Here is a 72089-nt window from a genome sequence, read left to right as displayed (position 1 = left end):
CCCCCCCCCAAAAAAAAAAATTGCAACACAGATTCTACCTGAGAGCTAATGTTATAAGATAAATGGAAGAATTTGACAAATTTCTCGGGAATGTAAATACTTAAGGGGAAAAGTGGTGATGTTGTCAGATACATAGATTGGAATTTGCCTGGATTCTGACCCAACTCTAGGACAAGGGGACAAGGTCTTGGCAATAATGCCTTAATGTTTTGTTTTATTTTTTTCTCAATTTCCTCATCGAGAGAGTGGAAACTGTGCTGGATATAAAATAGATTGAACCCATGGATGTTATTTAAAACATTGCCTGGGCTATTGTAGTAGCTACCTATATATTTATAATAATGTTATCCTCATTGTCATTAAATAGGGCTTTTCAAAGTATTTATTCCTCTTAGTGAGGAAGCTCAGGTTTTAATTGTTATTTCTTTGAAAGGATTAAGCAACCCATTGCTGGGCTGAACAACCAAGTAACATTTATAGAAATGATTCAGAGGAGAAAACATTATCTTCCCATTAATTCAGAATGACCTAGTCTCTTAACCATAGTCACCGTATGCTCTTTGCAATAATAAACTACAAGTCAAATGAGAAAGCATTTGGGAAACTTGTATGCATGCAAACTATATGTGCTTGTATATTGAGCGCTTGATACATACTATCTCATTTAATTATATCTATATGTATATATACCATATAGATATACATATAAATCACAATAATCACATAGATTGAGGACATAAAAATAAAGCGGTTATTCAAATAATTTTCATGACTCAAAAGTCATACAGCAAGATGAATATTTGAAGCTATGTTTGCCAAAATTCTAAACAAGCTACCTAGTTGATTGGCATGCATCAGGAAAGACCTTGATTGTTTATGGCCATCACCAGCTGTTGCTGATTCCTAGCGGGCCATGCCTTTTGTGGCTATTGTTAATTGATCCTGCTTCTATCCTGCTCTGAGTAAACGGAATATACTGTCAATCATTTTTAGTGTCTGACAGTGACCCTTTAGAAAGTTTTCAATAGCCACTCATTTCTCATAGACTTCTGAAAAGAGATTTCTGTAAATTCTATGATTTTGAACAGACCTGTCATTGTTGTCATGTTTTTCAGGAGCCAGAATGATGGAGCTAAGAAATCGGGTGCCTGAATCCTTCAAACTGGACATCTGGTTCTATAGGGAACTGACAGAGGAAAAACAATGGAGCCAGTGAACCCCAGAATCATTCGCAATCAGATTAGACTTTAGAAAGATGTCATGACCTGAAATCCTTCAAAACATTGATGCCCTTGCTGACTTAGAAATGATCAAACTTTTTCTGAAGCTCAGTTGTTTGGTTTCATGTATAGTGAAAAACTTTCCAGCAAACAGAAAACAAAATGCCCAAGTTATCATCTTGACATTTTACAAAATATTTTGTAATGAATTCATTTGCTAGATAAGCATGTCAATTGAGAATTAACAATATTTTTTAAGATTTTAAAATTTATTTAGTCTATTCATATTCTTGGGAATTGAATGTAGGGTATGCTTGTATTTTGAAATCCTGACTTTAAAAACAATAGCATTAAGACATACAGGGGATGGAGAGGCAAAACAAACTAGGAAAACTTGAAGTTAGAGGTAATTTAGTGTGGGGGGAACAGGAAAATATTTAGGTTTGCTTGAGAGTTGGAATCCACAATTGATTTCTTAGAGATGTTCTCCAAGTTGACCAAAATTTCCCCCAAAGGAAAAGGAAACTACTTCCATAGTGTTAATATAAGAGCTGACTCTAGTGTCCCTCCTGGCCTCAGTCCGGATGCCTGTGTCCAGTGAAAAAGAAAAGCAATAATAATTTTTAAAGCCCACAAAAATGTACACTGACTTTTGTTCTGTGTACACTGGGTTGAAGTCTTAAAAACTTCCTGTGAGGGGATGGGAAGGTGGCTCAGTGGTAGAGTGCTTACCTTGCATGCATGGGGCCCTGGGTTTGATTTCTCAGCACCACAAAAGCAGGAAAAGCTGGAAGAGGCGCTGTGGCTCATGTAATAGAGCGCTAGCCTTGAGCTGAAGAGTTGAGGGACAGTGGCCAGGCCCAGAGTTCCGGCTCCATGACCTATAAAAAAAAGAAAAAGAAAAAAAATTCCTGTGAAAGGGCGAAGTGTTTCGGTTGACGTCTGTTAACACATCTACTTGAGATGTGGAGATGAGAAAGATCATAGTACTAGCCCCTTCTTGGCAAAATGCTATTACAACAAACAAACTGTGGGTGGTGGTTCATGACTATAATCCCAACTAAGCTAAGGTATAGTTAAGAATATTATGGTCAGAACCTACCTGAGAAGAAAGTAAGAAACCTCTACTATCTGAAAAACAACGAAAGCAGAAAGGATTGGGGATATGGCTCAAGTGGCACAGTACTTGCCAATCAGCTCAAGGTCCTGAGCTTCAACCCCAGTATCACCCATACAAACACACCATTAGTGGATAAATAAATATAAACATGAAACACTCTGCATGTCTTCGCAAACATTTACACTTTTCATTTTTCAGTAGGAAAATCAAAGTCTAATGCCCAAATAATCAGGATACTACCTTCAATTCTGAAGTTTTGTGGCGAATTCTCTTTACAAAAATACTGAGAATAGGAAAGTAAATCCAAACCTTAGTTAAAATGTTGCACACTTACATCTTAAAATTAATTTGAAAATTCATGGAGTTGTAATCAATAGTCACTTACTTCTCTTTATACTAAATCATTTGGTAATAAAATCAGGACAGATACAATTACTTAGGGTAATTAAGAACCAGTTTTTTCCAAGTTGTTAAATAGACTACAATAAAAGTTAAAAAATAAAATCCATATTCCACTATTAGCAATTTATTTTTTATTCATTTCACTGTAATTTCTGTCATTAAAATAAGTTCATTGCTTAAAATAAGTGCATTGATTTTTATGCTGAAATAGAACCTAATTAACTGTAGCACATATTTGTTTCTGAAATAATTTGTTGGAGCAGTTGGTGAATACTAAAAAATCCTTACAAAAATAGACATTTCATAGTCTTCTAATTATTTATGAATCACATTTCCTATGTTCACCATCACAATCTTTTGTTCTGAATTTTTGATGATAAGGAGATACTTCTTTTTTCTCAAATATACTCTAACATCTTTACCTTATGTGAACTACACTAGTAAATACTAGTTCTTTTGTACCAAGTCTCTAACAATATGTACTTCCTACATCTTTCTAAGGAAAGAATCCAGAATTCTCTTTATATAATTCTGCTTCCAGCCAAAGTTTTGATATTGCCCTTCAGTACATTTCTCTCAATCCTGATCCTTCTCTAAGCTTTACCATAATATATCTTTCTTCAATGAAAGGCATAAATCACCTCAACATCTCCTTAAAATTTTTATATCCTAAACTTAATAGTATCTGTCTCTCCTGTCAGTTCGTCCATTCTTGCACAAAATGTTCTCAAATTCTAGTGCACATTAAGATTGCATGAGATTCTGATTTTCTTTTTGTATCTTATAAGGAGCTTAGAAGCTACAATTTTACCCTAATAAGGAAAAAGATGAAATCAGGTTGAAAATCTAGCAGTTCTTCTCCCGTTGTAAAATCTAGCAGCTCTTCTTTCTTTGTAAGAGAGATGAAGTCACAGGCAAAATTCTAACTTTTAAGGCTGGAAACAGGTAACACAGAATTAAGGCTTACCTGAACAGAGACTGTTGCTAAAAATCACCTCACAATTCTGTCTGATAACAAACATCAAACAAAATTTCTTCATGCTTCCAGCATGAGTGAAGGCTGTGAAATATCGCAGAGAGGAGCAACTAACACTAACAAACTAAGATATAATCATAACAGTATAAATACTTCCCTTTCCCTAAAATTTTTCCACTCATTACAGGAAGTTTGTTTACAGAAGTTTTTTAACCTATCTATGAATAATGAAAAAATTCTAGACATAATAAAATGCAAAAACACTTCAAGTAGAAATGACAGATTAAACATCAGAACCAGAATCAGATACTTCAGAAATGTTGTAACCATCAGAGTGGGAATTTAAAACAACAACAACAACAACTGTAGTTAATGTACTAAGGACTCCAAGAAATCAAGTAAGTATTACACAAAAACAGAAAGGAAATGTTACTTGGGAGATGGAAACTAAGAATGACTAAAAAGAAATGCTACAGATCAGAAACACTGTAAAACAGAAATAAATACAGGCTTGGATGGGCTTATTAGTTAACTATGTGTGGCTGAATTTGTGAATCTAGTTAACTAGATGTAGCTGATATGTGAATCAAAAATTGACAACTGATAAGTACAAAAAAGAATAAATGAACCCAATATCCAGCTAGTGTATAACAATTACCAAAGTCATAACACATACAAACACAAACACAACAAAAGAGAGTATTGTAGATATAGATATAAATATATAGCTGCAAATTTATTTAAATGTTTCCTTACTCAAAGCATTTTGATTTTTGCTTATCTAATTTCCAAATTCATTGTAAATGATGCTCTGAAAACCACATCTTTTAAGTCTTAAAGGTGTCATTAAAAGCAAAATTGATAGAGTAAATAAAAGTAATTTGGATGTATAGTAGAAAGCTGCCTTCCAAAAAAAATGTATAGTTATATGCTTACTAATTTTATGGGTGCCTATGACATTCTAAATTACAGTACATCTCCCATATCTACATCCAGCAAAGGGTCTTAAACATGTTATTTACTGCTCTGAAAATTATCCATTTGAAAATGCTGCTTTTGCATGATTAGGAAGGAATACTGCAGAGTGGGGGAAAGCAAGGACAGGCTTTGAAGTCTAACACAACTGGATTTGAACTGTGGATTTGCAATTTGATAGGTCATATTTGCTGGATCTATAATTTGTTCAGGATGCAAGTCAAATTCCCCAAGCCACCATTCTGTGATCTGTAAAATGAGGAAATGAAAACTCTCCTGTATTTCAAGACTTACAGAAGATATTTTGAACATGACTAGCAATAAAATGCATGGCAAAAAAATCAATATATGTAAATGGATTATTTCCATGCCACCTTGAGATAATAGAGATATGTTTACTAGCTACCCTGAGAGTGATTTTTTGAATGAGATTTGGAGTAATCATTGGTTAGTTTTCTTTCTCAGTAATTGTTTCCTTCTCTTTCTCCCTTTTAGGCAAACCCAGATTGATTTTTTATGAAATCCAATTTTCTCTTTCTCAGTGTAGCAGTTATACAAAAGGATAGTGTTAGCTCTACCTTCAGCTCCACAGGTGCCCATTGAGGGATGTGTGCAATGGGTGTGAGCAATCGATCTAATCACAATCTGCTTCCACAGTCACAGGTTTAAGAACATGCAGTGACTCAAGCCAGGGACCTTTCTCTGACCAGTTATTGGTCCAACTTGATTTAAATAAATGAAATGCAAACATGGTGATAGTTGTATAAAACTATATTTCTGCATAAAAATTTGTAACTGTAATCTGCTAAATTGGAAAAAAAAAGTTGCAACGATAAAAGTCAACCCTAGAAACAAGTCAAAATTAAAAGAGAGAATCAAGCCAGAGGAATTACTGAGAAATGGATCAAAGCTCACATTAAATGTTAAGAAAATGGAAAACCCTCTCCTTTTTTTCTAGTTCAGATCCTTAGATGTCTTTTCATTTTCATTTGGTCTCCACGTCTATTTCTCATTTCAGCCTAAATTTTATTATATAGTTTTAATTTTCAGCACTCTAAGACCTTCCATGTTTTCTGCCAATTCAGTGCAAAATGAACTGCAAGATCATTGCTAGTCCAGTGAAGGAAGCCAGAGGGAATAACCAAAAAAACTAGTTTAGAATTAGAAGCCTGATATAAATAACTGGAAAAGTTACTATTGTATCAACTCTGTAAATAGAAAAATAACAAAAGAGGATGGCAACCCAGAATAATTCTTGGTTTTACAGGAATTTCCATATTCAGGAACAAACCTCCTGTGCAACCTATATAATTCACTGTAGACAGAATTTGAGAGAAAATAGACAAGCCCAATCTCCGAATATAAAGGAAGTTCATAAAGTTTATGGCATGAAACAGTAGACTGAAGAGTTGAAGAGAAAATTTGACCATTCTAAGGTTCTTCCAGCGTCTGTGTAATACCCTGTTGAGAATCTTTTTTTTTTTTTTTTGGTAGAACTTTCCAGTGTGGATGGTTTTAAGTGATGTGAAAGCAGAAATGTATTTATTCAAACTTACATTTATGTAGATATATAAGCTTAAGTAGTCAATGTTGATGTTTCCATATTCAGTACTTCATTTGATTTCTATCATTTACTTGGGAATCAGGTGTGGGGAGTTCTTTTCAAATAAGGACATTAAATTTCCAAAAGCATTTATTTAATGACCCAGAAAACATTAAGTCTTAGATCCATGTTTTGTTTTTATTAGTATAAGTATTATTCCTATGATTCAGAACTTCCTCAAAATTTAGGCAGATGTATATTTTTTAAAAGGATGTTGAAAAGGTATCTCCAAATCAAATAAGAGTGGAATTTGGACTAAGATAGAAAAAAATGTGGGACTCAATTGTCCTACCATTTTCATTGTGATTAAATTGACCCACACTGTTTTTCAATTGAACAATAAAGACTTTCGTATCATTTTGCCTTGCAAGAACTGCAGAAATGTAGAGTTAACTTTCATTTCCTAAGGAAGAATATTCATAATCAGAGTAATGTCCATTTCTAAAGTGGAATAGGATCCCATTAGTGTTCTTCTTTCTGCAGAAATATTAGTTGTTACTTCAGATCATAGGATATTAATCTAAACTTGTTTTTAAATGACTAGTGCTTGGGTGGGTGTTTTTTTATTTCCTCTATATACCTGTGAGAAAGAAGGAGGGTGAAGGGTATGGAAGGCTGAGAAGGTGGCTCAGTGGTAGAGTGCTTGCCTTACACGTATGAGGCCTTGGGTTCAATTCCTCAGCACCACATAAATTGAAAAAGCCAGAAGTGGTATTGTGGCTCAAAGTGGTAGAGTGCTAGCCTTGAGCTGAAGAGCTGAGGAACAGTGTCCAGGCCCAGAGTTCAAACCCATGACCACCACCACCACCACCAACAACAAAAAAACATAAAAAACAAAACCTGGGTATGGAGGTGTATGGGTGAGGAAAAGAATAGCACTATTAAAGGTATGTCGAAAAACAGAGGTGGGAAGGGGGCTTGGGGGTGAGGGGCCATGGGAATGGGAAGGGATGGGAAGGGAAAACAAAGGAGGAGGCAACAATGCTTGATAAGGAATGTACTCATCACCTTGCCTATGTAATTGTAACCCCTCTGTACGATATTTTCACAAAAAAAATTTAAAAAATAAAAAATAAAAGTTAGGGGGACTAGTTGCAAAAGTCTGTGAGTATACCAAATTAGCCTCTGAATTATGAATTTATAAGGGTACAAATTTATAGTACATGATTTAAATCTAAATAAACATTTTTAAAAATGGTATTATTTGACTTAGCCTATGAGGGACAATTTGATGTGAGATTATGGTTCATTTTAGGGGATAAATTACAAATACAGTTACTTGAACAGTTTTAACTATAATCTGATATGTAGAAATTTCCATAATAATATTAATAATCCTTAGTCTAATTATCTTGGGCACTTGTTCTTTTGAAGGCAGCTAATTGTCCTTCAAAAAAAGCAATCCATTAAAACTTTTCAAACAAATAGAAGAAATCTTTTCTTTTTATTAATAAGTTTTTTATTGTGAAAATACCTTACAGAGAGGATACAATTAAATAAGCAAGGTAATGAGTACATTTCTTGTCAAGCATTGTTGCCTCCTCCTTTGTTTCCCCTTCCCATCCCTGCCCTCCCATCTCCCCTCCTCCCCCCGCCCCCAGCGCAAAAGTTGTAAAGTTCATTTTTCCACATAATGATTTGTACATCTCATTGTTGCAATGGGTCCACCTGTATCCCTATTTAAACAATTGGTTTTTTCCCTTCCCTTCCACAAATTATACCAACATCAAATACAGTGAAAATAGGAGTTAAACCATGGGGGAGGGACATACAAAGCAACAAAAAAATCATCTTATAAATATGTTAGAAACAATAGCAAGAAAGAAAAACCATTTGAGTCTTCATCCTGGGGTTCATTCCGTCTACCATCAACTTATCTGACCATTTCTGCTTGTCTCAGACATATACTAGTTATTGCAAATAAGGGAAACCATGGGACCTATGTTTCTTTGGGCCTGGCTTACTTCAGTTAATATAATTTTTTCCAAGTCTTTCCATTTCCTAACAAATGGGGCAATGTCATTCTTTCTGCTGGAGACATAGAATTCCATTGTGTATATACACCACATTTTCTTCATCCATTCATCTACTGAGGGGCATCTGGGTTGGTTCTATATCTTAGCTTTGGTAAATAATGCTGCAATAAACATAGTTGTGCTGGTAGCTTCAGTATGGTCTTGTTTGTGATCATTTGGGTAAATGCCCAAAAGTGGGATTGCTGGGTCATAGGGGAGTCTTTTGAGGAACCTCCATACTGCTTTCCAAAGTGGTTGAACAAGTTTACACTCCCACCAACAATGTAGTAGGGTTCCCTTCTGTCTACATCCCCTCCAGCATCTGTTGTTATTAGAATTCTTGATTATAGCCATTCTAACTGGGGTGAGGTGGTATCTCAATGTTGTTTTGATTTGCATTTCTTTTATGGCTAAAGAGGTTGAGCATTTCTTCATATGTCTTTCCTCTTCAGAGAAGTTTCTCTTTAAGTCTTTAGCCCACTTATTTATTGGGCAGTTGTTTCTTTGAGGATTTGTTGTTGGGGGATTTAATTTTTTGCATTCTATGTATATTTTAGATATGAGACCCTTGTCTGTTGTATAGCTAGTGAAGACATTCCAATCCGTGGGCTAGAAATCTTTTCTTTTCTTTTTTTTGGGGTCCAGTTATGGGGCCTGAACTCTGGGCCTGGGCGCTGTCCCTCAGCTCTTCAGCTCAAGGCTAGCGCTCTACCACTTGAGCCACAGCACCACTTCTGGCTTTTTTCTTTTTGCTTATGTGGTGCTGAGGAATCGAACCCAGGGCCTCTGGCATGCAAGGCATGCGCTCTACCACTGAGCCACCTTCCCAGCCCCGAGAAATCTTTTCTTATAATTAGAAAAACCTCATATCTTAATTTTGTCTTTTACTGATTATTAGTTACCAAGGGTTTTCACTCATCACCCTGAAAACTGAGACAGATAATTTAAAAAGTGAGCTTTTCTGCAATGACAAGAATTCATTTCCAGTAAGGTTTCCACAGTAAGGAAAACATAGAGCAGAAGTAAAGATTTATTAAAATGACCGGTAGTTCATATGTACTATGAAAGGAATATAAACAATGTAATTTAAAAATATAATTCCTTTAAGTTAAATAATGCAACAAGAAGTAAGACGTTTTTGGGGGGAGGGGAAGAAATAACCTTTTGAAATTGGAACATAGTTGAAAACTCAAAGCCACTCAAAATACCCTGATTTCAATAATAAAATATCCTTGTTTAATTACGCATGCCTGCTTAGCTATTTTAGAAAGCATACTTCTTATACAACTGAGAAAATAAAAAAATGGATATCATTATCTTTGAAAGCCTGAGGGCATAAGTTATTTATGCTTAGTATGAAACAATTGAATCCAAGTCTTGACACTTGGGAACAATTATAAAGCAAGCTTCATATTTTCCAAATCCTATGACACATTTTGTGAAAGCTGCTATTCCATCTTAAAAACAAAACAAAATCTTTTTTAGATTTATTTTATCACCTAAGTTTTCTTTCTCATTTTACATTTTCTTTCTCCTCTCCACGCCTGCCTCTGTTTATGAGCTGAAACTAATAAATACTTTTTATCAGAATCAATTTTTTGAAAGTGTTTGATGCAACTTTTCTATCACTTGGTTTCCCTACTCCAGTGTCTCATAGTGTTTAGTTTTTGTTTGTTTCTCTTGGTCCATTTCATATAATTACATTCCATTTCAATTTGATTTGCAGAACTCTTATATGTGTGTCAAAAATCATTTATGTATTGATGACATTGATGGATTTTTTTTGTCAGTTATAGGGCTTAAACTTAGGGCCTGAGTGCTGTCTCTGAGCTCTGCTAGTGCTCTATCACTTTGAGCCACAGATCCACTTCTGAGGTTTTAGTGGTTATTTGGAGATAACAATCTCACAGACTTTGCTGACTGGGCTGGCCTTTAACCACAATTTTCAGATCTCAGCCTCCTGAGTAATTAGGATTACAGGTGTGAGCCACTGGCACCTGGCTTGATGGATCTTTTTAATAAGTTTACATGCCATCAGTGTATTAAATGTGGTATTCTATACACTACATGCATGTATGAAAGTAATATATTAAAACTATCTCATATTACAAATATCTGGTCACTCAAAAGTTTACAAAAATGTGATGATCCACATCAAGTGATTAGAAATAGCACTACACAAATAGCATTACTACTGCTACTAATTCACCACATTGTTAATTATAAGGAAGAAACATGACCAAGAGAATATTTTCAAGGAAGAGTAAAAGAAGGAATGAATTTGACCAAAGTGCTTTATATGTATGTGAAAACATACAATGAATTTATACAATTAATTAATATTTCTATATATAGATACATTTATCTCATTTATGACAATATTTTTCTCCAACTAAACTATAAATACATATAACTATAAATATAAATTTAACATCAGTAATACATTTTATTTATGTAAATGAATTAAAGAAATATCCAAATATTTAATATTAACCTGTTCCAGCCCTTTAAGAAGTTCATTCCTATTCTACATGTAATTGTTATACACAAGTATATCTGTATATATTTTCTATGAAGTTGTTTGTGTAAAACAATCATTTTAAAATATAATGAAGTATTTGGAAATTTCAAATATCCATTTCAGGTTGGCCCTTTATCCTAAAGTAATGGATATGACACTGAATGGTCTCAACAAATAACTTATAAAAAAGATCAGAAACTTTATATTTACCATTTTTCTATATGGACAGATTTACTTGTAAGTTCATAAAAGCAGTGCTGCATATGGTATTACACATGTGTTTAATGCCAAGATGAAAATATCTAGCTGAGTTCATAAATGGAAATAGCTTGCAGTTAGCAATTTTTAGGAGGAAACAGTAATGTATTTTCTCTTCATTATCCTTTAAAGAATTAAAGTGTCATAGACTTGCATACTTGCATCAGAAAGAAAGGTAAAATCAAACCAGGCTAGCCTATCAGTCTTGTCAATTATATTTACTCACTTTATCTCATGTAAGTCTTTCCATTCTGGAATATAGGAGAACCCAGATTTTTTTCCCCTGGAAAACCAATTTAATTGTTAGATGCATTGCACAAAATTTTCATTTCAAAACTATCAACAATGTATCTACCAAATAAAGTTTACATTGTCCAAATTATTTATTAACTGAATGCTGGTGGTTCGTTCCTATAATGCTGAGAAGTAAGAAGCTAGCCCAAGCAGATCAACCCATCAACCCATAAGACTCTGATCCAAATTAACCAGCAAAAAGCTGCTAATTTCAGTATGGCTTAAGTAATGGAGTATCAGCTTTGAGTGAAAAAGCCAAGTGAGAATGTGAGACTCTGATTTCAAGCCTCAGTACTAGAAAAAAAAATTTTTTTAAAGAAGATTCTATAGCCAAGTATTTTGTCAATCCTTGGAGAAAAGATTTTCACAAGGTTGTATACCTTTTCCTTATCCAATTACCCCTTCTCCCCAGTCTCATATTATGTGTCCCAATTCCTTTTTTACATATGTACACTCAGTATTAAACTGCATTTATGTTCTTTTTTTCATTCGTACACCCACTTCTCATTAGCCTCATTTTGATGTCATTACTGTTTTGAAAAAGTAAACATATAATTAATTCTCTCACTTTAAATATTTCATGTAAATATATAAAATTAAATCACATCATTCATTCTCTCATTTTTATATATTAGGATAATACTGAGATATTGTCTACCCTTTTGCTATTTGCCAGAATGGAAAATCGATGGTGTAAATGTTATTAGCATGAAGGTGATGGAACAGGAGTTGGTAGAGTTTATTATCACTAAGCACTTGTTATACATTCTATAATTGAGTTCTTATGCCACACTTGAGTTATATGCCACACTCAATCCTTCAACCACAAAGAACTCTTAATTTGAAAACAGAATAAGAAATTAATGAAAATATTCAACAGTACTAATACCCTTAACCTATATCTAAATAAGGTGAATAGGATTCTGTGTGTGTGTGTGAGAGAGAGAGAGACAGAGACAGAGACAGAGAGAGACAGAGAGACAGAGAGAGACAGAGAAAGACAGAGAGAATAATCTGGGCTTCCAAATCAACCAAGGCGATACTTAGGGAAATAAATTATTGATCGATACCATATTTTATGTTAAAGCTTTCAATGAAAGAACAATTTTTAAAGTTAAAAAAGCAAAAACTTGGGCTGGGAAGGTGGCTCAGTGGTAGAGTGCTTGCCTTGCATGCATGAGGACCTGGGTTCGATTCCTCAGCACCACATAAGCAGAAAAAGCTGGAAGCGGCGCTGTGGATCAAGTGATAGAGCGCTAGCCTTGAGCTGAAGAGCTGAGGGACAGTGCCCAGGCTCAGAGTTCAGTCCCCCCAGTCAAAAAAAAAAAAAAACAGCAAAAACTTTAGAAACTATGTAAAATAAGTAAAAACTATAAAAAATAACATTTTAATATTATTCAAAGAGAAAAATAGACAACAAAAATGAGAGAATTAAAATAATATTGACTCTAAGATGCTTTAGAACTCCTAGTTATGTTTTATATTCATTGTTAAAATAAATGAGATTTTAAATAATTATTGTATTATAATCATGATTATCTAATTATGATTATAATATCAGATAAATAATAGATATGTAGAAATAATATAGAAATCAGTAACTTGCCTAAATATGAAATTCAAATACTTCTTGAAACTGCCCTGAATGAGATAAATAATAGCTATAAAGAATCAATTTTTTTTGCCTTACTAGATAATTTTTATTAGTGTGAGAAAACCAAAGGGTGTATTCACACAAAGAAAGACAGCTTTAAAGTTACACCTTGCGAATCATCTCCATGATGTTAGTAATAAGTAAAATATATTGCAGTGCATGTCTACATCTTTTAATATGCAATTCCTGTTAAACTACATTGGATATTTTTTCTATTTTTAATCAAGTTAAAATACACATAACATAAAATTAAATACTTTGTTTAACTTTTAGGTGTAAGTTCATTGGCCACAAATACATTTGTAATGCTGTACAATTGTATCCACTATATATCTTCAGAACAATTTTTCTTTTAGAATCACTCAGATCCTATAATCACCATTTTGTTTTTAGTTTCTTATTACTCTACCTCATATATGTAGAAACATAGAAGTTGTAGTTTGATTTTGTGACTGATGTGTTTCATTTAACTGATATTTTCAAATTTTTAATTTTTACAAATTTTACATGTTTTGTAGTTTGTCGGAATTTAATAGTTGTGTCTTTTTGTATTGAAAAATTTTATTTACATATACTGTTCTATTTTGTTTCATGTAATTTTTTCTATATTTTGTCTGACCTTCGTATATATCCACCCTTGCTTTCTTTTATTATTATTTTCATGAAATACCTTTTTCCATCTTTCCATCTGTGATCTATATGGGTGTAATGGTAAATAAATTAAATTCTCCAATCAAACGATAGATTCATTGGAGAGATTTCTAAAAATCCATCTCTATGCTATCTATCAAGAATCAATTTTTTTAAGTAAAACTTTTAAGAAATTTAGAGGCATGAGTTGTGAATTGAAGAATGTAAGAATTATGCTAGAAATAATTGAAAAAATGAAAGCCCTTATAAAGTATAAGAAATACATTATGATGAAAAACACATCCAAATTCTGAATATTAATAAAATATGAATGCTTAGTACTAAAATTGCTAAAACAAAAAATCAAATTCCTTCAACCTCGAAACAAATAGCCTCCAAAAATTAAACTTACTATATTTTACATAATCAAATGTTTAAATTTTAAAAGGTTTTAGATATAAAAATTGACATTTTGTCAGGTATGGTAATGTACACATGGGAAGCTGAGTTAAGATAATCATGAGTTTAGGCCTAGCTGAGCTACATATCAATATCCTGTCTCAAAAACTGAAAAAATACAAAGGGAGAGAGAGAGAGAGAGAGAGAGAGAGAGAGAGAGAGAGAAGGGGAAAGTAAGGAAGGAAGGAAGGCAGGAAGGAAGGAAGGAAGGCAGGAAGGAAGGAAGGAAGGATGGAAGGAAGGAAGGAAGAAAGGAAGGAAGGAAAGACAGAAAGAAGGAAAGAAGGAAGGAAGGGACATTTTATTTTTGCTCTAAAGCCAAACTACAACATAAGCCATAAAATTAACTGGAAGGGTATAAAAATCAAAACAAATTGATTTCTGAGAGGAAAGTAAGTAGTTTTGATGCTCCAATTTGCTTATAACTGAATAATTTGTATGAAAAAAGGGTTGAAGAGTTGACCACAAGTCTTCATTGACTCTTTTAGAATTAATAGGGTAAAGCTCTTTTATTACAGAGGATGAGGAAGAGCAGCAGAATATGAGATACTAATTCATAATGACATAATTTTTTTGCCTTCTCATTTATGATGTATTGCAGTAGAGTAGAAGAGACTAAGGGCTACTGGCTTCATTGCCAGGATATAAAGGACGAGGCTCCAGTAACTGTCAAGTAGAGGTGAGATGAAGAGGGGCTACAAGTGCTATTTCATGTTGAGAGTAGAGGATAAACAGCAAGCGAATCAAGGTGGACTAAATGTTATCACTAATGGAAATAGACAAAGAAACCAATGAGAGTTATTTGACAAATCTCCATTGAACGTAACGTAATTCAATTTAAATAGTTTGATCTTATGTGCTGAGCACTTAGATTGCTTGGAAGGGCTTGAAATGTAATCTAAGAGCCATAAATTAAATGACCACAGGGGATAAAGCAGGTTAAAAACAAATTCAATAGGCCAAATATGAACAGAGAGAGGGTATTACAACACATTTGGAGTTGAGATAACCTCTAAAGGGGATACATGATCAGAAAGGGCCAGCTGTTACTAAGAAGCAACGATGGACCACTGGTATCGAGTCCTGCCAAGCCCTGTTCTCTTTCCTTCTTTCCTCTCAGTTCTTCCTTTCTTCTCCATTGCCTCTCCTTCTTTGCTTTCTATTAATTTTTCTCCGTGCCACCGCTCAATATTTTCTCCATTCCATTGTTTTCTCTTTCTTTTTGTTTTCTTTTATTCACTGAAAGTCAGAAAGCCACTGCTTTTCAGTCATTGACTCCAACTAAGTATAAGCAACGAGACACTGGAAGTAAGCAGGATGCTTGCCTAACTTGCCTAGCAAGTACAAGGCTCTGAGTTTGAACCCCAGTAACACTGAATGAAGAAAAAGAAATAGGAAAGGAAAGGAGAGGGGAGGGATGGGAAAGGAAAAGGAAGGGAGGAGAAATAGAGGAGGGGAGAAGAAGAGAGAGGAAAGGAGAGATTACAGTGGAAATGTCCATGGATACCATTTTAAAACTTGGTAAGCAGTCAATATAACAATTGAAATTATTTAATTAGTTGCGTATTGAGCATAAAACACAGCCTTGCTAAAGTTATTAGTGCCACTAAGGAAAAGAGGCCAATAAAATGGAATTGAGAAGATCCATAGGAACTATGTTCTTTCTATGTTGTCTAATGGAAGATTTAGGAAATTCATTTATGGTGGGTACATCTTTTAATAACACCTTACTCCACTGGTTATTACCAAAAGATCATAATCTTTGGTTATTACTAATATTTAATTTAGTGTGCAGTTCTAAGTCAAAGATTATCACAGATCTACAAGAAAGCAAATGGCAAAATGATTCAGAAGATCTTTAAAGATTTCCTAAGTGTAAGATCAATTGTCATTCCACAAAGGACCTTATGCAACCCCTATTGTCAGAAGCACATGGAATTAGACTGCACAGAATCAAAGACCTTAAATTGCAAAGAACTATCCTGCCAGTTCCTCCAGGGTATGGCCTAGATAAAGCAATAGTTAGTTTCATCTTTAATTTAAGTACTTCTAAGACGGAGAGAAATCCATTATTAAAATCTTCATTGTAGTTCAATCTATTTTAAACTATGTGCTTAACCAAGCTGGTTACTCTATGTGTGAAAATGTAATTCCTTCCATTGTGAATGTCCTTTGAATTTTCCCCCTTTTGACTCCTCTTATGGAAAATAATTAATCATATTTTCAGTTTCTAAATATATGCTTCATGGCCAGAGTACAAAGACTATTTAAATAACTTAGCAGGTTTTCTCTTCTCAGACATAGTTTTATCATTTTTTTCCTTTTTTGTCTTTCAGTCTAACTCAGAACATAGACCATCTAGGGTCTCAGTGAATGTGTACTGAAATGATACTAAATACAACTACGAATCAGTCAGATGCTTACTAGGAGCAATGTGAATCTTAAGACAGCTGGAGATAAAGTAATTATAATTACTTTATGATTATTGAAGGTGTTCATAACAAGTAATGTTGAGCTGTTGAGCATAAAGAGATTTTACAAGTTGGAGTTTTACAGTTCTTCCTAGTTTTCGTTACTGCATTGCACATTTATAAAAAGAAAGTGGATGTGTAAATCCCATGTACTATTTCAGGAAGGAATGGTTGTCCATAATGATGAACTAAGACATTTTTTGTTGACATTGATACTTTGGCTCTTACATTGTATAATCTAAATTCTTAGAGACATTAAGGTATAAGAAAAAGTGTGACTATTATGACTTACATATGAAGGGTTGCCTCAAAAAGCTCACGTGTTGGGGGAATTGGTCCCCAGATGGTAGCACTATTTTGGGAGGCTATGGAAACTTTGGTATGTAAGACTTGGATGGAGAAAGTAGGTCACCAGGATGTGAATTTGAAAAGTATGTTTTGGCCTGGTCCCTTCTTGTTCTGACGTTCTACACGAGTGCTTGAGGTCAAAGAGTCGGGGACTGGACTTTATCAAACCATAATATAAAATGTATTTCTGTTTTTTATTGTTCCTTTCCTTTCCTTTCCTTTCCTTTCTTTTCCTCTTTTTTTCTTCTAGTCCTGGGGGTTTAACTCAGGGCCTAGGCACTGTCCCTGAGTATCTTTGTGCTCTTCCACTTGAGCTACAACACCACTTCCAGCTTTCATAATTTATTGGAGATATGACTCTCATGGATTTTTATGCCTAGGCTGGCTTTGAACCATAATCTTCAGATCTCAACCTCCTGAGTAGCTAAGATTACAGGTAAGCTGCCAGCGCTTGGCTTTATCTTTCCTCTTTTAAACATCTTTGTTTGGCATTATGTCATAGTGATGCATCAGTAATTAATATACATCCATCCATCCACCCATATATATATATATATATATATATATATATATATATGTATTCGTACATATAAAATGAAATGTAGTCGAAATACATGGATTCTGATCCTTGTTTTTATCATGGCCTCATACACAATGTCAAGTCACCTTTGAGAAAGTTAATTCTTTAACAAATCTAGAGAAAGAATACTTACCATTTTCATCTCCCCAGATGTGGGACTTGGACTAAAGAAGAGAACGGGTTTGAAGAAAATTGCTTTTGTTCTATAAATATAAGGTTGTACTTTTTCCTCACACATAAATAATTATCATAAGCATGATGTGTAATCTTCAAGAGCGGCTGAACTTAACAGTCACAAAAGAGTAGTTTGTGTCACGCCTATACCTTCTTTTCCCTGAGGTTTGAACAAGATTTGACTTTTGCATGAGGCTCATTGCAAGTCACTAGATTCTACCTCACATTCCCTCTAGTGAAAGGCTGTGGAAGGAGCCACCACCTGTAATACTGATGGTGTTTTTACTGAAATACAGCTTACAGATGCAAGGGCAGAACATACTGGGCCTACCACGAATATATTCATGATTCCTAGGGTGGTTATTGCTGGGGTTGTCATTTAAAAAGTACAATAGCAACTTAATTTCTCTCATTCAAGATTCTAGAGGGATTGTTCCTCCTGATACATATATAATTTATTTATAAAGAATTCTGTCTATCTCTCTAGACACAGAAAGAATTCTTACTAAGTTCAATATGGATTACCTTTTTGTCTTCAATATAAATGAACTGCATTGAATTTGTAGATAGCCTTGGGAAGTATTGCCAGGAGCAATGGAGGTTTTTCCACGTTCTAAGTTCTGTTTTGATTTCCTTTTTCAGATTTTAATGTTTTCATCATAGAGGTCTTTCACTTCTTTGGTTAAGTTAATTCCTAGATACTGTATTTTTTGTGGGGTTATTACCAATGGAGTTGCTTTCCTGATTTCAGCCATGCTTTTCTCATTGTTGGCATACAGCAAAGCCATTGATTTTTGAGGGTTGATTTTATACCCTGCTACTTTGCCAAAGTTTTGAATCAGCTTGAGAAATTTGGGAGTGGAGTCTGTGGTCAGAAAGAATGACATTGCCCCATTTGTTGGGAAATATAAAAACTTGGAAAAAATTATATTAAGTGAAGTAAGCCAGGCCCAAAGAAACAGACATCCCATGGTTTCCCTTATTTGCAATAACTAGTATATGTCTGAGAAAAGCAGAAACAGTCAGATAAGATGATGTTAGGGAAATGAACCCCAAGATAAGGATTCAAATGTCTTTTCTTTCTTGTGATTGTTTCTAACATATTTATAAGATGATTTCTTTGTTGCTTTGTATGTCCCTCTCCCACGGTATGACCCTTGTTTTCACTGTATATGATGTTGGTATAATTGTGGAGGGGAAGGGCAAAAACAAATTGTTTAACTAGGGATACAGGTGGACCCATTGCAACAATGAGATGTATAAATTGTTATGTCGAAAAACGAACTTTACAACTTTGGGAGGAAGATGGGAAGGGATGGAAAGGAGAAATAAAGGAGGATGCAACAATGCTTGATAAGAAATGTACTCATTACCTTGCCCATGTAATTGTAACCCCTCTGTACAGTATTTTCACAATAAAAATAAATAAATAAATAAACTGCAGTGTTACAGATAACTCAGGTCTTTAAAATGGAACAAAATGGCTAATTTAAACAATCCTGTGGTCAAAAACTCTAGTGGGTTATTTTATTGGAAACATTAATCCTTTAGTCTTATTATTTATAATATGCTAGTATACATTTTCAAAATTTCAAGATGCTTCAAGAAAATAATTTGTTTTTTCTTGTTTTTAGAAGTACATATATATGTAAATATCTTGGTGTCTTCTCCATGTGTCTTTACACTGTTTTTGCTCTCTGTGTGTTTTTGTCCAAGTCTCTTCTTATAAGTATGCCAGTCATACTGGATTTGGGATCATTTAAGTGATTTTTTTTAGCACAATAACATCTTTAAAGGCTTTTGTCCGTCTAAATACAGTCATTTGTAGGGTTAGCTGTGATTAAGAATTCAATACATGGAATTTTATAAGAAACAGGTCAGTCACAGCAAAGTTCTCCCAAAAGATAGAGGCTAGAAAGGAGGTGAAAACCTTTCTAGATATCTTTTTAGTAACGTGTTATAATATCTATGTGTGGCTGGCACTTAGTAAAAAAATAGTGTCTAACAAAACATTTAGATGCTATCACTATGCATTTGGGCAGGGGCAGTCATAGGGCTTGAACTCTGGGCTTGGGCACTATCCTTGAGATCTACAGATCAAGGCAAGTGCTCTACCACTTGAGCCACAATGCCACCTCATGCCTATAATCCTCGCTACTCAGGAGGCTGAGATCTGAGGATTGCAGTTCAAGGCCAGCCCAGGCAAGAATGTCTGTGAGACTCTTATCTCCAATTAACCACCAGAAAACTAGAAGTGGCTCTGTAGCTCAAGTGGTAGAGCACTTGCCTTGAGTTGAAGAGCCATGGACAGTGCCCAGGGTCAGAGTTCAAGACCCAGAACGACAAAAAAGAAAAGAAAAGAAAACAGTAGATAGCTTTAAACAGTAGATAGCTTTTTTCTGGGATTGAATAATATATACTTCCATATATCCTATAATTTTAGGTAATATCAAATCCATCCTATCTATTTGAATTCAAGTATATTTTATAAAAGTTTAAATAAATCTATGTAATAGTTTTTCTTCCTTGGAGCAAAAGTGTTGAAAACTGGAAGTGAAGCTGTGGCACAAAACGGTAGAATGCTAACATTGAGCAGAAGACCTTAGGGACAATGCCCAGGACCTGAGTTCAAGCCCTATGACTGCAAAAAAAAAAATGTTGAAAACTATTGCCTGTTTTTCTATAATGTTCTACTTCTGTCCTAGTGGTATAACAGTCATATAGTGGGATGGACGCTTCTGTACAATCCATTCTGTTTGTTCACTGTAAGTCACACACAAACCACTGATGATAATGGTACTCATTTGGGACAGCATAAACACAGAAACCACATGTAAACCAGTCTTACAGGATTCATACCTGACCTGGCTTAGTGTGTGCACTTACTCAACTTAAAATGGTATCCTCTCAATCTGGTGGGTTCCAGAGAAAGTAGCAAGGAGCTACTTTTTTTTTTACACCATTCTACTTCAAATGTTAGTACAATATGATAAAGGCTAAGGACTATTAAATCACATTTCTTTGGGTATGGGGGATACTTTGCTGACAATTTGCAGCAGCCATTAAGAAAATGAGAAGTTCCAGAGAAATTCTTAACTATATCAAAGCGATAGGAACATTATCCTGCCTGTGGCTCATTTACGATAAAACCTCATTTTGGCTCCAACAATCAGAGAATGGAAATGGATATTGATCCGTCGTTTTGACTTCAATTTAATGGTTGTATAATAACATTTTAATGGCCAAGTCTGGGAAAAAGACATGTTCATTTCACATGTAGAACAAACAGCCTTGGAATTCTTATGAATTTCAAAATGGATTATCTTTTTGTCTTCAATATAAATAAACTGCAGTAGTACAGATAACTCAATTATTTGAAAAAAAAAACAGGAAAAAAGATGACTACATTAAATAATCCTGTGGTCCAAAACTCTAGTGGGTAATTTCATTGGAAATATTCATCTTTTAATTTTATTATGTATAGTGTACATTTTCAAAATTGCCAAGTGTCCCAAGAAAGAAAATTGTTTCTTTTTTATTTCTGTAAAACTAAATTTAATTTCCATCTTAAGGTCACATTCTGCACGCTGCCAGAAAAAATAATGAAGTAACTGTCCTATTTTAGAAGTCATTTTGAGGCTTTGTAAATCATTTCAGGTTTAAAGGGAGTCAAATCTAGAGTCTCTTGAAGGAATGAGAAGTTTCATCTGCTCGGAGCTCCTCAGAGCCCTCTTTCCCATCTTGGGTCTCAAACCAACTTTCCTCCTCTCAGTTCGTTGACAGGGTTAGCACAGGCTGAATTCTCTTAGTGTGTTCAGCCTATAGGACTTTTATACTTGACTTTTTACTTCCTTAACCAGGAAGCTAGGACGAAGTCTTTCCGTTCCCTCAGATGCATCTGGATTAGAGTTTCAGACTGAATGTGGGGTTTAACTGTGAGTCAGGGTGCATGGACCATTCATTATTCATTCATATTTATTATGATCATCTTTACAATCTCTCTGATCTCCTCTTTCTCAATGAATTGTAAAAATAATAAGTCTCAGAACAGGGTTGGGGTGAAGTTAAAAGCTGGGGCCAGGAGATGAAGAAAGCAGACGAATATAAATCATAAATCATAATGCTGAAATGATCTTCATTACAAATGGTTTGATTTGGGTTGGCTGAATGTCTGTGTACTGTTATGTCCTTTAATTTATGTATCATATTTCATGTGGGCTTTCATAATTTTGTTGTTGTTGTTGTTGTTTTGGTTCCCGTCGTGGGCCTGAACTCTGGGCCTGGGCGCTGTCCCTCAGCTCTTCAGCTCAAGGCTAACGCTCTACCACTTGAGCCACAGCGCCACTCCCAGCTTTTTTTTCCTGCTTATGTGGTACTGAGGAATCGAACCCAGGGCCTCATGCATGCAAGGCAAGTGCTCTACCACTGAGCCATCTTCCCAGCCCATATTTTTTTGTTTTTTAATATATTTTTATTATAAAAATACTGTAGAGGGGTTACAGTTACATGAGTAAGGTAAAGAGTATATTTCCTATTTAGCATTGTTACCTCCTCCTTTGTTTTCTTATTCCAAAAGGAGAAATGAAACGTCCTCCGTTAAGTCTTCTTAATATTCAAAGTAATTTGGAACAACAGGCCACCACACACACACACACACACACACACACACACACACACACACACACACACACACACTCAAAATGTCCAGTGAATAAATCATTTATGTATCATCAAAACTCTGCTAAAATCTCAGTGACAACACATAAAATCAGAGATTGAGACTTGGGAGTAAATACAATGTTAGCATCATTCATAAAACCTGTTCATAGGTGGATTCTGTGTGAAAAGATGTGTTTAGCACTTGCTAAGGAATTCTATAGCGAGCACTAGCTGTGAAACCACAGATGGAACGTCTACTTCCACAGGGGTAAATTGATTTATTTGGGTAAGCCTTTTACTGCTGGTATCTTTGGAACCGACTGAGCCAGGCAGAAATTCAGAATCTGCCCTGCTGTATCGTCCTAGTAATGATATTTACTGACCTTGGAATAAGGTAAAGAATATATTTTTTTTGGTTGGTCATGGGGCTTGAACTGGGTCTGGACACTGTCCCTCAGCTCTTCAGCTCAAGGCTAGCACTCTACTACTTGAGCCACAGCGCCACTTCTGAATAATTTTTTTTGTTCCAGGAAATTACAAAGTTATTTAGTCTTATTTGCTACTTTCTAATGTAGTAAGCATTCAGCAAACAGAGATATATTTAAAAAAATTTCTAATTACTTCTGTGAACAGAGAAAGTGTTAATAGGTGCTATACTTACCTTGATAGTCACATCAATCATAAAATGTCAGGAAGAAAAAAATTAAAGAAAAATACCTTGTGCAGGTGTAGATCACTAAGCAGCAATGATCAAAATATGTTATATTCATAAACTGCTCTGTTAAATGTGAAGTCTTTTGTACAAATATTTAAAGATAATAATTAAAACAGGCTGTTAAGAACTAAGCTTTTCTTACAAGTAAGTGTAAAATTTTTGAAGCAGGACTTGCTATTTCTAGGTTGAAGGAAAACATAATTAAAGGGAAATACATCCCAGAGATTTGAAATTAACTGAATAAAACTGGAAAACTATAGTATGAAAATCATCAGATGGAGATTAGAGCACAGGTTCATAGAAAAGTATTCCTACTAGAGATAGAAGACTGGGAGACAGAGATACAGATAGAGATCAAGACAGGGAAAGAAGCATCTTAGATGTCAGGGTTTTCCATATAGACAGATAAATTATAGATGATGATGATGATGATGATGATGATGATGATAAAGATAGATAGATTCAGGGTACATTTATATGCATATATATTTTTTTCTGATATATATACACACAGGAATATTTATTCTGTGGTAATAACCTGTATGAGCCAGACCTTTAGTGGTATATATAAGATTCTTAGGTTCAACTGTAATAGCTTACTAACGGCTTTTATAGTATTATATTTTGGAATTACATATACATAGATAAATTATATTTGTATAGCTATATGTTAAATTAATATATTTAAATGTGTATACAGGAAAGAAATTTCTGTATAGTATGCTTTGCAAAAGGCAGGTGTATAAGTCTTGATTGTATGGCTCTTGATTGCTATATTGATTATGTCAACTTTAGCTGTATTTGGGAGGGCACACAAGTTACCATTTTTCTATCTGATTTACTTCCTTCACTTTTCTTTCCTTTTGTGAGTTTTACCTCTCTTTTTTTGTTAATGAGTAGTATTTTGAGGTGCATATATATGCATCATCATTCATTCGTTAAAAGGAAATTTTAAATAATTATCTTTCAAGGACATAAAATTATCCCTACCTCCTTACAATGTAAAGTAAAAGTTGGAATTAGTGCTACTTCTCCAAATACAAAGCAAAGCCACTAACACTGATTGTAATTGTTCCTGAAAAGGTAAGCAATGCTGGGTTGTGCAAATGTTCCACAGTGATCCAAGTTAAAATAGTTGGGTAGTGTCAAAATACTATCAGAATGATTTTTCTTATTACTCCTCCATATACAAAAGGAACACAGGATGAAAATAAGATTATCCGGTTTGGTCTCCCATAAGGCTCATTTTTTTAAGGAAGAAAATATATTGCCTAAGGATAGAAATACGGAAGTTTCTGAAAGTATCAGTGTGAACTCATTTTCTGTATTGTCAGATTAGTTCTATTTTCTTCTCAAGCCTTCACTGAAGAAACTGATGCATTCTTGGTGTACTGACAAACCAGCTTCTGAATATTTCAGTTTTGAGAACAAACTATGGCCCACACAATTCCAACAAGGTAAAGGTAGTGCTGTTCACTTAGGAAGCAGTACTTTGGTAACGTTCTCCGACAAGGTTTGACACTGAAGGAATGAATGACACTTTTTTTTTGTCCAATGTGGGGCTTGAACGCAGGGCCTGGGTGCTGTCCTTCAGGCTTTTTGTGCTCAAGGCTAGTGTTCTACCATTGGAACCACAGCTCCATTTCGTGAATAACAATCTAGGCATAAGACACCATGCCTTCGCCTTTTAAAATAAACTTTTAGTTACTTATGTGTTAAGAACTCTTTTGGATATTTTTCATACATTAATTCATTGTACATTCAGCCAATTATTCTCTAATACTAGATTCCCACTCAAATGACTAAGTCTAAAGGCCATGTATGTTCTACTCGGTTGGTTTTCAAATCATGTTCATTTCTTAAAAACTTAAAAATAGCAATCTCTCGGTAGTGTTTTCATGATTTTAAGTAGGAATACTTTGTATAGTCTGTGTAGCACGTGATCAGATTACCTCTCAAAATTAGTTGAATGAATATAGGAAGTAATTTAGACACTAATAAAAATTGTAAGAGACAATTATGTTTGAAACTCAACACTGGAAGCAATTCCTCAACTTGGTGTGGCTTTGAAATGGCTAAGCTGTCCAAACAGGAACCTTGAGCTCAAATACTCTGTAGAGCAGTTCTACACTGGGATCTGGAACCAAACCCTATACACTGGCCAGATTCAGTGGTTTTTTTAGGAGCTGTACAAAGAAGAGATGCCCTGATTTGATATTTGAGGGCATCTCAGTTAGCTACCCTCCTTGCAGATGTTTGGCAAAGTTGGTTTGCTTCTCCTAGAAGAGTTGTCCCAAGAGTGTAATCTTTCTGATGGCCACACATTAATTTCTCAGTTTTGTTTCTCAGCCAGTCAATATCCTTTATTTTCAATATCCTTTGTTTTTAAACATCAGAAATGGACTTTCTCCATTTCATCGACTTCTGCTTAAATAAATTTATTGGTAAGGCAACATCGTTAGGATCTAGAAATCAGTATCAAATTAATCAGTGCTCAGCGGTAAGCTTGACAAGATCCTCTGAGGAAGGCTGGGAGAAATGCTCCTGAAGAATCGAAACTGCTGGGGGAAATAATGGAAGCCATATCCCAACACTTCTTTCCTCTGTTGCTTTGGAGACGAGGGTCTCAACCAAGAGTTATTTAACAAAGTAGAACTTGCAGGAGGGAAGCCAATAAATGTTGTATTCAGGGAATGTATTTCAAAGACAAAAGTAGAGCCTGAAAACCAAACAGGACTTTGGTGAGTCAACAGAGGCTCAATCACTGCTACACTTTTGGCAGGAGGGACATCGCCAGGGAATGGCCCTTGTTGTGGATGCATGCCTGATAGGAGTTGCCACTACAGAGATCAGACCATAGCTAGGTTCCACTGCAAGTGAAGAAAAATAGAAGAATAAATCCTTTTTGTTTTTTCTTGCCCTCAGTCACCTACCAGTATCTCCCATTGTCTGACATTAACTAGGATCCAGTCATCATGGGATCCTAGGAAACAATCTTCAGAAGCAAGTTAGGAAATACAACTAGCAGCTACAAGTATGTCAGTGATGGTGTAGCTGTTCTCTAGATATTGTATTTTGTAAGTAGAGCAAACAAATGTGGGATCGATCATCCATACTGACTTCCTGATTTGATCATTTTGGATATGTGAATATAAGTGTCCTCCTCCGTAGTGAAGGACATTAGTAAGTGGAGTTCTTAGTAAGTGTTCCTGTGAGGGAGAATTATTCCCACGGATGGATCCATGCCTTATTGCTATATCATTTTACATCTACTTAAGAGATTATAGGCCCTCCCAATTTCCAGAAAAATCTAGAAATCTATCAGCTATTGACCAGAAATTTGCATTTATGTTTACTTTAGACTTTCTTTCTGTGATGGCTATGGGACAACAAAAGATACTGCTAAAACCTTATCCTACTGGGATCGTGTCAAGTTTTATCTGTCCTTCTCTACTCTGCTGATGTGCTCCAGTGACACATCTGCAAGAGCAGCTGCAATCAGAAATTCCACATAATTAAGCTTGCAGTAACTCCGTCATTCTCAAAGGCCCATCTGTCTTTGAAACTGGTCAAATCAAAGAGATGAGTGGGCTGTCATAGTAATCATCACTCTTCAGCTTTGACTTTGCTGGTGGTACACTATCATGTTTTATTTGCAATTTGCTGGCAAGTGATGAACTATAGTAGCTTTCCTCAACCTGAGATTACTCTCATTCAAGATTCCGCCAATTGCTTATGTTATTTTTCAGAACCCTTACAACTTGTATGTAGGAAAGCCACCTACAAGTTCACTTCAGTGTCTTCCTGGGTATACAATGAGATGTGCAGAGGCTCAAATTGCAGTTTTATTTGATCTCAACAATCCTAATCAATTTATTCAGACAGTAGTATCAGTTCTGAGTCAATGCTCCATTGTAAACGTGACATGATCCTCTTGGGAGACAAGATATTATATTCGTCATATTTATTTGGGATTCATGATCATGTTTTTCCTCATGAGGATCTGGCACTCTTTTAATTCAAGGGTACTAGGTCAGCTAAGGGATTTTGTTATTGTAATTAAATGAGAACTGACTCTCCACTGACATTCCTCACTTCTAGAATTCTGTAGATCTCATTTTGCCAATTTTGTTGCCTAAGGTTTTATCAGCATAATACAGAATTATTCTCTTACACTTTCTGTGTGAATTGCAACGATCAAAACCTTTGGAACAAAGATCACGGGGCTTAAATGAAAGTGCTAATTCAGATGCTCTGCTCTCTGAAAAAGTTGCTACTACAAATCTGACTCTGGACTGGAAACCAGTTTGGTGACCCTTCCACCTGGTAACTTCAAGTACATTTAAATCAGGAAGATTATGCAGCGGCAGGAATTTATTTAAAGGTTGCTGGTGTAACTTTAATGTTTTACTGTAGTTAGCCACTCTGGAGTGTGATATATTTAGATGTCAAAGATCATAACAAAGTAGGCTATCATGCAAATAGTCATAGTAGAGTAGAAGTTTTGACTACATCAAATAACAGACAGAAAAGCTGGGCTCCACCCTTTGAAAAACCCCCACCCCTTTGAAAGCTCTGGCATCATCCTAATGCCACTAGCAGGTGCACACCTGTAGTTCCAGCATTTGAGACATAGAAGCTTGAAGATTGTCATCTTGAGGCCAGACTTGGCTCCATAGCATAACACTGTATTCATTAAAATAGACAGTTTCGTTCATTTTTTTCTCTTTACAAATTTTGGTTTAGCAGCCGATAAAATAATTTCTCTAATTCAACTGAATCACCAAAATTGCATTGCAGAATTGGATGATGTGAACAGGACTAAAAGATGAGAAAGCTGACTTGAACCATAACTTCCTGATGATGGAGAAGAGAAAAACTAAAAGTCTCATTTGGAGACTTGATATGAAAACCATTATCCTTTCTCCTTTCTCTGGGATCTTCAGTTCCAATCCCAGAAAAGACTTTCTTTCACTAATATGTTTAAATTCTTTTTTCTCTAATACCTTGAGCTGAACTGGACAGCAAATGAACGAACATGAAATGCTAGGATTGTTTTAGATTGCCAAAGACATAAGGAAATAAGATGGATATTGATCTGTCTAGATTTTTGATTAGACTTCATCATACTTATCACTCATTTTGCTTAGTTTATTTTGCTTCACTAGCAGTAAGTGTATATTTACTTTTCAGAGAGGGCTTCCATCTAAGGAGAAAGCAAAGCATTGCAATAGTTTCCTGAATATTTGTTTTCTCTTCATTCACATTAATTTTTATGGAAGTGGTAATTAGTAAGTTACTGACTTAACCAAAATATCCTCCCAGTAATCAAAAGTTCACATTTTGCAATTACTACCAAGTTCTTCAGCAACAAATGGTGCCAAACATTTGGAGCTATGAAATATGTGTCGTTTAATGAAATTAAAACCCTAGCTTGCCAGCATATTATATATGATGACTCACTGCTTGAAGGAAGTGTTTTATTTTCCTTTTTTTTTTTTTACTAGGAATAAATAAACACTGGTGTGGAATAAATCTCAGTTTCCAATTCCAAATTCAGTTGTTTGCAATATTGTACCTAAGGGGGCAAAACAAATGAGATAAATGAATTTGTATATACATTCCATGATTTTCCAGTGGTATTATAATTAAGACTATAAAACATTGCCCTTAGCAAACAGCTATTGTGGGAATTCTTTCACACAGCCTAATGCACTGCAAACACATTTTGTTTTTCTTGATTTCCTCTGACAACAATTGTAACTGTCTGCTGAGAGAAGGCACAATGCAATTTTTACATAGAAGTGTTTACAAGAAAGACAAATGCTATCAGGATTAACTCACCCTGATCTACTTCAGGGATAAAAGACCTTTATGGATTCAATAATAAAATTTCTTTCATAAACTAGGGTAGATACATGCCTGTTTTTTGCATGAAACCACTGAAGCCCTGATGATCATTGTGTCAGGGTCTCAGAATATCATCAATCATACTGAGAATTGCAAGAATTCTAAGAGATGTGGGAGCAGCTAGTTGAACTGCTATGTTGTCTGTATCTATGTCAATCACTGGAGCTTGTAGCTCATGGGACTTTATTTACATCCTCTTTCTCTGAAAGACAGACTCTTTCCAGCATTATTAACCCATACCTGACCCTATGCATGGTAGCAGATCCCAACTTTCCAAGGTTCATCTATTAATTCCTTATTCAAGCTGTTGTCCTTCCCCCTTCTTTTGGCTGTTCATTCCTGTGACTTCTCTTCTTTACTAACACTCATTCTTTGGGTAATTTCATCCAAGCTTTTGGCCAACATCTCTGTGTTTATGATGATCAAATTCAAGTCATCAACCACAATTCTCCTGCTGATCTAGCTGTCCATATATCTATCATTCTAATTTTAATGTGTTTAGAAGTGAACTACAAAAGTGTTTACTTCAACTGGGTATTTGTATGATGACAAAGGATAGAGTTCTAGGATCATATACGCTTTTTTATTTTCCTTTCACAACCCAGATGCAATCTATCCAATAATCAACAGTAGAGAAGTGAGACAGCCATATTCGTTAGAAATGTTACTTATGGAATCTGGGTTGAAACTGATACCAGACAGAGGACACCAAAAATCATTCATGATTTTCCAGCCAGTGTGGGATATACTTAAATAAACTATATGAACAATATGTGAGGAGATGGCTGAGTCATTTCTTCACTTCTCTATGGTGTAATCACTCTAGTAAATGACTAAATCTCCTCTGGGAACATAGTCTAGAATTTATCTCAAGCAATGTCTGCTGATCTGACTCTATAAACTAGTCAATAAACTCATTTACTACCTATGGCAAGTGTGTAAGGGATACAGTGTGACAGCTAATGATAATTTCTCCTTTCCAAACATGTATTTTGTTTGTTGTGTTTATTTTTTGTTTTGTAAAAATCATTTCATGATCAACGCTTTGGTCAATCACCACAGGCTGCTTTAATACAACATATTCTGATTGTGTGTGTGTGTGTGTGTGTGTGTGTGTGTGTGTGTGTGTGTGTAGGAGACAGCTATTTACTATGTAGCTCAAGCTGACCTGATACTGGACATGGTTCCATCTCATTGCTTAGATTACAGGCCTGCACCACCACTATCACCTTTTCTAATTGTACAGTGGTCTTGTTGCTCATTATGTTAATTATGACTTGTGAGACCTTGAGGACTAGGTCCTGTCACCTGGTCTTTACCCTTCTGGGATCTCATTATTTCCACAGACAGTAACCAATGCTGTGGTTGCAGTTTCTGCTATCAACCAAGCTTACAAATGAGTATTTCTGTAGATTTTTATAAATGCAGGAGTTCCCCACACTGGTGAATTCTTCGTTGACTAAGTGCTGTTAATGTCTTTTGATTCTTTTCTAAAAACATCATCTTGGGTAACTTCTGTAAACCTGTTCTCACCCTCCTGTTCCCATGATCCTTCTGGCTCTTTGTTCAACACCATGTCACCACATATTTCTAGCAACTCAATATGCAAAAAGGGACTGACAGACAAAAAACGAACTTTACAACTTTGGGGGAGGGACGAGGGGAGGGAGGAAGATGGGAAGGATGGGAAGTGGAAACAAAGGAGTAGGCAACAATGCTTGATAAGAAATGTACTCATTGCCTTGCCCATGCAATTGTAACCCCTCTGTATGGTATTTTCACAATTAAAACAAAAAGGGGGACTGATGGAATAATTCAAATGACAGAAAAATGGTCTAGCAAGTTGTAAAGCTTTATGTACAAACCTCACTTCTGCCAAAATAAGAAAGAAAGTAAAAGGAGAGGAAAAGTCATATTATAATGAATTTTGAACCAGGCTTTGTAGCTAATACCTGTAATCTACCTACTCAGGAGGTTGAAATCTGAGGATCATGGTTTGAAGCCAGCCCAAGCAGGAAAGCCCATGAAATTCTCATCTTCAGTTAACCACCAGAAAATTGGAAGTGGAGCTGTGGCTCAAAGTTGTAGAGTGCTAACCTTGAACAAAAAAGAAAACGTTCAGGGACAGTACCCAGATCCAGAGTTCAAGCCTATGATGGACAAAAAAAAATGTTATAAGATCTGAATGTAGTCAGGAGGAGCAAGACAAAAAGGCTCATCTCCAATGAATAAAGGCAGCCACGCGAATATTGATTCTCTTGTTTTCAGATGAATTTGTAGTAAATGCTTTTCTTGAATGGCTTATCCCATGGATCAGAGAAGTTGCTGAGGAAAAAGTAAGTCACATGTTTCTGGGTCTTGAAGCAAAGGGCTATGAGATATTATGGGTCTTTTCACCACCACAGTGATATAGAAGTAAGAAGCAGCCTGGGAGATCTTGAATTGGTACACTAGAGGTTCATTTCTGCATGTTTACATCTACGCATCTGAGAAAATACAGAAGTAGAGAAAGTAAATAAGTAAATAACTTGCCCCAAATTACAGAGATATTAGCATGACACACTATCAGTTTAACTCTTTAACTCTTTTGTCTAACAATTACATTACTTTCTATTCTAAGTAGGTGAATGTTGCGATGATTCTCTCATCAGTGAATGAACTTATTGATCTGACAGTGACAAATTAGTATGCTTTTATAATCAGTCTTTTTGTATTTTTTGTTTTGTTAAATTTTATTGTCAAAGTGATGTACAGAGAGGTTACAGTTACATAGGTAAGGTAGTTGACATTTCTTGTCAAACCTCTTAACCCCTTCCCTCATTTTTCTCCCTTTCTCTCTCCCCTGCCCCTGCCAAGTTGTACAGTTCATTTCCAATGTGTTGTGTGGAGAGTATCACTGTTGCTTTGGTCCCACTTTGTCCTTTGTCTCGCCAGTTTGTAGTTCCCCTTCCCTTCCCTAATTTAAAGAAACATATATGCAACAGGCAGCATGCCAAAATCAAATAGAGTGACAACAGGAGACAGTCTGTCTTGTCAATAGCAAAACTATTGCCCTCAGCCTGTCCTTTCAATGTCTAGTCAATTGACAAAGGTGAAGGCTACTGGTGACACCTATGTCCTTAATGACTTCAGTTTATCCATTTCACACATAGTACACATTTTATTGTACTAATTTTCAAAATTCACACTGTGTTTATCAGGAAAAGAAAAAGTACAGTAGACACAAGAACTACATTAGACAAAATTCCAAGCTAGTATCTGTTTAATATCCCCTCGTTCATATTTTATCATCGTTATCACTAGGGCAGGATGTCAGTGTTCATACTCATTTTTCAGTGGCACTTAGATGTGGCTGTCTCCAAGATGCCTGGTAGAACTGTAAGTATGTTGAGTTTGCCTTTGGCTTCTTTCAACTTGTGATTTGGTCTTCTATTTCTCATATGCACCCCTTTCCAGTAAACTGTATTTATTTCTTGTCTAGAGACCCTCTACAGGCATCTATAGACATCTTTGGCAGAACCTAAGTTGTTACCAAGTATGAACAACACTCTTCAAAGAACTTGAAATAGATTTGAGAATAAACATGGCCTGCCTGCTGTCCCTCATTGGAATGCAGTAGCCAGGGATTTCTATGTCCACTTTTATCAGAGTACATGAGTCACCTTGGAAGAAGATGATCTGGAAAAAGTGATTCAGCAACTGCGGAGGAGATCCCTGAAGGACATCAGCTGAAAATGACCTACTGAGTATTTTTGGCAGCGAGTAGAGCAAGTTTATCCTTTGACGACAATCCCTAACAACATCTGAATATCCATATTCCCAATGCAAAACTTAGAGGTTGTCAAAACATATTGAGGATGGAAGATCAGGTATAGATATTTGTAAAATAATACACATCACTTCTAATGGAAGAGTTTAGAAGTAAAAGAATTACAGAAAAAATAATACATTGACTTTATTTAAGAAAGAGTAAGGCATATATCCAATTAAGAATAAATTTTGGATCATATTCCTAATACATAACATTAATACTTTTTAAATTTTAAACTGTTGTTCAAACGCAATGAAGAAATTTAGTGAATTAGATTTTAAGAAATTATATAACAATTTAGGTCAAAGTGTAGTCTCTTGGCTGGCAGTATCATGGGCACCTGATAATTTATTGGGAATACAATTTTGTGTCCTTTCTCAGACTTGCTTACTAATAAATTTGGGTAGGAGACCAGAATTTAGCAAGCTCCTTAAATTTTACATTTTGAGGATTATTAGCATGTAATAATTGGCATATGATAAAAGAACATTTCATTCTAGTACTAAATGTGAAATTGATAAGGACATAGAAAAATTTTTAAAAAGCAAGTAAAAGGTTACTTGATTTTATCTAGTTAATTCAAGAGTGCTCTGCAATGGAAGACTATCAAACTTTTTCTTGAAATTTCAGGTAGGAAACTTTTGAAAACCTTATTTTTATTTTTAATTGGCATGTACCAGGTGTGCATGTTTATAGGATGCATTGTGACATTTCAATAGATGTGTTGAGTGTACAATGATCAAATCAGGGTAGTTGTCAAGTCTATCAACTTGTATGTACATTTTTTTCTTTTAATGAAGTTTATTCATAACCCTCTTAGTTATTTTGAAATGATCAATTAATTGTCATTAACGATTGGTATCTACTATGCTATGGAGAGCATTCAAAGTCATTCATGTTATTCAGTCAAAGGCCTATACTCACTAACCATGCTTCTTCTTTTCTTCTTTGTGAAACTATCTCACTCTCCTTTTTTCTCACTCTCTCTTTCTCTTTCACATTAAGTACATCTGTCATATATAATAAGTATGACTATTTCTGTTGAACTTATTTTTTGTGGTACCAATGTTTAAGCTCAAGACCTTGCATATCCTTTCAAAACATTGAACTATATACCTCCTCACCTTTGCCTTAAGGCCTTCCATTCTTGGATAGATTTTGAGATAAAGACATTGTTTTTGCTTGAGTTGATTTGTACTGGGGTGCTTCAAAGAGCATTTCCAGTATAGTTGAGATGACAGGTGTGAACCACCATGATCAAAATACTTTTTTAAAAAAATTTATTGTGAAAATACCATACAGAGGGATTACAATTCCATAGGCAAGGTAATGAGTACATTTCTTATCAAGCATTGCTGCCTCCTCCTTTGTTTCCCCTTCCTATCCCTTCCCATCCTCCCCCCGCCCCCCACTTAATCCTTCCCTCTACCCCCCCCCCCCCCGCACCAAAGTTGTGAAGTTCATTTTTCGACATAACGTCTTGTACATCTCATTGTTGCAATGGTCCACCTGTATCCCTATTTAAACAATTTGTTTTTTTCCCTTCTCCTTCACAAAGTATATCAACATCAAATACAGTGAAAACAGGTGTTATACCATGGGGGAGGGACATACAAAGCAACAATGAAATCATCTTATAAATATTTTAGAAACAATTGTAAGAAAGAAAAAAATATTTGAATCCTTATCTTGGGGTTCATTTCACCTAACATCAACTTATCTGACCGTTTCTACTTGTCTCAGACATATACTAGTTATTGCAAATAAGGAAACCATGGGACCTATGTTTCTTTAGACCTGGCTTACTTCACTTAATATAAGTTTTCCAGGTTTTTCCATTTCCTAACAAATGGGTCAATGTCCTTCTTTCTGATGGAGGCATAGAATTCCATTGTGTACATATACCACATTTTCTTGATCCGTTCATCTACTGAGGGGCATCTGGGTTGGTTCCATATCTTAGCTATGGTAAATAATGCTGCAATAAACATAGTTGCGCTGGTAGCTTTAGTATGGTCTTGTTTGTGATCATTTGGGTAAATGCCCAAAAGTGGGATTGCTGGGTTATAGGGGAGCTCTATGTGGAGTCTTTTGAGGAACCTCCATACTACTTTCCAAAGTCTACATTCCCACCAACAATGCAGTAAGGTTCCCTTCTGTCCACATCCCCTCCAGCATCTGTTGCTGTTAGAGTTCTTGATTATAGCCATTCTAACTGGGGTGAGGTGGTATCTCAATGTTGTTTTGATTTGCGTTTCTTTTATGGCTAGGGAGGTTGGGCATTTCTTCATGTGTCTATTGCCATCCTTCTTTCCTCTTCATCTTTTCTTTAAGTCTTTAGCCCTACCAACTTTTTGCTTGAATTTGTTTTTGAAACTATGATCCTCCCCATTTGTACCTTCTCAGTTAGATGTGTTTACAGGTATGAGTTGTCATTGTGTTTGGTTTTGGCTTGCTTTTGATTTCTATTTATAAAGTGAATTATATGTCCTTGGGTCTCATTTTTCCATTGGCTCATTGTTTTTCTATTGTTCCATTGTTTTTCTATTTTCTACATTAAATCTTATTGATAAAGACATACTTCTGAATTTTTGGGGGGTTGTTTCTCTCTCTATTATATATTTTCTCTCCACTATTCATTTTTGGGATTTGGTAGTTTTCTAAATTAATAGGTTTTGATTCTCTTCTCTTTCTCTTTGGTGTTTCTTCTCTCTTACTAAGTTTTATATTCTTTTGCATTATAATTGTGACAGTTACAACCCTTTTGCTCCTAGAGTACAATTCCCTTAACTATTTTTATGAGGCCAATCTGGTATGGATTATTTTCTTCAGTTTTTTTTCTCATCTATTTGTTTTCCAATTTTAAAGGTTAGCCCCTATGGAGATAGTATTTTTACAGAATTTTTCTTGCTGTCATGAGTTTTGAAAGTATCATCTTGTTTTCTCTTGACCTGTTGAAGATCTGCATTGTCTTCTATCTTAAATGCATTGATATTTAAAATTTTTTTCTCTTTTGCATATTCTTCTGAGAGTTTGAATAAAATACACTTCAAAGAGGGTATCTCTTGTTAAATCAAGTAAAGGTCATTTGAGCTTTCTAGATCAAGAATATCCTCATTTTCCTAAGAGTTGGAAAGTTTTCCCAATTATTTTTAAGGTAAAATTTGCATAGCTCTTTTCTTTATTTCTTCTGTGTAATAACCCTAATTTAAGTGTTTATTCACTTGATTTGATACTATAAATCCCTAAGATTTACTTCATTCTTTTTTTTTTCTTTTTTTTTTTTGGTCGGTCATGGGCCTTGAACTCTGGGTCTGAGCCCTGTCTCTAAGGTCTTCAACTCAAGGCTAGCGCTCTACCCCTTGAGCTACAGCGCTACTTCTGGTTTTCTGGTGGTTTATTGGAGATAAGAGTTTCATGTACTTTTCTGCCTGGGCTGGCTTTGAACAGTGATCCTCAGATCTCAGCCTCCTGAGTAGCTAGGATGACAGACGCCCGGCTTACTTCATTATTTTTTTCTCTTTGTCTTCTTCCCCCTCCTTTCCCTTCTTTCTCTCTTTTTTTCCCTTATTTGACTGAATGGTTTCCAATGATATAACTTCAAGCTCAGAAATTCTTTCTTTTCCACAATCTACCCTGCTACTAAGAACGATTAACATTTATCTTGCTATCATTCCAAACTCAAAACAGAGGCTTAGTCTACATTTTAATCTCTGTTGCAAGCATTTAACATTAAATGTTATAACACTGAGGAAAATTATTTTTGATGGTAGTTTTGTTTTGATTTATACATTAGTTCTAGGAGGTAAGGAGAGGACAAATTTTAAAAGAATAACAACGTTACAAACAAAAGCATAGCTCAGTTTATAATTTTTAAAGCTTTCTTATCATTTTCTTTATGTTTTAAGCCAAGATAAGTTTGTGTTTGTGTTCATCCCTTTAAAGCCTCTTTTTAGTGGGTTTTAAATCAGCAATTGTTTTTCTTTTCTTTTGTGTCCAACACTTTTTTTAAATTTGTAGCTGTGGAAATATCACAAAAATGGTGTATCTTAGTTACATTTGTAATCTTTACTGTTGAGAATAATGCACTTAATATTTTTTGAATTGAATTAATTTGACTGTAAGTTGATGAAATCATAAGCACTATTATTTAAATATTTATTACAATTCCATTATATTTATGTAACAAGCTGTTTACTTAATGTGGCTGCTTAAAGCTTGCTTTCTGCTGCATGAATAATTTCATAATGATGGAGATTCATGAATCATTATGAAATTAAAAAGACTTGATTCCTCTTTAAATAGCTTATGATTCATTCTGTCCTGTCCTTCTGGACAATGAGTTGGTAATGCATGGAAATTAGTGTCTCTTTATTGTGGTTAGAAAGCATTTCTATTATTTCTGTTTTGTTTTTCAGTTTCAAAAACAAGTTGCAAAGGTTACTTAACATATTTCTGAGAGTAATGCTTGAAGCTGATGATGCTATCTCCAGATATTCTCCAAAGAAAAAGATAGATGAACTAAACAACCTACCCTAGAAATATAAGGAATTTTTAAATAGTCTAAGTTCCTTTCAGTGGATTTCAATTCTAAACTACTTGTCTCTACTCTTATAGAAGACATGATACTAATCAATTTTTTCTTTATGGTTATTGCTCTACTTTTGTGAGCTTGTATTGGAGTAGTTCCAATGTTCAAAATTTTCAATATAATTAAAACTGAACTGTCCATAAAACTTATGTTCTGGGAATTACATAAATGAAAACAAGTGTCTTGCAGTATAACATTTTTCTCTGCAGAAATGTCTACCTAAAAGTATTTGTGAACAGTCCAATATGTTAGGTATGGTTGTTGTTAGATTATAAACTTTTCTGCCAGATAGTTGACTGTGATCTTTCTTAAACTAAATAAAACACACGAGGGTCCATCATAGGAGTACTTGAGTTTTTCTACTACTATTGTAATTAATCATTTCATAAATCAGAAGGAAATGACATTTTAAAAAGGAAAGTGTTCCATAGATATTAGTGCTATATTTTTAAATGGCAGAGATTAATTAAAAGCACAGTTTTCTCATCGAGCAGCATCATGTGAGATCAGACTCCTTGGCATGTGTGAGCTTTAATCAGAAGAAACTATTAAAATTTGCTCTCTGTAATAACTTATTTCTAGCAATTTGAAGTATGTCATATATCAACAGAAACAGACCAAGAGAATGGCAATGGAGATAAATTATGTTCATAAATTGTTCATAAAAGTAGTAGAGAGGTAATGATTCTTTTAAATATAGATGTAAGCATAGAAATATTAATTATGCTTTAACTTTTTCACATATTACAACATGATGAGCCTATACTCTGAATGGTTCAAAACATCAATTGGATAGTTACAGGTTTTTAAGAAACAAGTTTCTAAAAACACCAAAGGTACACTATCTTTAAAATTAGTATTTTACTGAAAAAAATCAGTGTTATGAATACAAATTTATATATTTTAGTTAATGTGCTTGTCAGATTTCAATAATCAACTTCTTGAAAATAGAATCTAAAATTATGAAAATATGTTCTCATGAAGGAAATGTAGCATAGGAAATAGGTAAAAGGTAAGCTACTACCTTTTATGCTAATAATACTTTCATTTGTGTGTTACTTTTTATCTATGTATTTTAAGTCACTAGTAGAATAGCAATGAAAAAATATCAACCAATTTGTTTGGCCCTTCTATTTTGTTTATTCTAAATAAGTTAGAAAATTTAGAATTTAAAATATCCACAGCCATAAAGACAGGTAAATAAAGTTTCTATGAAGTCTGTAGCTTACCGAGTAAAAACAGAAGTTATGGGAGGTAAAGAACACGAATTATCTGAGGTCTTCTTCAGTGTGCAAAGAAGCCACTGGGATTCCATCTGTACTAGGTCACAGAATACATCAGGATTTCAGGGCTCAGTTGTGCCCTGTGAGATCTTCTGAGATTCATGATTATTGAATTATTGTAAACATTTGAGTGAAAGTAAATTCTAATTTTGGAGCATCAATCCGATCACAAATTAATTTATACATTAAGGCAATTTTCTAAAAGAACTCTAGTATTTTATTGTCACTTAGACTACGCACTCAAAGCTTCTTATGATAATGAATGAGAGTAGAGACATTTGCTCGTATTTGATAATCAAGATTGATACTGAACAAGTGGAAATTGTTGAAATATTCCAAATTTGTATTTCATAATTTAATCATTCTGTCTGTTAGCTTTTTATTTGTAGTGGTTATATATGCATATAAGGTTAAGTAAATATAATCAATATACTTTATTAATCAAAATAGCAATTTTTCTCCCTGATTCCCACTCATACTTGTCAAATGAAGTCATTTAATATCTTAAAATGTCCTTTTTTCCTAAATTTTTATTTTCATGGTGTATTAAATTTTATTCATGGAATGTGAGTGAAGGATGTGATTGGTTTTGTCAAAATTGTTAACAGAAAAGTTAGAAAAGATAGGATAGAGAATTCTCCTCTATCCTGCTCTTAATTCCAAGTATTTATTGTCTTCTGTTAATATGGTGCAAAGGCTACAACAAATGAAGTGATATTGATCCATTGCAAACAAAAGCACGTACATACTTTTTAATGATTTGTTGAGTTTCTATCCAATATGCTGTTGCTGTGTAGGATTACAGCAGGAAACAGGTCATGTTCATTTGCCAGGTTTTATCACAATACTCCTGGCTCATCCTTTTTTAAATTTTCCACATTTTTTTGATGACCACACATTTCTTTGTGTAGTCACAGAGGGTGATGCACAGAGGGGTTACGGTTACATAAGTAGGGTACTGAGTACATTTTTTTCAAACAGTGTTACTTCCTCTCTTGTTTTCTCTTGCTTTCGAGTTCTAGAGTTTATTTCCCACACAGTGTCTTGTGAATGTCATGGTTGTATTGTTTCATCCTTTGTTCTTTGTCTCATGGTTTCTGTGATTCCCTTTCCCATCTCCAAATCAAATAAACACATACACAATACAAAGGGTACCAAAATAAAAAACGGTTACAACAATGGGTACTAAAGGAGGGAACATTTCCTAACAAATGGGGCAGTGTCATTCTTTCTGATGGAGGCATAGAATTCCATTGTGTATATATACCACATTTTCTTGATCCATTCCTCTACTGAGGGGCATCTGGGTTGGTTCCATATCTTAGCTATAGTAAATAGTGCTGCAATAAACATACTTGTGCTGGTAGCTTTAGTATGGTCTTGTTTGTGATCATTTGGGTAAATGCCCAAAAGTGGGATTGCTGGGTCATAGGGGAGCTCTATGTGGAGTCTTTTGAGGAACTTCCATACTACTTTCCAAAGTGGTTGAACAAGTTTACACTCCCACCAACAATGCAGTAAGGTTCCCTTCTGTCCACATCCCCTCCAGCATCCGTTGTTATTAAAGTTCTTGATTTTAGCCATTCTAACTGGGGTGAAGTGGTATCTCAATGTTGTTTTGATTTGCATTTCTTTTATGGCTAGGGAGGTTGAGTATTTCTTCATGTGTCTATTGGCCATCCTTCTTTCCTCTTCAGAGAAGTTTCTCTTTAAGTCTTTAGCCCACTTATTTATTGGGCAGTTGTTTCTTTGTAGGTCCCATGATTTCCCTTATTTGCAATATCTAGTATATGTCTGAGTCAAGCAGAAAAGGTCAAATAAGGTGATGTTAGGGAAATGAACCCTTGGATATGTATTCAAATGTTTTTTTCTTTCATGTGATTGTTTCTAACGCATTTATAAGATAATGTCTTTGTTGCTTTGTATGTCCCTCCCCTACAGTGTAACCCCTGCTTTCACTGTATTTGATGTCGGTGTAATTTGTGGAGGGAAGGGGATAAACAAGTCGTTTAAATAGGGATACAGGTGGACCCATTGCAACAATGAGAAGTACAAGTCCTTATGTCGAAGATGAACTTTACAACTTTGATGGGGGGAGGGGCGGGGAAGATTGGGTGGGGAAGCGGGGAGTGGGAGGATGGGAAGGGATGGGAAGGGGAAACAAAGGAGGAGGCTACAATGCTTGATAAGAAATGTACTCATTATCTTGCCCATGTAATTGTAACCCCTCTGTACAGTATTTTCACAATAAAAATAAATAAATTAATTAAAAAAATAAAGGAGGGAACATAACAAAGAAAAAAGAAATATCTGTATGCAATATACTAAGAAAACAAACAAAAACAAACACCAAAAACTCTTGTTTCCATATCTTGTGGTTCATTTCTATTAATATCATTCTCTAAGGTCACATGTACATAGCTATTGAGCTATTGTGATCTTTTGTTAGAATTATCCTAGACATATATTAATTATTACAAATGAGAGAAACAAAGCATACTATGTTTCTTTGGGTCTGGATTACTTCACTTAATGTGAATTTTTCCAAGTCTTCCCAATCCTTACAAATGGGGCAATATCATTCTTTCTGATGGAAGCATAGAATTGCATTTTGTTTACATCCTACATTTTCTTCATCCATTCATCCCCTGCAGGACATCTGTGTTGATTCCATATCTTAGCTATGGTAAATAATGCTGCAATGAACATAGTTGTGCTGATAGCTTTAGCGTGGCCTTATTTGTGGTCATTTTGGTAAATGCTCAGGAATGGTATTGCTGGGTCACAGGGAGGCTCTATGTTTAGCACCCCCTTTTTTTTGGTCGGTCATGAGACTTGAACTCTGGTCCTGGTTCCTGTTCCTCAGCTCTTCAGCTTAAGGCCAGTACTCTACCACTGAGCCATAGCACCACTTCCGGTTTTCTGGTGGTTAATTGGAGATAGTCTCACAGTCTTTTGTGCCCAGGCTGGCATTGAATTGTGATTCTCAGAACTAAGCTTCCTGAATAGCTAGGATTACAGGTGTGAGACACTGGCACCTGGCTTATGTTTAGCCTTTTGAGGAACCTCCTTACTGCTTTCCAGAGTTGTAGAATGAGTTTACACTCTCACTAACAGTGTAATAGCATTCTCTTTTGGCCACATCCCTGCCAACATCTATTATTATTAGTTTTCTTGATAATGGCCATTCTTACTGGGGTAAGGTGGAATCTCAACGTTGTTTTGATTTGCATTTCTTTTACATCCAGAAATACTCAACATTTCTTCCTGTGCCTATTGGCCATACTGATTTCTTCTTCAGAGAAGTCTCTCTTTAGGTCTTTAGCCCATTTATTAATGGGGTGGTTATTTCTTAGAGGATTTGTTTGGGAGGATTTAATATTTTGAGTTCTAAGGATATTTCAGATATGAGGCCCTTTTCTGTTATATAGCTAGTGAAGATCTTCTCTCATCTGTGGGTTTTCTATTTATCTCGTTAGGTATGTCATTTGCTATGTCATTTGCCATACAGATGCTCTGCAGTTTAATGCAATCCCATTTATCCAGCCTTTCTTTGATTTGTTGTGTTTCTAGGTCATTACTGAGAAAGTTTCACCTGTGCCAAGAAGCCCTAATGTTTCTCCTATTACTACCTGTAATTTTGAGGGTATCTTATCTTACATTAAGGTCTTTGATCCATTTGGAGTTGATTGTGGTACATGGTGATATATAAAGATCTAACTTGAATTTTTTACTTGTGTATAACCGATTCTGCCACCACCATTTGTTGAAGAGGTTGTCTTTCTTCCATCCTGTGTTTTTGACTCCCTTATCAAATGTTAGGTGGCCATACGTCTGTTGGTTCTTTTCTGAGTCCTCAATTCTATTCCGTTGTTCCTTAGGACTGTTCATGTTCCAGTACCAAGCTGTTCATATAACTATGGCTTTATAATAGAGTTTGAAGTTTGGTATTGTTATTCTTCTAGCACTGTTCTTCCTGCTAAGGATTGTTTTTGCTATTTAGGGTCTTCACCTACTCCATATGAATTTTGGGGTTGCCTCTTCTAACTCAATAAAGAATGTTGTTGGGATATTGATGGGCAACACATTGAACTGACAACAACAAGTTTGAAGAGTCTAGCTCAATTTTGTTTGACTCAAATTCAGTTTGAATTTGTCAGGTATTTTCCCCGTAGTAAACTGTCATCTCATCAAATCATATCAATGGTTCTTACTGTCTACATGATCTGGCACTGTGGACACTCACCCTGTTAATCACTGAGGTAGTCCATTAGATTTCTCCACTATAAAGTTGTATTTCTTTTTCTATATTATATGCACTGGAAGGAGCCACTATGTGGACCATACTAATGACACTGAAATGTATTCCCCAACTCCTTCAAAGAGCAAAGCTCTGATGATTTCCTCATATGTATAGCCTTAATGCCAACTGCTTTGTTTTGTATTTGTTAGGTTTTATGTGTGTGTATGTGTTCATGTGTATGTGTGAATTTCATAGAGGTTTGCCTTTAAAATATGGTGGTTGTTAAAATTGGGAGAAAATATAGTTCTTAGGTTTGTGTATGTAAATGAGTTTTACTAATAATGAGGTTCAGTTAGCCTGAATGCCTTAACTGAATACAACATTAATTCTTTGGTTTGTCCTTTTAGGTTTTCCTTTGGGGTAGGAGTAGTCAAATTCTGTTTTCAACAGTACCTTCACAGCCTCCTAGGTCAGCTTTGTTACCAGCACCCTGACTGAGTAGCTGAGGAGAATGAGGATACAGACTGTGTTGTATAGTAAAAGTAACTCAAATGTCGTCAGGCATACAGACCAATGTTCACTATAAACTATAACTATAAAACCCCTGTCCTCAGTCCTCAAATGTGCAGAGTAGTGTATCATTTTAGAGTCTTGCTGCCTTTCCCCACCTTCTTTTCTTCTTTGGATATCTGATGCATACGAATTCTGCTACTTTTTAGTCAAATTCCAACCAAATCTTTTTCCATAGCTGTCTTCAATCCTACTTGATGAAGGAACTGGTCCTTAGCATGGAAAGTTTTTTTGTGAGCTTTTAAGTTATAAATCAGATTGCTTTCTTTTATACTTTCTATTTCCCCATTCAAAATTCTATTCTTTTTTATTTACCTATTTTCTTATTTTTAGTGTTTTTATTATCTTAAAGTGGTTGTACAAAGGAGTGTGAATGAATCAGTTTTATCTGTATCTAGATTTAGTATATATAAATAACTAGTATATAAGTAATATCATATTTGAAATTATATATACATTAATTATAGATAGATAGGTAGATAGCTAGCTAGCTAGATAGATACACAGATAGATAGATAGAACAATGTGTGTTCTTTTTTGCCTTAGTGGTTTAGGATTTCAAATATCCATTTATTATTTTAGTGGCACTTTGGGAGTAGGTATACACAAATGCACATGTAAAACTTGCTTTTATTTAGCCAAGTTTTATCTTCATGATATAATGTGGTTTAGAACATTCATCTCCATTAAGGTTTTATAATATCTTTTTTAATGGCACTAGAAAGCTTGGAGGAGAGACTGTATGTTGCTCTCTGCTCCTGCAGCTATCCTGGAAGTAAGGTGGGGCTGTCAATCATCAGAACTTGATCTGAGGGTTTATATTCAGTCAGGGGTTGATGTAGTTCTTGAAGGCTTTGGACAAACCAGAACTATTATGAAAGGTAACAACAGTCATACAGCAGAGGGAAGCAGAAGTGAGGAAATTTTAGTAGAAAATGTTAGATTAAATCTTAGTAGGTGTCGTAGGAGGCCAGACATAGTTGGAGGAAGATAAACATTTATAAATTAAATATATTAAATAAGTAATAATCTATTATATATGTAATAAAATATAACATATATTTAATATTTGTTATATTTAATATTTATATTTATTTATATAATATATATTAAATATTAAGTATATGTATATAAAGCTATTCACCTGATGCCTCAAACTTATTTTCTTTGTTCTTGAAGATACTAGGATACCTTTATGTTTTTTGAGATTGTTGAAATTTCCTGTTTTCTATTCAAGAAGTGCAGCCATGTTTTTCATAATGTCTTTGCTTCCTCCAAAATAACTCTAGAAAACATATTTTGAACAAATATATTAACACACAATACTTACAAATAACTGCGTAAGCTGCAAAATAGAGATCAAAGAAGCAGGAAAACCATCTGGCTATCAGCGTAAGACCTCTTTGAGAGGAAAACATGATATACAACAAAGTTCTGATCCCAAGGATAGAAGCCATGATGCTCTTGAAGGTGACATGGATGGGGAGAAGTAGACATTTCTCAAAGATATAAAGACTTTGCAACCACACTACATTATCTTTTTATCACTTCTGTTATACTGTACCATAACTACACTGCCCTAAAACAACACAGATACAACATTTTATAATTCCAGGAGCCGTAAGTCCTGGAATAGAAATAATAGTGGGGCCATATTTCATATTCTTTGTTGACTTCAGAAAAAGTTGTTTCTATGTTTTGTGAATTCTAGAGGCTACACCTGTATGTCTTAGTTCATAATTGTCCTATCTTTTTACAAGGAGAAGAAATTTTGGTTGGTTTCATTCTGCCCCAAGATTGAAGGGCCATAATTAGCAATGGTTTTCTTGCTGGCAGAGTTCTAAGGCAGCTCAGGACATCCTATGGTGAGACACAAAGTATGTGTGAGTCATAGATGCAGCATGTGTTTGTCCTCGTCTCTTTTTCTCTTCATACAAAGCCATCAGAATTAAATTTTGAAACTCACCTGTATGAACTGATCCTAATTAATACCCAAAGGGACCCACCATAGTCAGATTAAGTTTCTAATACAATAGGGAGCCTCAGTTTTGTAGGCAGTCACTATACCCCTAATTAACTTTCCACCATAGCTGGGATTACAGATATATACCACAATGCTCAATTTCAGAGAGGGATAGCCTTTTTTTTGGGGGGGGGGGGTGTCCGGTCGTGGGCCTGAACTCTGGGCCTGGGCACTGTCCCTCAGCTCTTCAGCTCAAGGCTAGCGCTCTACCACTTGAGCCACTGTGCCATTTCCGGCTTTTTTCCTTTTTGCTTATGTGGTGCTGGGGAATTGAACCCAGGGCCTCATGCATGCAAGGCAAGCGCTCTACCACTGAGCCACCTTCCCAGCCCCAGGGATAGCCTTTTTGAATCTTTCTGACTCTGTGCTCCTGTGTTCATTTCCTAGGACTCTTGCGATTATACTGAACACACCTAATAATCGAGAATAATCCACCTGTCTCAACATTCTTTTTTTTTTTTTTAATTTTTTTGGTTCTGGTCATGGGGCCTGAACTCTGGGCCTTGGCGCTGTCCCTCAGCTCTTCAGCTCAAGGCTAGCGCTCTACTACTTGAGCCACAGCACCACTTTTTTCTTTTTGCTTATAGGGTGCTGAGGAATCGAACCCAGGGCCTCTGGCATGCAAGGCAAGCGCTCTACCACTAAGCCACCTTCCCAGCCCCTGTCTCAACATTCTTAATGAAATCACACTTTTAAAACTTACTTTGCCACATATATTCATGCCAGGCACCTGGTACCACATACATAATCCCAGCTATTAAAGAAGCAAAGATTGGAAGGACAAACCTAATAGCACCATCAGTATCTAAATTCAAAGTACTATGAGATTCAACGTCTGGTGAGGGTTCTCTCTAATCCTAAGAAGGCAACCTGCAGAGAGGCCAAAAGTTACGTTCTCACACGGTCAAAGGGACAGAAATGGAAAAAAAGGATGCAGCTACTCCCTCAGCACTATTACAGTAGATCAATCATGTCCATGAGGCAAGAGCGTTCATAGCGTGCTCGCCTTCTCAAGTCCCAGCCTCTTCATGCTATGGTCTCAAGGATTAAATTTCAACATGGATTTGGGAGGGAGCAGAAATATTGAAGCAATATAAAGGTGTATATAGTTATCATAGTTGTGTACTTATGGGAACCATATTGTACATATGTTGTATTTTTTCTCTTGAGTTTTGTGAAGATCTACAAGATACATAATCTAGGAATATATCATGATCTAGGAATATACCTGGTTTAACAGAAAGATGAAATTCTGTCAGTTGTATGGTAAGATTATTTTTAGTAATATTTCAGATTCAAAGACCAAATTATAAAAATATTGAAAACATGATGCAGTAAACTTTCTTACAAGTGTGAATTTAAAAAATTTTAAAAATGATCACAAACAAGACCACACTAAAGCTACCAGCACAACTATGTTTATTGCAGCATTATTTACCATAGCTAAGATATGGAACCAACCCAGATGCCCCTCAGTAGATGAATGGATCAAGAAAATGTGGTATATATACACAATGGAATTCTATGCCTGACATTTCCCCATTTGTTAGGAAATGGAAAAACTTGGAAAAAATTATACTAAGTGAAGTAAGCCAAGCCCAAAGAAACATAGGTCCCATGGTTTCCCTTATTTGCAATATCTAGTATATATATGAGTCAAGCGGAAAAGGTCAGATAATGTGATGTTAGGAAAATGAACCCTTAGATATGTATTTAAATGTTTTTTTCTTTCATGCATTTGTTTCTAACGCATTTATAAGATTATTTCTTTGTTGCTTTGTATGTCCCTCCCCCACAGTATAACCCCTGCTTTCACTATATTTGATGTTGGTATAATTTGTGGAGAAGATGGGGAAAAACAAGTCATTTAAGGATACAGGTGGACCCATTGTAACTATGAGAAGTACAAGTTGTCATGTCAAAAACGAACTTTACAACTTTGGTGCGGTGTGGGGGGAGATTTGGTGGAGGGTGGGGGAGGGGGGCTGGGAAGGGATATGAAGGGTAAACAAAGGAAGAGGCTGCAATGCTTGATAAGAAATGTACTCATTATCTTGCCCATGTAATTGTAACCCCTCTGCACAGTATGTTCACAAAAAATAAAAATTAAAATTAAAAAAATAAAAAAATCTAATGCTTTCATTATTAAATGAGGCATTATATAGAATTTACAAATATTATTTACAATTATATATATTTTAGAAAGATATATGAGAAATTTGGAATTGAATGTTGATGACTGAGCAATAATACTATATTGTATGTTATTTATTACCTTCAGTACCTTCATCCACAGGATCACAACAGTATATTTAGAATGGGAAATTTCTTATACTATGCTACAATTTGACAAATATCTGAATGTAGACTACTTCATAAGATAAAAGTAATATTCAACAGTGGTTTTATACACCCAGAATTTTGCTCTCTAAATATTTCTACAATATTGGAAACTAAAAATTCAGTTATTCACTGGACTCAAAGAGGTTTCCAATCCAAGTAGAGAAAAAGAAAACAATACAATATTTATATTTCCTTCTGTTCTTAACAGTGGTCTTATTGTGACTGTTCATATGAAATGGTCATAAAATATAAATCTTATATATGAAGTGAAAGAATCTGATTCTTAGACATGTGGGTTTCTAACAAGAAGATAGAGAGAAGAAAGTCAGAAATCATATTTGATGTAACCACAAAATATTCATGCAAGAAACTTAGGCCATCCCATGGCTTCTTTTTCAGTTGTAGTCTTTGTTTATACTTAAAGTATCTGAACAAATGTGAAGATTTTTCTTTCTGTATCTTCTCAACATCATAAGGGCCTATGAATTATTTATGAGCTTTTATATAATTGTTTCACAACAAAACTGATCAAAGTAAGAAGGTTTTTAATGAGCAAGATATGAAATTCTTTCTACCACCCAAACCAATAACATTATACTTTTGGCATTGACTTAGTTATTCAGAGATAATACTTCATCCTGCAACTAAAATTACTGTCAGCATAATAAATCTATATTTGGCATCCATGGAACATTTTTTAGAGGGCAGGTAAACAGCTGTGGGTGTTAACTTCCTCCTTTTTTTTACATCAACCTGTTTTATAATATTCTCCCATGTATATAATATTATTTTATCACTTTATTTTTCCTCCTAGGAGCCAGGTAATATTAAGATAGTATTTCATAATTTACTTAATCAAATTGTAGGATTTTGTTTTCCCTTTGTTGCATTTATCGCATCTTCCTTCTTTTCACCTATGTTTCTCAAAAGATTTTCTGTTATTGGTATTTCCAAAGGTTTGCCTTTTCAGCTTCTTTACAAGTATGTCTGATTTGCTTACCTTTTTTTTTTTTTTTTGGCAGGGCTGGAGATTGAACACAGGGATTCAGACTTCCTAGGATGATGCTCTATTGCTTCAACCATGTTCTAGCCCTTTTTGCCCTGGTTACTCTTAAGATAAATGATCAATTTTGTACAGGACAGCCTGGACCACTAAAAGCCTAGCTGAGATGAGCACCATGCTCAGTTTTTCTCTGTTCAGATGGAGTCTTGTGCAGCTTTTTGTGTTGTTTATGCTGGCCTTGAACCACAACTCTCCCCATCTCAGCCTTGTTCATAGTTGGAAGGACAAGTGTGAACTATCACAACCAAGTGCTGGTCGAGATGAAGTCTCATGAACTTTTCCCTGGAATACTCTTCAGTCATAATCTTCCTGATCTTTGCCTCTCAAGAGTCTAAGGTTACAGATGTGAGATACTGGTTCTTTGTGCTATAAATATCCTTAACGTTCTTCTTATTTACTCATTTCCCTCTGTCTTTTGTAGCTTTTTCCTTGTCATCTCAAGATATGTTTTTTCAGTTATCTGATATTTTAAAATAAAAAGCATTATTTCATCTGTACTCAAAATATCTCAGTTTAATTTTGTTGAAATGCATTTCAGAGAGTTTATAAAGTTTTCTTTGACTTTTTGAAAATTTAGTACTTTGCTCATTGATCAATTTATGAAGTAGTTGGGATTTTTCAGTAATTTAGTCTAATGAGGATCCATCTTTTGGTTCATAAAATGGCATATTTTCAGTATGGCCTCTTTCCACATGGACAAGCTGTCTTGCTAGCTCCCTGGGCTGTCCTTTATGCCCTCACCCCCCATCTACCTTCTCACACTATGGCCTTTGGGATTAGGGCTCCAGCATAGGATTGTGAAGAAGATGATCAGTTATACTGTGGAAAGTTCTGGAGAGAATCAAAACAGTTTAAACAGAGAAACAGGCAGATAAGAGATTGAGAGATATGATATGTGAGGAGAAGGAGGAGAAGGAAGGAAGAGAGAATGAGAGGCTGTTCTGGTTTTGTTATTCTAAAGCATAACTGTTTCTGGGCCATTCTTACATGTCATTTGTTCTCTCTTCCTGTGTCTTTATAATGTAATACATTCTCCTTATTCCCTAAAGTGTATTGGTTTCCATTTCTCTCACTTGCTATTAACATGCTCCTAAATGGAAATTTATGCTCAATTTTTACTCACAGTGTTAGCCAGCTAATTATATGATATTTCATAAGATAATAGAGGGTCATGGTAACAGGAAAAAAAGCAAAAAAATAGAAATATTTTCAGTGGAATTAATTTGAGTGCTAGCCCACAAAATAAACATCCGCATCATACAATAACCATAAACAAACATATATGTGTGTGTGTGTGTGTGTGCATGTGTGTGTGTGTGTAAAAGAAATTTTATAAGGAGGTTAAAAGTTAAAAAAATTCAGATTCAAAGTGATTAATGTGTACATAAATAAAATGCCTGCTTTTACACAAAAAGGTAATGTTTGTATGAGGCCCCTGATTGCTAGTGATCAAGATTGTGATTATGAACTATGGATCTAATCCTATGTTTCTACTTAATCGGAGAAATATGAGCATGCTACTTAGGAGCTTTTCTGTGCTCCAGTATCTCCAATTAAAATGACAAGATGAACATGTTCAGGGAGTATATACAAGGTCTAAATGACAAAATCAGACAAAGACAGATACAGGTATACAAAAGTATAAGTAGATGTAAATTATGAAGAATACCTAGGTATTGTAACAGTTTTTTGGGGGGGGGTCCGGTCGTGGGGCCTGAACTCTGGGCCTGGGAGCTGTCCCTCAGCTCTTCAGCTCAAGGCTAGCACTCTATCACTTGAGCCACAGCGCCACTTTCGGCTTTTTTCTTTTTGCTTATGTGGTGCTAAGGAATCAAACCCAGGGCCTCAGGCATGCAAGGCAAGTGCTCTACCACTGAGCCAACTTCCCAGCCCTGTAACAATTTTGAAATAGTTTAATTTTATTATAACTTTATAACTTATCTTTTAAGGTAATAAAAAATACATAACAAATGTTACCATTGTAGTATGATACCCAGCACACACACAAAAAAAAGAATATTTACCAGGTGGCGTATCATAATTAAAACAGGTTGATGTTAGCAATGAGGTCTCTTAAGCCAAATGGAGAGTAAAGAGACTTGCAAATTGATTTAATGTATATTGTTTTGAATGCTCCAAAGTTCATTAAGTTTCTAAAATATCTTAGAAGGTCATTTTATTCTCCGGACATTCATTTTGTGTTGATACAAATCATTGTAAATGACTTTTCATTCAGTTATAATTTAACAATAGGAAAATATATCAGCTTTATCACCAGATGAAATTTCATTATCTTTGCAAGCATTGGAATAGAATGTGAATGTATACATAGTGCATAATTCATGTGTGCCCTCAATACGACTTTATGCTATTCCATATGGCATATATATATAATCATATATTAGAGACACAGGTTTCTCTTAACTCTCTTTAGAAAATTTAATATAAGATTAAGGCAAATAATTAAAGAAGTTTAAATGGAGAGATTAAATAAGGAAAAAGAAGCTAGATAAAGTACAGTGTTTAGGAATATTTGGGGGAAGAAGAGGAAAGTAAGAGGAAGAGAAATTGAGCAAATCTGTGAGAAAAATTTTAAATATAAAGATTCAACAATGTTGGAAGAAGGGACATATAGAGTCAAAAATTAGATCTTTACTTATGAGGATATTGAGTCATCTGATTTATGTCATTTTCAATGTGTCATTTTCAGTGAGCTTTGATGATGGAAATACACAATTGGAGAAAATTTCATGAAAGAAATATGAAGATCAGATCAGGACCTTATGGGCTTTGCCTTTGAGATTGGGAGTCTACTTTCAGCCAGTGAAAAATGCACACCTCTTTTCTTAATTTTCTCAGTGAGAAAAAGAAAAACTTGGGTTCTCTTCTTATATATACATATAGTTTCAGGCCTCTTTTTTCGACATTCCCTGTTATTTTCTTTTATATTTCAAGCATCTTTTTTGTGCTCTGTAAAACTCGATTATTTTAGCTTGAAGTAATATTACTGCACAAGAGAGAAGTGCCAATTTTCTCTTTTCCCATGAAGATCATAAACTCTTCAGTGAATTGAAAACCAGATTATGCTAGAATATTCTTATGCAGTCATATCTGATTCTAATTCGTGCAAAGCACTTGACATATCTGTGACTTCCCCCATGATGAGTGGGTTGACATATACAGATCCGAATGTAAATACTGCCTGTCAATCTTGCAAAATGATGAGGTGGGAAGATAGCAGGTATGCATAGGGCAATGTGAATAAGCACAAATACTAAATTATACATTTGTTGCTGCCGTGTCAAAATACCTGTTATATTTATAGATTTTAAAATTCTTTATACAGGAAAGATGTGCTTCTAATAGCTCTGTCTTCATGGTGAAATTAAAGTTTTAGACATCAGATTCCAAAATGTACTTACTTTTGACTCTAAGAAGATAATCCTTCTGTATTCTGAGCTAAATATTCCCTAAGCATACAGAATTTAAAGTACTGTATTTCTCAGGAGCATAAGGAAAGAAAAATAACTTCCAGAAGTTTGAAATATTTTATATGAATGCTTAGTTCCTTTTTATGATTAAATTAGGAATTTACATGGGTTTTGGCACATTTCAATTTTAACTGGTGAAGGAAAATACAGGGATGTGTAATGAAAAAAAATAAGTTCAGAGGACTGCAATGGGAAAGACAAGATATAGATCTAACTTTCCTTCTGGCTGGTGAGTTTTAATTACTGATACAGGGCAGAGGAGACCCACAGGGGCAAATCAACTCCATTTTACTTTTACATCTCTAACAGCACTTCGGAAATTGTATACTGTTGTCAGCTTCCCTCCAGCGGAGAAATAGGCTACATTATCAAAGTTCATTTTGATATATTTTGGCACATTTCCTTGTGAAAAGTAAATAATGACATCATAATGTTAAAAATGAAAATTATTCCAAACCACGTGGTATAATCTTGTTCAATCTGTGATCTATTTGACTAGGAGACTAAAGAGTATTATAAAACTTATTTCAAAAACTAATAGCCAAATGAAAGAGAAAAATGAGAACTTTGAAAGATTGATTCCATCCTTTCTTAATTTCTTTCTTCCTTTATTTGTTATTAACTTTCTTTTCTTCTTCCTTCCTACTTTTTTTATTTAATAAAGTTTTAGTGAAGTGAAGATTTATGAATTGAACTCTGTGGGAAGTTTTCTCAAGTTCGAATCTTCTGACTTGGAAGTGAGATCTTAGAACTTGGTAGGTCTACTGTATGGTCTAAAGCTTTGTAATATTTTAAGTGATTTAGAACAATATCTTCCACTGACATCATTCTATAGCAGAAAATCAAACCTACGCTGTCAGATAAAGAAACAAATATAATTAGAAGGGTAGATAGGGAAATCAGGGCCAACTACATAACTGGTGATATCCTATGAGAAATTGCAGGAAGAAAACTATTCTCCTTTTCTTCTTTTTTTCTTTCATTCTCATCTATCATGAGATTTAATGCCATGCTCCGTTAGGCAAGTAGTGGATGTTCATGAAATGCATTTAGATCCTTCTGTGAATAGATGTAACTTCCTGGTCGACAGTTTTGTGCATAGGAACCTGCCCAGTCCCACTCCCAATCTTATACCTGGGTAGAAGTAGCAGTCACTATTTCATGGATGCAGAAGAGCAAGTAGCACAGAACTCATCCAAGAGATGCAGTAAGGTTGGGGGAGGTGGGAGATGTCATGTTGAAACCAAGCTACAGGTCCCAATGCATGTATGCTTCATTGACCCATTGCACATCCAACATACATAGTCAAAGGTAGAATTAGCAAGAATTTTAAGACAACCAGTGCAGAGCATTGAACTCTAGGTTTAGGACTTTTTCCTAGCCAAAATCACTATGAAGGTCAAATGTACTTGAGTCAATCTTAACTAGACACTCAACAAGATCTTTTTATCTTTATCTATATTATCTTTCTCTGCTGAAGTTTATTTTTGTGAAGTTTTCTTCTTAAATTGTAGGATTTCCATGGGACAGCCCTGAGATTTGGGACCTGGGACTGAGAAGTCTAAATAAGTTAAGTAGTAGATTTGGAGATTTGAATTTACCCACAAGATATAGACTTTGTACCAAAGTCTAAGGACATTTTGCCATCAGCAACAGCTGACTTCCCTTTGAACAACCTTTAAACTCTCAATATAAATGTTACCAGGCACCAAATGCACATTTCATTTAGGACCTATTAACATAAATAGAAGTTAGCTTTCATTTCCTTTTTGCCCATTCAACACAGCCCTTGCTTTGGCTGCAGCTAATGCATCAACAGTTTAGGTCTTGTTATAGCTTTTAGAAATATTTACATATTATATAGTGGGGCTTAAGTACAACTTGGAAGGAGTATGCCAATGAAATAATATTTATATCTTCCTAATCAGTAAATCAATGAATATCCATTCTCAAAAAGATAATTTTCTAGAGCTTTGTTTTCTCAAAAAGCATTCATACTCTGATTGAACGAATTTAAGAGACAATGTATTTATAATTTTTGTAGGACTTTTTGGGGCACTGAGATATTAAGTATCTCAGTGGGCTGTCAGTTTACTTACCAATTGTTTCTCAGCTATGTAAGCACTTTGGGTTCATCTTGTTTTTATCATAGGGTGACAGACATTTTAATGGTCCTAGATAGATATAGAATGATAGCTACAAGTTTCTCTTTCTCTTTCAAAAGCACACTAAATCTTTGTAAGTGGACAAAATTGGTTAAGACTAATTGCATTTCCAAAATTTGCTGAGATAGAAACTTATAAATGATTCATGTGCTCAGGTACATGCATAAATCTGTAAGATTGCAGGTCCATCTCTGGTTGATTGCAGTAAAGTAAATAGAGTGAATATGAAGATAGTATTCTATTTTTTTAAATCTTTTCACCCTTTCATCTAACCTCCCAAGTCATCTACATTAATTGTATGAAAAGAAAGTTCATACATCACTCAAACAACTTCACTCTACATTTTTCTATACTTCTCTCAGCGATGAAGAATTGCTCATGAAACCTTGTTGCTTTCAAGGTCTACACGCTGAATTCTCCAGGAGCCCCTGTACTCAAGAACAAGCCCATGCTGCAAAATTAAGCAATGACTAGGAGACACAGAATGATCTAAGTGTTTCTTTAGAAAGAAATAAGTAAACAAACATTAATCTAAGGTAAGCCTATCCAGGGATATAAATCTGCTACAATAAACAGTAAATTTACGTTACTAAGTATAACACTTAAAGTCTTGATCCATAAATTGTTCCTTTCAGTTGCTTCTCTGCATTTAGGGCTTGCCTAACTCAAAAGATTCTACGAAGTGATTTATCTTTCCCTGTCCAAAGGGAAATGGCAGAACAATAAATTCAAGTTTTAGCACTTGGTAAACAGAAATTTCTTTCAACTTTTAAAACATGATCTTCTAACTCAAAAACAATAACATCAACATAGATTCAGTCTTCAAGTAAGGAAATCCTCATAAAATCTTGATTATATAGAAAAAAAAATAAATGAATGAATTACTTAAGTTTCTAAAATTATTTTAGAAATGCATCTTCACTTTCTCTGTTTCTGGTTCTGGTTTTGGGTTTCTATGTCTCTTCTATCTCTAGCTATCTCTCTATGTCTGTCTTTCTGTTTGTTTCTCTGTGTCTCTCTCTCTCTCCATCTCTTTTTGTCCTTTCTCTTTTTTCTCCCTTCTAAACCACCATTACCTATAAAGCTTTTTTCTTGTTTTATTTCTTTAATTTTTCTCAGCTTTCATAAATATACATCTAAGAAGAAACATTCAAGATAATCATGAGTTCAATGAGGAATAAGATTGTGACCATAGATGAGAATTTGGTAATTTTCACGCATAAAGTATAATCAGAGTCCTATCTCTGGCTTTCTGTAGACTTCTTGTGGAGTCATTTCCCAAAATCTCCTTAAGAGAAGAGATTTTTCTTTCCTAACGTGAAGTCTAAATAAGACTTTATCCATGAAGACAAGTCTATCATAGCTGTTTCTGCCCACCAGTGCTATAGCCTACATCACGGAGAACACTCACTTTCCTCACTGTGTACTCAGCTGCTTTCATTCCTTTAGCTATGACCCGTATCCGAAATTTAAAGGAAAACCTATGTGGAGTGGTTTGAATTTTGTTTAAAATTTAACTATAGTCTTCTTATTAGATTCGTACATCCTGTTGGCAATTTTGTGCAATTTTATCTAGAATTCAATATTTAGCCATATTTTTCAGACTGCAATTTTATTTAGAATTCAGTATTTGCCATATTTTTCCAGATGCCATAAGCAAATTTTATGAAATGAATATCAAGCAGCTATTATTTTCAACTTTCAGTTATTTACAGTGGGAGTTTCACCACCATTGAGTGTATCCATAAAAGAAGAACATTGAGAATTTGACTGGATTATTGATCTAATATTGTTATCTTCTCTGTTTTTGATCAATTAGTATTTCTTGAATAGTTTGCAAGATGGAGTATGACCTCAGCACAGATTTACAACAGCTACCAATTAGTTCAGCGAATGGAAATCAAAGTTCTCAAATTAAGAATGTTTATTTAAAATGAGTTACTAACAATATTTTCAAATGATGTCATGTGATGGTTTTATAATTAATATTCCCAAAAGGTAGAAGTTGCATACTGTACTCTTTGAGAAAGGGATATTCCCATTACCTCCCAAGGTCACTACTCTCTGTGTATACCAGGGACACTCGTAATGTATCATTACTCTGAAAAGTGCTGATCAAGATTTTACTAGGTCACAATTTCAGCATCCAAAGTCAAAGGCTTGCTGTCTACAGATTTGCAACTACAGCAGAGACACTGAAATTTGTTACAAATGTCTAATAGTTCCCATTTCCAACTTCTGCCACATGAAAGGATTAATGCCACGCCATTTAAAAAAAATGTCTTGTATTAACTTTCTTGATGATTAGTGGAGCTTTAATCAAGTAGGAAAGAAAGACCAGCTATTCAAACTACTGAATACTGAAAAGGTCACCAGTATTGCAGCAAACTCTTGTAATTTACTGTCTCCTATTCCATACTCTAAAAATGGTTCCATTCCCTTCTCAAAGGCAAAACACTATTTGACAAAGTCATCACGTTCCTTGAATCTAGATGTAATTTAGAACAAAGCTGGTAACATGATGATACCTGTATAGACGCATCCCTCTGAACAACACCACATGGCAAAATTAAATCAGAGACTACCAAATAAATTTACCACCATAAATATCAATAAGGATTCCACATTGAAAGAATCATGCATTATAACTAACATGAAAGTTGTTTTCTTTGAAACCTTAGCAGGTATATGTGCAAAGAGTCATCTCCTTTTCTGGCCAGGTACAGCCATTACCCAAGATATTCCTGGGTGTATCTTTTTATTAAAGTTAGTTCATTCTGTCTAGGTTATCTGAGATTCACCCTGGATCCTGATCTTGATGTAACATGCTATACTTTATCTTATCTCAATTGAGTCTCCTCCATAGTGGTTTTCAGACCTGTTTATACTCCAGTGGAGTATCACTTGTGAGTTATTAATTTCCAGGTTCACAGTTTCATAGCTAAAGACATAGTACTGAGACTGAGAACTTCTATTGCTTTATTGATTTAGTAATTGATGTATGTACTATTCACTGACACTTATACTGTTTATCCTTCTCATTCTCTGACTGTAACTGCTGATTATAGCTGCCATGTGGACCTTTTGGTCCTTACCAGAGACTTCATTTTATGTTCATTTCTGAGGGATTTCCATTCCATGACTCAGTTTCAAATTAATATAGCTTATATTTCCAGAAATTTAGGGAAAAAATACTTAAAGAATAATTATATGATTTTTAGTCGTGATAGATCTTTTGAAATGATTTGATTTTTCCATTCCATATTCATATTATAAAAAAGGTTATAATAGATGAAAAAATATCAGTCTCTGCCTCATAGTACAAATTTCCATGGTCAGGACACATTTTTAATTCTTTTGACTGTTGTGTTCCTAGTTGAAAAAACAGTGATACTGTGCTTTTTGATTTATTAAATTTAAACATTACTTACTGACTTTTTACTTTGGTAGATTAAGATTAAGCACACTTAATGTTCCTTCTAGTAATGTCAGTACTTAAATAACTAATGCTTATCTGCACTTATCAGTTCTTTAATTCTTCTATTGGTTATTTCTCTAACTAAATAATTTAATTTCAAAGTGTATTAGATTAGACCACCTCCTTTGAAATCATCTTCTGACTACTCACCTTTTTAGAGCATATGGTTTCCTACTGTAACACTTTTCTTTCACACAGTGTCCAATGAATTTGCTTGATGGGATGATATTTTCTATTGAATTATTTTATATTAAGTTATTTGATATTGAATTCTATGGCTACATATTAATTAAAAGTTACCAATAGATAGAAGTTATGACAACAAACACAAGTAATTTATATTCAATTAATGTACGTATATTTTTGTATATTTTGGGTTTTATCAGTACAATCATTATCAATTGCAGTACAATTCCCTGTCTTTTGCGTTTTTGGTACTGGGATTTGAACTTAGAGCTTTACACTTGCTAGACTGGTGTGATACTACTGAGGCTTTGTCTCTTGCCCTCCTTTTTATTATTATTTTCAAGATCATGTCTTGTTTCTGCCCAGGCCCATATATTTGAGCCGCAATCCACCTACTTTTATGCATTTCAACATGACTCAAATCACCAGCACATGGTAGTGCATCTAAATTTCCTCCATGGAGAAAGTATTTTTTTGACTGACCTGGACTTAAACTGCAATCCGGCAGCTTTTAGCCTCTGAAGTAGCAAGGATTACAGGTTTAAGCCACTAGCACCTGTTATACTACATTGTCTTCTTTATCTATATAAACATTTTTGTAATCTAACAGGTCAAGTAAGTTGTCTGGATTTTTGTTTTTCTAGAGGTTGTTGCTATTCCTGGTAGTTTACATTTTGAATGCTTATTAAAATCAACAGTGTTATACACACATACATACACATATCTGGGAGAAATTTTCTCAAGTCTATATATGACATTAGAGAAGGTTGAACATTTTAGCACAGCCAGTATTCTATTCCACAAAAAAAGTGAATAGGTGCAATTAATTGTGTTGATCTTTTTTATTGTTATCCAATATATTTAAAATTTTATCTGTATATTCACATTTAATGAAAGATATTTTATATTCATGAAGTATTTAAAACTATACTCTTTTAAATTCCTCAGAGCTGATATACAAATACAAATTCAAAAATACTGGTTTTTTGGTTTTATAAGAGTAATCAGAATGATTTATGAGTTACTTTAATTAATCTTCATAGTATACTGTATTCCCTACAAATACATTCACATCATCTGTGAGTATAAAGGTTTTGTTTCTTCCCTTCCAAGCCCCATACACTCTACTGCTATTTACATTCCTTGATGTTCTGACATGAATTCCAGAGCAATACAGAAGTGGTGACAGCATTCATTCATATCTTTCCCCTCATTTCTAAGGAAATTTGCACTTTATTTTTGCTGTTAAGTCTGATGTTAGTGACATATTTTCATGGCTTATCTATAACAGGTTTGAAATATCTCTATATTTTACTTTGCCAAGGTTTTATCTGAATCCTGCATTGCTGCCAGACTTAGGAGTAAGAGAGGAGAAAGCACCGATAATGAGCAATTGCTCTATGGAAAATCTTCCCATTCATCAAGTTGATTTTTATTTGAAATGCTTTTCCTGCCTCACAACTTGTCCTGTCCAAACTGAGAGTCACACACCACAATAGCCAATCAGAATTTTGCCAGGAATGTGGAACCCATAGTTAATACTATCTACTTTTTCAAATGTTTGGGGTTGTAATTCTCCCTATAATCCAGTTATGTTCAGTCTTCTAGAAAATCATCAACATCCTCATGTCCCTCTACTGTCTCTCATGACTATGACAAATGACTCCTTTGTTATAATAATATTGTTTGTCACATGTAAACTTTACGAACATTTAGCAGGTGTCCAGGCTAGTCTTAAAGTTTTATATCTATCAACACATTTAAGCCTTTGCTTGTTTATTGACTTTTCCAGGATATTAACTGAGGTTTGGCAAGCTTAAAGACCACTACCACCATCAACAACAACAAAAATCATGAAATTCATTTGTGAACTCTGAAAGAACATTCTGAAGTTATGAAGGAGCAGAGCTAATGTCTTAAATATCAGTATAATAATTATGACCTCTATCTACATATTTCCCCTTCTTTCTTTAACATGATACTGGGTATTAAACTCAGTTATACATGTGTTACACAAGTACTCTACAACTGAGTTACATCTGGGATTCTTTTAAAGACTTACCTTTCAGATATCTCCAAGGGCTAAGCAGAATATTTTTGATGGACAATGAATAATTTAATAGATATTATGTTATACAATAAAGGTAGGCTTTGATTTTCACACTTTGAAATGAGGTAAAATTTAATAAGTGGGGGAGAAAAAGAAAAGAGATCTGAGAAAGAGAGAGAAAGATTAGTATAAACCTTACTAGTTGACTAGTTGTGCCTTTTAGTTATATAGAAGATAAGTTAATAAAACTTCAGCAAGATTAGTAAAAAAAATCATGAAACCTTATAGTATTAAAGCCTAATAGTCCCTAACAATAAGGACTAGTAGTTACAGAACAGAGCTATAAACCTTGGTGAATTAGAAAACTAGTATTCTTAATCACAAGCTTCAAAATAATTACATAACATTAGAACAAATAAATGTTTTGTTGTAATAAGAAAACGATGCAATAAATGTTACATTTAAACAAGAAGCACTGTGATATATTTAAGATGCATGATGATTTATGGAAACATTATGATCAGAGAATGTCTCTATTTTATAACAGAGGACCAACATATGCTAAAAAGATTTTGATTAAATTATGAAGAAAACCACACTGAAACAATTTATGGTATGGTATCAGAATGCAATGTAATTTTGACTTAAACTCCTATATTGCACTTATGCTGCTCTTTTAAATAAGAAAAATATTTTTAAAAGTGAAAATTACTTTTGAAAGTAAGCTTCTGAAAGCAATTCTTCTCAGGTTTGGTTAACAAACTTACTGTGCAAATATCATCACTGATTCTCACAGATAAGGGGTTAAGATATAACACATATTATCAGATGAGACAAGAATTATGTTTATATTGTTACTCAGGTTGAATTGTATCTGTTAAGATCCAAAAGATGTCAGCACAAGCATATTTAGTAATATTTTGACAGATTTCCCAAAACTTCTTTATTTTTGTACATGGGTTCTTAAAGTTATTATTTCTGACTCTGAAACTTGTCCTTTTTTTTGTCATTCTTGCACCATTAAACTCAGTTACAACATTTTCTTCCTTTCTGAAATTATTTGAGAATGTACTAAGTCTAAATTTAAGGAAGATGTTCAGAAAAATACAATTGGATGCTTATTTATCAAATGCTAGACACACAAAAACCTATCACCCCTCCCCCACACCCACCAAATCATTTATTGCTAGTTCTTTTGGCTAGGCACTTGACACACTTTATTTCATTTAGTCTTCACATAAACCCTTCAGCTATTACTACCTCTCATCTAAGATGGAGATCAGAGATATTCTCTAAGATGGAAAAAAATTAATTCAGGTAATTATGTAACTTGCAAAATCTCTTACATCTAAAAAGCAGCTAGCTTTTTATTCATATTTACCTGATGAAAACATGATGTTCTTTCAACTAACACAATGTCACCTTTCAACCTAGGACATCGTCTTTGTATCCAAGGAGAATTCAGTTTGTTAACACAATCCTAAAATAATGAAACTAACTGTAATCATTTAAAATGTATGAAGACACCTCAGTGTAGGGACTCTGGATTCTGCGTCATGGTTTTTTCCCCCTTGTTTCATTGCTGAAGTTTTTAATGAACCTTTTATACTCTTGACTTACTTCTCATGTGTTCTTCTCTGTAAAATATCAGATTATTTCTCTGAGGATACTTCATTTATACTATCTGTAATTGATAGCTCATGAATAATACACAAGATTCACACCTGAATGGGTTTCTTGGGCAATTCACATATGGATTTTTAAAAAATACATCATTTTCTACAAGTCATCTGAAGCAGCAAAATAAATAGTTGTCTAGTGGGACATATTTTATTTTGGTGTGTGTTTTAAACACCTAAATTAGTGCTATGGCATCATAGGGAGTAATGTGTCATCAGGGAGTCCATAAAGATTTTTAAACAAGGGATTGATTTGAATGGATTTGAATTTCAGAGAGATGAATATATAGGAGGAGAGACTGGAGGGAGGGAAGGCAGCAGTCAGAGTAGCTGGAAGCAGCAATATTAGGTTCTGGACGGAGGAGAACCATGCCAACGCTAAAGGGAAATTGAGGAATAACGGAGGGGTTTAAGGGATAAATAATGTGAAGAAAGAAATTATGGCACACATGTCATATTAGACCAGCCATTTCCAGATGTGTGTGTGTGTGTGTGCGTGCACACGCACATGAATTTTTTCCATTATAAAGCAATTAAAATTTATGTTGCCTGTAATACATAATGAGTATTAGGAGACTTGAGTCATAAAGGTATTAGCCTAAGGAAAAAGCAGAAAGCAAACTCAACAGACCAGATCAGTTTGAATGGAAAGTTGAAGAGGAATGCCATGGTGACCTGAGGAGAAGAGACACGAGGCAGAATGGGGTCAGGAATGGAGATGCTGTATGGGAATTCCAATCGGGAGAAACAGAGAAGCCACATTTTGAGAGGTCAAATTAGGAGTCTTCATAAGACAGACAGCGGCTGCAGCTGGACTTCTCTCTCCAACACTGGCAGCCTAGACAGTAGTTTGCTCAAAACTTTTAAAGGCAAAAACCACATGTTTGGGGTGGGGACCCAACCCCACAAAAGCAAACCATGTAGAGGAATACTCAGGGGTTGAGCGTTCTTGGTAGCAAAACTTTCCTAAGGCTAAAAAGCATGATGCATCTATATTTTAAAGAACGGCCTGTCTCACCTTTAGGCTTTCTGGAGCTGGGTCATCCATCAAGACACTAGGATATTGGCGAAGACATTGTGACTTAGACTGAGAATCCTCATTTCAGAAGGTTGTAATTAGGGTCCCAGGTGGGGGTGGGTGGAAGGTAGCTGGAGAATTACAAGGCGTTTTGGGATGTTCAGTTCCTGGTAATGGCCTGAAATGGAGTAACTGCATGTCTGACATTTAAGGGATGGGAAGTGGTCTTTGGTATTCAAATTAAGACTCCAGGCTGGAGAATTGGCTGGAAATTTCCAGAAGGTCACCCTTCACCACCCCCACGAGGTTACTCAATTGTCAAAACAATGGAGCAACATTGAGTTAGGCGAACAAAGCGGATTTCCATCAATGAGGTTTATATTTTTGTTTTCTTTCGCAATATAATCGAGTCTCTCCAAGGGCATGCTTACACACTCAAAAGTATCCCTGCAGTACGGAAGGAGGGAAGTTTGAGATCAGCACTATCCTATGAGATGAAAAATGGGGGCATCTGGATTATGACACTAACACTTGCCAAAACACGAAGAACAGAAGCAAAAATAGGCTCTGGGCTAAAGGTGGAGCTGCTTCTAGAATTAGCTCCTTCACAGTTAGTTGTTTGCATATAAATGCAAAGGTCAAATCCCTACAGAATCCTTCTTGTATTCTACTTGCTACCTTCTTTTCACAAACAAAATGATCATTTTACAGGGGAGAAGAGGTATTTGATGGGATGAGTCTTCAACATCTTTGCTACTCTTTTTTTGAAGTCTTTTATCATCAGGATGAAGAATTACTTTGCATTTTATATTGAAATGTATCCTGTTTCTAAATAATATTTTATAATTCTACTGCACCATCTCTTCCTCAGCATAGTGCTGTAATTGCTCAATTATAATTGCCAATCTCCTCAATTTCCATATCATCTTTCAGTACTTTTCCTTATTCTATATAGTCTGCTAAAGTGGTTTGTTTCCTCAATATAAGGAAAATGAGGTGTTTTATAGAACTTTGAGAACATGTACCAGGGAATATTACCAATTACTTTTTTTTTTTTGGTCAGTTGTGGGGCTTGAACTCTGGATTTGGGTGCTGTCTTTCAGCTCTTCAGCTCAAGACTATCACTCTACCACTTGAGCCACAGCGCCACTTCTGGTTTTCTGAGTGGTTTAGTGGAGATGAGTCTCAAGGACTTTCCTGCCTGGCCTGGCTTTGAACCGTGATCCTCAGATCTCAGCCTCCTGAGTAGTTAGGGTTACAGGCATGAGCCACCAGTGCCCAGCTACCAAGTACTTTTTAATGCTATTTATAAATGATACATCATATAATTTTCTCCTGAAGACTATTTTCTTTTTTAATCAACTGCTAAAGTATGCAGGATTGCCATGGACATTAATAACCATTTGTTAATCACCAGTGATGAATGTTAGTATCATTAATTTTTTGGCATTATTTGTTCATTTAATTAGCTGGATCAACTTCCATCACATAAATCCTATATCTTCTAAAAAAGCAACATCCATTTGATTATTTACATGTAATATGAACTACATCACAGTGTACAAGGAATTTTGATATGAGAATTCTTATTATTGAAGCTGAAAAATTACATCATCCTACTAAAGCCACATCAGTCCTAACTCAGAATTTAAAGATACTAGAAATTTTTTATTTATGAGAACAGAAAATTTAGAGATAAGGACATTCATACCAAGAAGTAATTATTTTTGGCTAAAATATTTCACTCATGAGGAGTTATGGCATATTGCCCAGGGCAAATGTTCTGGAATCGAATAGAGCTGGATCAGAATCAAGCTCTGCTACTTAATTGGTCCCCAAACTAGATACTTTAGTACTCTGCTCCACATTTATGTTTTTGAAGTATTTTTGATCAGGAGGAATAAGTAAGAAATGTAAATGAAGCACCTATAACCAGGGTACACTAAGATCTTGTTTCATCAGAGCTAAATAAGTTGCTACTGATGTAATATTAATGATATATTAATAAATTAATATAAATTATAAATTATATATGATACAATTAATATGTAAAAATATAAATAATTCTAATATACATATGTATATTAGAATTTTTAAAAGCTAGAAGTTAAAATAATGTGTTCTGGAATAAATTCATAAATTGAATAAAAGAAATATGATTTTTGTAAATAGAAGAATAGCTTACCTTTGACTCATCTGCAGACCTTTAAGAAGATGGCAGATCTAGATAGTATTTGCTATCTTGATAGATATCTTGGAAGTACAAATGATAGTTGACAAATAACTGAAAGAAACCTTGTGTACTTATAAGTAAAATATAGAAAATCAAGGCAATTAAAATGTGAACACTTGATAGATTTTATGCAACAAAATCACACTATTGATTCAAATACTACCTTGTTGACAAGGATGATGTCCAATTAATTTTTAGAAGCTAAGGCTGTACAGAGGATATGCACAGATTTTGCACCTTTCTCCAGGCTTGTAACAAAACCTATACTAGTAAAGAACACTGTGTTTCCAAGTGAAAAAAAAAAAAAGAATTTTAAAATTCTCTTTTTTAAAGCTCAGTTTCCAATAAAAAGTCTTTATGTTTTCTGTCTTTCTATATATTAACAATTATTTTTAGAGTGACTCAGAAAAATCTCATCTCAGCCTGTACACATCTTAACATGGTAAATACTAAGTGGATTTCTCTCTAGTCAATTAGTAAAATTATCTATTAATATTCTTTTTTTTGTCGTTCATGGGGCTTGAACTCTGGGCTTGGGCGCTGTCCCTGCTTTTTTCAGCTCAAGGCGAGAGGCTACCACTTGAGCCACAGTGCCACTTCAGGTTTTCTAGTGGTTTACTGGAGATAAGAGTCTCGAGGACTTTCCTGCCAGGGCTGGCTTTGAACCGTGATCCTCAGATCTCAGCCTCCTGAGTAGCTAGGATTACAGGCATGAGCCACTGGCGCCCAGTTTCCATTAATATTCTTAATTACAAGAGAATTAGAATGAGAAGGAATATAGTAGTAATGATTATGTAGGAGCATGGTGCTTACAATGCCCAAATTTGGGTGCCTGAGATAGGAGGATCACAACTTGAGGCCTGCTTGGCCTACAAAGCAATACCCTTCTGAAAGCACACAAACGTGCTTGGAAAACCAAGTATAAGAAATTTACAACCATTCTATATTTTCCTTTAAGTCATGTCTTTAAAAATAAGAGATACACAATGGCTATATCTTTTAAAAACACCAAAAATTAAGCTTGAGACACAGTATGGCAGAAAATCAATAGGAATAATTTATTCATAAGGGGAACAGTATAATTAGTTGAAGCTGACACTTTCCCCACATGTTTTAGGTTCCACTGAGGACTGGCAGATTAATTGCATGGAAACTTTAGTCAGCAGATTCTCTTTCCATGAAAAATTACCAGAAAGACAACCACTTACTATATGCCCTTTGTGTTGATTACAAAGTAAAATTGCTGATGAAACATCAATATGAATGCATTAATAATTCATTTCTTGAATACTTTTGTAGGCATGTTCCTCAAAATATCCTTCTTGGTTACATATTTTTATATCTATTTTCCTGTTTCTCAGGGAAGTCATTGTACTAAAGTGTATTTTCAGCTAATTTTCACGTGTCTATTGGCTTGAAGTTATTTTGAAAACTTAAGCCATAAACTTAAAATGTAGCTATAAACATCTTGGAAGTACGAATGATAGTTGGCAAATAACTGAAAGAAACTCTGTGTACTTATAAGTAAAATATAGAAAATCAAGGCAATTAAAATGTGAACACTAGAAATCATCTATGACTAATATACTCATTCTATCCATACCAATATCTTATGTTACTGGATGGCCATGAATCTAAGATAGCCTTCCCTAGCTTAATATAGTCTGCAGACTTATTATCACAAAATCCTAAAAGCTTTTCTGACAGTAAGTAACCACCTTTTTAGAGGATAAAAACAGATGAGCTTCTACTTAGCATCTAGATCACATCTGCATCGTTCCAAAGGTACTACTGCAAGGTCACAGAAGGAATAAGTATCTAGTTACATCTAATGAAAGTCATACCTGATGATGGAAGGCAGCTGCTACTATTATAGTCTCTTAAAGCTCTACTTTAGTTTTTTACAAATTATTTTTATATGATCTTGCAGGCCATGATGATAGTTTGTGAGCTGTTAGGCTCTTTTTTTGTTCACTTGAGTGAATATTTATACACATGCTCCTTTGTTGTCAGGCATTATATTTCATTGTCAAGAATTTAGAATGTGTATGCAGAAAAAATGCTGACAAGTCATTGCATCTAGCTTTGCTCAGAGAGATGATGATGGGTCATAAACCCAGATATTAAAGCAAACAACTAGAATACTTTATTTCTTTCAGGCAAGTTTGCTAAGTCTTTATTCCCAACAAATGAAACAGGCAACAGATTAATAATGTTCTTAAGTATTATATTTACTTGTATCATTGTTGTGACATCAGGCAGAACAAAAATCAATATAATTGCTTATATTTATTGAGCATTCATTTTGTGCCAGATAGCAGTCATCTAAACACTGTAGGTACATCAATATACTTGATCTTCAACATCACCTTGTGAAGTATGCACTAGCATTACCATGAGTTTCAGATGAAATAACCAAAGCATACACTGTGTAATCATCTACTCAAAAAATTCACACAGTTACAAGTGGTAAAGCTGAGATTCATGCCTAACAAGACTGACACTTAGAATCTCCATGTAGGTTAATGCATGCATCTGTGTTTCTGCAAAATAAGTGACTTGAAAGCCAACTTAATTCCAAAATGGAGCTACTTCTAGAAATCATTAGGAGAAATACAAATGCTAAGATAATCTGAAAAATAACCACAACTCTTTACTGAATTTGTTTTTTTATTTTAATTTAGTTGTATTGTCAAAGTAATGTACAGAGGGGTTACAGTTACATACATAAGGTAGTGAGTACATTTCTTGTCAGACATTGTTATTCCCTCCCCCATTTTTCTCCCACTTTCCCTTCCCCTAATTCCCCCTCAAGTTGTAAAGTTCTTTTCCAGCACGTTTTCTTGTGAGTATTGCTGTTGCATCGGTTCACCCTTTATTCTGTATCTCACCATGTTGTTCCAATTCCCTTCCCTAATTCAGATAAACGTATATACAATCCAGTTCCACTGCATGTGATAGGCAACTCCTTTGAAGAGCAGAGGCTCAGTCAGACCCACATTACTTTCCATTTTATTTAAGCCATTGTGTGATTTGCTGGGCACTACAATGCCCTCAATATGGAAAACATATGGCACCTGACAAATATTTAATAATAAAGCAGGGACAAGATTAATATATTTCAGTGATAAAATGAACATTTTTAGTTTTTGTTACAAGGCAGCCCCCTTTAACAAAAGCTAGATAAGATTGTGCTAGAATTGAAACAAATATCCTCAGAACAGGACTAAAGTGTAGACGTCCTGCTGTGTCATGGGTTTTCCTCAGTGGTTGTTCACTTAGAACCATATACCTTTTATATTTTATTTTTAATTTATTTTTTGATTGTTCGTGGAGTTTCCTTTGCTAGAGGCTTGTGTGCTACCACTTGGAGCCACAAAGCCATTTCCATTTTTCTCACAGTCTTTCTTGTCCAGGCTGGCATTGAACCAGGATCCTCAGATCTCAGCCTCCTGAGTAGCTAGGATTACAGGCATGAGCCATCAGTGTCCAGCAGATATACCTACAGATACTATGAGTCTACTGTACATTATCATCAAATGAATACTATGAAGTGATTTAATTGGTCCCATTTTGAGAGCGGATATTGTTATAATATGCCAGATTGGCCTTGAATTTGTGTTTCTCCCTCTTAACTGCCAGTGTCCTGCAACTACACATGTGGATCTAAGATACTTAGCTCATTTACCCCACTTTAATAATGACTTTAGGGAAAGACAGAATAGATAATCCATCCCACTATTATGACCTACATAAGAATTTATGATCAGTTATAAAATTCCCACAGCACTGAATGATGTTAAAATATATTTTAATGCTTGTACTCTATAACCTATATCTATAGAAGTTCTGAAGAATATACTCAAATAAACTGTTAATCTGATTTAACTTCTAGTAAGCCTTTTGTACTTATAATTATTGACTGTAGCTATGTTGGTAAAAGTCATTTTCTTTTCCTTTTGTCTTATTTGTTTGTTTGTCTGTCTTTGGGAGTCTAAGGGGATGCATAGAAATAGTGGACAAGGGTGACCTAATTCAGCAGTGATACTCACTAGACACTATATTACCCTACAATAAAAATATAAAAATGCATTTTAAAAGTCATTTTCAGGAAACTACCTCTTCTTCTTCTCTTCCTCCTCTTCCTCCTTCGTTTACCCTCCACCTCTTCCTCCTCCTTATATTCCTCCTTCTTCTTCTTCTCCTCTTCTTTCTTCTTCTCCTTCTCCTCCTCCTCTTTCTTCTTCTTGTTCTCTCTTTTTCCTCTTCTTCCTCTTCCTCCTTTCTCCCAGTTACACAAAGTTAAATACCATAAAATTAAATTTTATTTTAATATATGTGTACATCAAAATATTTTGTATGGTTTTGTTGTCTATGGAACTGAAAACATAGCAGTCATGGAAACACTGTAAAGACACAGTACATGTATGCCTGCCCCTAGCTGTGTTGCATACTCAGGTTATATGAATTCTACTTTATCACAACACTGTTCTTCTATGTCCCATAGAAGTCCTCATTATGCCTCCGCATTCTCAAGGCATTTCTATAGCTTTATCCCTTTTTGTTAGATTTTATTTGTGAGATCAAATTTAAAAATGAGAGGGGATATGATAAGACTATTGGAAGGTTATTTTTTTGTGTATTTATATCAGTGTAACTGATTCATTCACAAGTCCCTCTGAAAGACTAGCTCTTCTAACTAGACATCCAATATCTCATGGGTATTGTTTAGGCAATGGTAGTCAGAAAGAAGAGAGTAAATGGTGAAGGAAAGAGGCTATTGATAATTGTGCTATGTTTGTGCCTATGTATTATTCAGTGTTTGTCTAATACTGTCTAACAAATCTATACTGAACAATTCAAGCTTTGTTTCAAATTCTGAGTTGTAATTGTCAAAACAGACAAAATCCAGTGCATGAGATACCAAATTGATATTTAAATATACAGTGTGGGAGGTGATAATAGGTCCCATGGGTGGGGGAAAGAAAATGCAAATCAGAATACAGGAATAAAAACAACAGGGCTTGTTCCACTGCCAGGATGGGTAACATTTTGGACAGGAGACATACGGGTGAGACAAATAGAGACCGTGAAGTGTCTGGGAAAAGGGTAAATAAGCATCCTCTAATGGGAGCATGCTTTGAAAGTAAGGAAAGCCAAGATTACTATGCTGCTTTCGCAAAATTACAAGAAGCTGACTGAGCCCTAAAAGGAGGCGAGGTTTAGTCCATTGAAAAGACTGGTTCTTGTTATTTTCAGTGGAAGCCCATTTGAACACTTAAGCAAAGAGTTAGCATTAACTAATTTGTACTTTGAAAGAAATATTTAGATATTTATTTGAGTTACATACAACATTGGAGTTAATCTAGTATACAAAATGAAAGAACCCACTGTTATTAGATTTTATACTCTAAACAAAAGACTGCTTTTGGAAATGCATGTTTGTGGAGGATAATCATATTATCCGGAGAAATTCATATTTCAATATTTCAATACTGCTAGGAACCTCAAACAACACTAACCTAAATGAACTCCTTTTGCTAATGAATTATGAAGAATTCTGTGTGCGCTCAAAGTATGACCTATTGGTTTCATCCTCATTAAAAAATGAATTTTTTAGAGTAAATGTTACAAATGAATATTTAATTTTGTTGCAATTAAGAATGAGCATTTTATAGAACATTTCTTAACACAAACTTGAATGACTGAACAGCAAAATTTGACCTTCCTCCACAACCATTTGCCTTGTTCCATACTATTTTCAAAAACACTAGAATTTGATTCAACTTTGTTCCTCAGAGCCCTTCTGCCTAATGAGGTCCACCTTCCTAGATGCTGTGCAACCAAGTCAGATTTGAGCCTTTCTCTGCAAAATACCAAAGACATAAATATCCAGCTGATTCTGAGAAAAGATTAATATCCAGAAGACAGTTATTATGAAGGGCCTTCCTATTCCTACTCAAAGCAAGCCAAAATGACTAACTTTCATCAACAATTGATTCGTATAACAAATGTAAACTCGTTTATGTACATATGATCTCTATTCTTCAAAATCACAAATCAGAATAAAAGCTGAATGTTACATTTCTATTGTTGGACTTTTCTTCTCATTAAAAGCCAAATTTGGTATCAACTTCTTGCAAACTGCATTGTCAAAACTTTATTCAGCCAGTTAAGTAATTTCTGAAGGCATGCTCACTAAAGCCATGGGAACAAGAACAGGTCAGAGCCTCCTTCTAGAAGCTTAAGAAGTCACTTGTATTGTTTGCCTTGATTGTAATTCCCTGAAGAAAAGATTATGAACATATCTTATTCATTCTACACTTAAACAAACATTAATTAAACATGATACCTATGTCACCAACTCCCAACCACAGACTCTGATAGTTTCAAGATTCACTCAATCCCTTCAGAATAAATTACCTGCTATCTAAGCCATGAATATGCTTATAAACTCTAGTGATTTTGCTAAATAACAAATAATATCCCAGTACACTGAATGTACTACAAATTTGAAAATGGTGTTTTGTGGGTTATACATTAGCCATCAATAAGACATTTAATGGGACGCTAGTCACATTTTTAATGAATGTTACGCATTAGTATTTTGAAAAGGTTGGCAACTGACATGATTAAAGCTAGCAATTAATCATTGTAGATTATGCTATAATGTACTTAAGTGACAACAAGCTGTTTTTGTAAGTGTTAATTAAGAGTCTTCTCAATTAAAGAATCTTCTCAATTGTATGCCATTCTGTGCAGCACTGAATTAGCCCACTCATATTGTCAAATAATTTCCTATAAATAAATAAGTTCTCAGCCATGGTCATTTGCATTTTGTTGGCACAGGATAGTTATGGAACCGGCCTGATGAGATT

This window comes from Dipodomys spectabilis, unplaced genomic scaffold (assembly GCF_019054845.1).
Source record: "Dipodomys spectabilis isolate Male_0828 unplaced genomic scaffold, ASM1905484v1 ptg000043l, whole genome shotgun sequence".
Classification (NCBI taxonomy): domain Eukaryota; kingdom Metazoa; phylum Chordata; class Mammalia; order Rodentia; family Heteromyidae; genus Dipodomys; species Dipodomys spectabilis.
This window is presented reverse-complemented; position numbering follows the sequence as displayed.